Source organism: Palaemon carinicauda, unplaced genomic scaffold (genome assembly GCF_036898095.1).
Source record: "Palaemon carinicauda isolate YSFRI2023 unplaced genomic scaffold, ASM3689809v2 scaffold556, whole genome shotgun sequence".
Classification (NCBI taxonomy): domain Eukaryota; kingdom Metazoa; phylum Arthropoda; class Malacostraca; order Decapoda; family Palaemonidae; genus Palaemon; species Palaemon carinicauda.
In genome coordinates, this window is record NW_027171823.1 from 44937 (window position 1) to 117025 (window position 72089).

The window sequence follows — 72089 nt, forward strand, 5'->3', positions numbered from 1 at the left end:
AATATGACTTATTTATCTAACTTACAGCCTTTAATAAGATTTCTTATTTATTTTGTTTAGAAATTGATAGTATTATTAAGATTATTTTTTGTAAAATACTTTTTTTCAAGCTCTAATTAATCAAAAATACGTAAAGGTTTTTCTATGACCTTACGCACAAACGAACACACACACATATATCATCGTAGCCAGAAAGTTAGTCAATTATTCCTTCGAATACAACTTATTCATCTAATTTACGGCATTTAATAAGATTATTTATTTTATTTTATAATTAATAGTATTAATAAGACTATTTTTTGTAAAATGTTATTTTCATTAGTAAAATAAATTTTTGAATATACTTACCCGATAATCATGTAGCTGTCAACTCCGTTGCCCGACAGAATTCTACGGAAGGGATACGCCAGCGATCGCTATACAAGAGGGGGGTGTACTCACCAGCGCCACCTGTGGCCAGGTACTGCAGTACTTCTTGTTGACACCACCTCAATTTTTCCTCGGTCCACTGGTTCTCTATGGGGAGGAAGGGTGGGTCAATTAAATCATGATTATCGGGTAAGTATATTCAAAAATTTATTTTACTAATGAAAATAACATTTTTCAATATTAAACTTACCCGATAATCATGTAGCTGATTCACACCCAGGGAGGTGGGTGAAAACCAGTGTACATGTATATCAAGAAGCTAAGTATCCCGTATTTCATATTATCAGTTATTCAAAATAACAATGAAATTACAAGTACCTGGTAAGGAAGTCGACTTGAGCCATTACTCTGCCTTAAATAAGTTCGTCTTCCTTACTGAGCGCAGCGTTCCTCTTAGGAGGCTGAACAACTCTAAGGTGCTGAAGTATCAAGGGCTGCAACCCATACTAAAGGACCTCATCACAACCTTTAACCTCGGCGCTTCTCAAGAAAGAATTGACCACCCGCCAAATCAACAAGGATGTGGAAGGCTTCTTAGCCGACCGTACAACCCATAAAAAGTATTCAAGAGAAAGGTTAAAAGGTTATGGGATTATGGGAATGTAGTGGCTGAGCCCTCGCCTACTACTGCATTCGTTGCTACGAATGGTCCCAGGGTGTAGCAGTACTCGTAAAGAGACTGGACATCTTTGAGATAGAATGATGCGAACACTGACTTGCTTCTCCAATAGGTTGCATCCATAACACTCTGCAGAGAATGGCTCTGTTTGAAGGCCACTGAAGTAGCCACAGCTCCCACTTCATGTGTCCTTACCTTCAGCAAAGCAAGGTCTTCTTCCTTCAGATGAGAATGTGCTTCCCTAATCAGAAGCCTGAATAGTAAGAAACTGAGTTCTTAGAACTTGGAAAAGAAGGTTTCTTGATAGCACACCATAAGGCTTCTGATTGTCCTCGTAAAGGTTAAGACCTTTTTAGATAGTACCTAAGAGCTCTAACTGGGCAAAGTACTCTCTCCAGTTCATTCCCCACCAAGTTGGACAGGCTTGGGATCTCGAACGACTTAGGCCAAGGACGTGAAGGAAGCTCGTTTAGCAAAAACCGAGCTGCAAGGAACATGTAGCCGTTTCAGCTGTGAAAACAATGATCCTGCTGAAGGCGTGGATCTCACTTACTCTTTTAGCTGTTGTCAAGCACACGAGGAAAAGAGTTTTTAATGTGAGGTCCTAAAAAGAGGCTGATCGGAGAGGTTCAAATCTTGATGACATAAGGAACCTTAGGACCACGTCTAGATTCCAGCCTGGAGTGGACAACCGACGTTCCTTTGAGGTCTCAAAAGACCTAGGGAGGTCCTGTAGATCTTTGTTGGTGGAAAGATCCAAGCCTCTGTGGCGGAAAACCGCTGCCAACATACTTCTGTAACCCTTGATCGTAGGAGCTGAAAGGGATCTTACTTTCCTTAGATATAACAGGAAGTCAGCAATCTGGGTTACAGTGGTACTGGTTGAGGAAACTGCATTGGTCTTGTACCAGCTACGGAAGACTTCCCCTTGAGACTGATAGATTCTGAGAGTGGATGTTCTCCTTGCTTTGGCAATCGCTCTGGCTGCCTCCTTCGAAAAGCCCCTAGCTCTTGAGAGTCTTTCGAAAGTCTGAAGGCAGTCAGACGAAGAGCGTGGAGGTTTGGGTGTACCTTCTTTACGTGAGGTAGACGTAGAAGGTTCACTCCTAGAGGAAGAGTCCTGGGAATGTCGACCAGCCATTGCAGTACCTCTAAGAACCATTCTCTCGCGGGCCAGAGCGGAGCCAACCAACGTCAGCCGTGTCCCTTTGCGAGAGGAGAACTTCTGAAGTACCCTGTTGACAATCTTGAACGGCGGGAATGCATACAGGTCGAGATGGAACCAATCCAGCAGAAAAGCATCCACGTGAACTGCTGTTGGGTCTGGAATCGGAGAACAATACAACAGGAGTCTCTAGGTTATCGAGGTAGCGAACAGATCTATGGTTGGCTGACCCCACAGGGCCCAAAGTCTGCTGCAAACATTCTTGTGAAGGGTCCACTCTGTGGGGATGACCTGACCCTTCCGGCTGAGGTGATCTGCCATGACATTCATACCGCCCTGAATGAACCTCGTTACCAGCGTGAGCTTTCGATCTTTAGACCAGATGAGGAGGTCCCTTACGATCTAGAACAACTTCACGAAAGAGTCCCTCCCTGCTTGAAGATGTAAGCCAGGGCTGTGGTGTTGTCAGAGTCCACCTCCACCACTTTGTTAAGCTGGAGGGACTTGAAGTTTATCAAGGCCAGAAGAACCGCCAACAACTCCTTGCAATTGATGTGAAGTGTCCTTTGCTCCTGATTCCATGTTCCCGAGCATTCCTGTCCGTCCAAAGTCGCACCCCAGCCCGTGTCTGATGCGTCCGAGAGGAGACGGCGGTCGGGTTTCTGAACAGCCAAAGGTAGACTTCCTTGAGAAGAAAGCTGTTCTTACACCACGCGAGAGAAGACCTCCTCTCTTCGGAAACAGGAACTGAGACCGTCTCTAGCGTCATGTCCTTTATCCAGTGAGCAGCTAGATGATACTGAAGGGGGGGAGGTGGAGTCTCCCTAACACGATGAACAGGGCCAGCGATGAAAGTGTCCCTGTTAGACTCATCCACTACCTGACTGAGCATCGGTTCCTTCTCAGCATGCTCTGGATGCATTCTAGGGCTTGGAAGATCCTTGGGGTCGACGGAAAAGCCCGAAAAGCTCGACTCCGAAGATCCATACCCAGGGAGACAATGGTCTGGGATGGGACGAGCTGAGACTCCTCAAAATTGACCAGGAGGCCCAGTTCCTTGGTCAGATCCATAGTCCGTCTGAGAATCTCCAGACAGCGACGACTTGTGGGAGCTCTTAAAAGCCAGTCGTCTGACGGAGCCGGACACAAGATCATGGTACTGCTGCACAGTCTGTGAACTGTCAACCATGGGGAAGCGAGGAAGTACAGTGACAACCCGAAGCTGTCTAGACTGTCTGGGTCGTACAGACAACTCCTTATCGGGTTGCTGAGGTTGCCGCACTGCGTCACAACAAGTCACTTCTGCTGGTTGTTGAACGTCTTCCCAGTGACACACTGACTCCGTAAACAAAAAATCCTCTAACAAGGACTAAGCTTGGACTGCATGTCTTGCAACACAGCTCAAGGTCTATGGGAGCAGGTGTGGTAACAGACAGGGTTAGCGACTGAAGTGGAACCATTACCTTCCCTGGAAGCATGTTATGCTTAAATAAAAGTCCATAGGAGGCTACGCAGCTAAAGGCTCCTCTCCAAATGACAGAGTCCTCAAGGGAATATCAGAAGGAGGGAGAAAAGCACTTTCTCATCTACAGGGACCATATCCGAGAAAAGCTAAGTTCTCTCAGTGAGGGTTTCACTGGTGCAAAAGCAGCAGACTAGAAGGCAACGTTATGAAACTGCTTGACAGTCTAGTGAGTTGGCAACAACCAAAGATGTGTGACTGAGAAGCATGCGGTAAGGTATGCAGAGCATGTTGTATGCAGAGCATGCTGTATGCAGAGCATGCTGTATGTAGAGCATGCTGTAAGGTAAGCAGAGCGTGTTGCATGGCGTGTAACATTTCTCAGAAATTCCATGACCAGTGCTAGAGTGAGTAATATCGCATTACTGACCATTGAAAGTGCACGTGCCGAGGGAATTGATTTAGACTGTTTTGTTGATGAATTTGATAGCCGGCATGATAATCGTAGAATTAAGCTGCACTAAATGTACTATAATCTACTTCACCTCAGGAAAGGGAAACTCGCCCTGTTGGCAACACTGCATTACTTCATGCATGCTTGCATGGGGTTTAATATCAACATAATATTTACCTTACATTCATAACTCATGATTCATTTTTGTTTTGAAGATATTTTTGCCATATTTTGCGATTTTGTTAAAAATATATTGCAAGGAATACATATATATTTTTATATTAAGTAATACAAATAACCTCCATTATCATAATGTTTGTGTAGGCATACATGTATATGATTACAAATGCAAGTTATGAAAGTAATGAGGTGTTATTATTGTCATTTGTTATTTCCAAGTTGAATGGGAAGAGGCTCAAGTTGAGGAGAAAGTGGCAGATGCATGCGTTGAGGTGGCTGACTCATAGCATGAGGTTGCTGCCTCAAGAGTTGCGCTTGCTGTAAGGGTTGCGGATGCGCAGTAGCAGGTTCCTGAGGAACGAGTTGAGGTTCCTGAGGTGTGAGCTGCGAGAGTTAAGGTAGCGGCTGCGCAGAACGCAGTTCTTGTCTCGCGAGTTGAGGTTCCTGAGGTGCTAGCCTAAGGAGTTGAGGCTCTCGCTTTGAGGAGGGTTGAGGTCGCTGCAGCGAGTGCTGAGGTGGCTGCCTCATTGATGGAAGAGGTTGTCGTACCTCAAGAGATTGTTGCCTCGCTGGTGGAACCGCAAGCGGAAGCGGAGGAAGTAAGGCATAAGATTCCTGCTCCCATTGCTGAGGTTGCCTTAAGGAAGGCGGAGGTTGCTGCACACCGCTGGTAACTGGCAACTCAGTATGCGGTAAGGTATCCTGAGGAACCTCAACATCGTACGCCTGGCAGACTGGACTGCGGTGAGGCGGAGCGATCGCAGGAGGAGGTGTAACCTTCTCAGCCTGACACTCACGCATTAAGACCGCAAGCTGTGACTGCATGGACTGCAGCAAAGTCATCTTGGGGTCGGCAGACGCTAAGGTCTGCTGAGGTAAAGCCTTAACAGAAGATGAGGTCTGTTGCGGCATCACCTTACCTCTCTTAGGAGGTGTGCAGTCACCTGATGACTGCGGAGAGTCAGAGCTAACCCAATGACTGCATCCGGGTTGTTGAACTCTAGAGGTCTGGACTTTACGTTTAAGAGGTCTTGAGACCTGAGTCCAGCGTTTCCTCCCCGAAATTTCTTCTGCAGACGAGTAAAATAAGGGCTCAATCGTCTGCGGGTGGGAGTGACGGTCTCTGTAAGACACGCCCGCAACCACCGAGGATACTTCTGTGCGCCGATCAAGGCCTGCCGAACCCTTTTGCCCTTCGACATTGCTTCTCCCCTGGGCTTGGGAGCTTGCAAGAGGTCCCGGACTGGGAGGACGACTGGCACGCACAGAAGTACCCTCACGCACAACACTGACACACTTTGCGCTAATCACTTATCACTTTTGAATTTCTGTTTGCACTTATTTCACTGAACTCGAAACTTTAAGTGGTTTGTACCTGAAACACGCAATTCTATCTTTCCTTAAAAGTTAGTAATTGCGAAAACAGAATTACAATGTAACAGAAAAATCTAATGAAAGATAAATAATTTAGTGGCTGGAAAGAGACTAAACACTAGATCAAATAAACTACGTTTAAAATCTCTCACCGCATAAAGCTTGAGAACAAGAATAAACTCTAGAAACGTTTACCTTCTTCCCCTAAAGAGACTAGGGAGAAGAGCAAAAACGATAACAACGTTACTCGCTTGAACGAAACGTTTATCCAGCTCTCTCTCCCTCCGTCTCTATCTCTCTCTCTCTCTCTCTCTTGACTTAGAACCTGAGAGAAGAGCCCAATCATATATATCGTTAAAACATATCATGGTTAAAGGAAAAAAACTGAAATATTCCCCAAATAAAAAGTTCCTTTATTAGAATTAAAACCATTAAGCTAAGAAAGAATGAACAAAACGTTAGAAACGGTTACTCTTACTGCAACGTGACACCGTGAAAATTCTCTCTCTATCGTAACGATAGAGCGCAAGTTGAACGTTCTGAACGTCAACAACTGCAGAGACAAAACAAAACGTTAGTTCAACTTTGAAAACAGTACGAGACTATCAAAGAAATTCTTTCAAAAACATTAAAATAGCATAATATGTTAACAGGTAAAACCGAAATGACGGGCTCAATGTTAATTAACTTCGGTACCAAGAAAAGACCGCCTACTATTAGGAAAGGTCGAATATAAACAAATATAAAAATTAATTTTAATAAGTTTATAATAAAAGGAAGTTAATCGAAGAGGCCTATAAAAGGCGGAGAGATAAAAAATAAATCTATAACTTTTGTTAAGCAAAATTAAGAAAGAGAGTCTATACTCTCTTAGACACCAACACTTCCGTCTAAGGGAAGGGTCGGCCATTTAAAGGTGAAAGAGAGTTCATACTCTCTTCGTCACCATAATTAATCAAATTAATTCCAAAAGCTAGCTAAGCTAATAATAAAACTTCCTGAATAGCGAAAGCTGAAATCTTAGAGCAATACTTCACCAAAAACCGTGAACAAGACTCCAAAATTATAAGCGTATCCATGAACGTCTTGCCGGAAGCACGACAGAGGAAAAATTGAAGTGGTGTCAACAAGAAGTACTGCAGTACCTGGCCACAGGTGGCGCTTGTGAGTACACCCCCCTCTTGTATAGCGATCGCTGGCGTATCCCTTCCGTAGAATTCTGTCGGGCAACGGAGTTGACAGCTACATGATTATCGGGTAAGTTTAATATTGAAAAATTTATTTTTTAAGCTCTAATTAATCTAAAATACGTATAGGTTTTTCACCCCTAGGCCTTCTACGTAACCTTCATTCATAAATCTGACATCACCCAACCAGCCAATGAGACAGCAGATATTTCCCGGTATAAATGCATAGTCTTGGTATCGCATATTTGAAACCTCTATAATTTATATTAAACATATATATCTTAGCTCCAATAATTTAAAGCCATCTGTCCAGTGGCTACTTTTCTCTTGGCAAGGGTAGAAGAGACTCTTTAGCTATGGTAAGCAGCTCTTCTAGGAGAAGGACACTCCGAAATAAAACCATTTGTTCTCTAGTCTTGGTTAGTGCCATAGCCTCTGTACCATGGTCTTACACTGTCTAAGGTTAGAGTTCTCTTGCTTGAGGGTACACTCGGGCACACTATTCTATCTCATTTCTCTTTCTCTTGTTTTGTTAAAGTTTTCATAGTTTATATAGAAAATATCTAAATGTTATTGTTCTTAAAATGTTTTATTTTTCCTCATTTCCTTTCCTCACTGGCTATTTTCCCTGTTGGGGCCCCTGGGCTTATATCATCTTGCTTTTTCAACTAGGGTTGTAGCTTAGCAAGTAATAATAATAATAATAATAATAATAATAATAATAATATATTCTCTGCCGACACGATATGTAGCAATTCTCTTAGATATATTTTTGGACGTCCGATTTTGATAACCTATTGAGTATTGAACATATGGTAAACTGTGTGTGTGTGTGTGTGTGTGTGTGTGTGTGTGTGTGTGTGTGTGTGTACAAATAGTTCAGGTATAAGACAATTATTCTTAGTTAATATAAAAAACAGAAACAATGTAAAATAAAGTTATCCAGCTTTTCAAAAAAAAACCAAAGTTCATCCATTGTCTTGTTTCTGCTGCAGAAAATTAATTTCCACATAAACATGTGATAAGAGTTACTGTTTTATATCATTATTTGGGAAGCAAAATCTTTGATATATCATTTGTCTACTGGCTAGACTTGGTATTCAATTTTCCAGTAGGAATTATTGATAATATGCAAATATTTTAGGTTAATAAATTTTATACGTATTTGTAGGATTTCTAAATATATTTAGTAGTTCGTCTTAGTTTAGTACCTATCGATGGCCGATTTTACATTTAATTTTTAAGTATTAAATAATTTTAGTTATATTTTGCAGATAAAATAATCTTTGAAATAATCCATCGCAAAGAAAGGAGAGCCTGTACACAGGTATACGTTATCTCGAGTGCTACAGTTGCAATTGCACGTGCTGAGATGACATGAGGCTGACTTAGTCTAAACTTACAAATAATTTATATCTTGGGATACACTTCCGAATAATTTACTTAGAATATCACTACACTAACTGGGATAATTTTTAGATCATAAGGTTAATCAACGGGTTTCATTATCTGTTTAATATTTGCCTAAATAGTATACTACAGCTTCACACACACACACACACACACACACACACACACACACACACACACACACACACACATCTAAGATCGTACCCAAAACAGATTATTCCTTTGAATAATTACATTATACTTTAAATGTAACAAAATACGAACTAAAGTCATGTGGTTTATTCACCATCTAAGGTCATTATGACAATAGTATATATTGAATGTCCAATGTCAGTGTTTTCAGCACCTTGCTCAAACCAGCTAACAAAATTATTCAGTCATTTAACCAACGTTTAAATTGATGACGTCACTAAAACGTATTTTCTTAATAAAAACACCGATTTAGTAATCAAAATGTATCCTTTTGATAGATTGTTATATAAACATCTTATAAGGCCTATCTCTATATATTTTATTGAAATATATCTCTAATTTTCTATTAAATAAAACATTTCAACTCTGCCTTCCATAACTAGACTTCGTAACCAGACACAGTCTATTATTCTTTCGAATTTGACGTATTTATTTAATTTAATGCTTTAATAAGAGCCTCTGTTTGTTTAGTTAAAGAAGTACTAACTTTTATAAGGTTATTTTTGTAAAATATAATTACCTGAGTCCCAATTCATCTGATATACGTATATATATTTCCTCCCCCCTAGGTTGGACACGTAATTTCATTCATAAAAACACGATTAGTGACGTCACCACCAACCACCAATCACAGCAGAGGACGAATCAGCCGATGAGACAACAGATATTTCCCGCTAAATATACACATAAGGTGAGATGGTTCCTCTGGTTTATGGGCTGCTGTTGGCGAACAAATGAATAGTGGTAAAGCTTTTGAGCTTTTTAATGTAATAAGTAACTGGTTTCTCGAACAACAGCTCATAAATCGCTGTAACTCCCTCTTGGCGGGATATTCCAGCCCTCTGATTGGCTGTATCTTCTCAGCTGTGATTGGTTGTTACTTCTGTTTACAAACTCCCATATACAAGTTAAACATCGTAGCCAAAACCTTGTTCATTATTTCTTCTAAAAAGACGTATTTAATCAGCTTAAGCATTCATACAAGATTTTTTATCTATTTTATTAAAAATTCATTATATCACAAGTTTGTTTTATGAAAAAAATATAATTTATAATACCTAATTTATCTGCAATATGTATAGATATTTCACTCCTACCGAGTCGAATTCATTCAGAAAATACTATTGCCTGACGTCACATACTATCACCAATCACAGCAGAGGACGTCTCAGCCAATGAGACGACAGATATTTCCCGCTAAAAATGCATAAGACGAGAGGGTTCCTCCGATTTATGAGCTGCTGTTGACGAAAAAAATCAGCTTCACGGGAGCCAATTAGGTCAAACGCTCTAACTAATGACGTTTTTTCATCCTATTATTGTTTTTCATAAGCGTTTTAACGTAAATTTACGGGTAATTGGGCAGGTTCCTCCAACAGCAACTCATAAGCTCCCGTTACTCTTGGTGGTACATTCCAGTCCTCTGATTGGCTAGATCTTCCTCAGCTGTGATTGGTTGTTGCCTTCGTTCACGCACAAACGAACACACACACACACACACACACACATCATCGTAGCCAAAAAGTTAGTCAATTATTCTTTCGAATATGACTTATTTATCTAACTTACAGCCTTTAATAAGATTTTTTATTTATTTTATTTTGAAATTAATAGTATTATTAAGATTATTTTCTGTAAAATAATTTTTTTCAAGCTCTAATTAATTTAAAATACGTATAGGTTTTTCTACGGCTTTACGCACAAACGAACACACACACATATATCATCGTAGCCAGAAAGTTAGTCAATTATTCCTTCGAATACAACTTATTTATCTAATTTACAGCCTTTAATAAGATTATTTATTTTATTTTATAATTAATAGTATTATTAAGACTATTTTTTTGTAAAATATATTTTTTCAAGCTCTGGTTAATCTAAAATACGTATAGGTTTTTTCACCCCTAGGCCTTCTAAGTAACCTTCATTCATAAATACGAGGGTCTGGCGTCACACACAACCAGCCAATGAGACAGCAGATATTTCCCGGTAAAAATGTATAAGGGAGAAGGTTCCTCTAGTTTATGGGCTGCTGTTAACAAACAAGCAAATTCACGTAATATATTTACGTATTATCAAATTGTTCGAGCAAGTACAGACTTTTTAAGATATAAAATGTTGAAATTGTCGAAACTTGAAAGCCTTAATAATATATTTAGTCTTTCGTATGTCCAGTGAAGACTCATTGAGTCTTGGTATCGCATATTTGAAACCTCTATAATTTATATTAAACATATGTATCTTAGCTCCAATAATTTGAACCCATTTGCCCCCAGTGGCTACTTTCCTCTTGGCAAGGGTAGAAGAGACTCTTTAGCTATGGTAAGCAGCTCTTCTAGGAGAAGGACACTCCAAAATAAAACTGTGGTAATATATATTCAATGTAGTTTTACATTTATGCTCTCATGTACGTTGTGTTTCTCTGCTTGCATTTACTAGCTTATTATGTTGCTATTTGTGTGTCTTCGCGCATATTATTGCTTGTGGGTGTCCCTGTGTTGTCTGGCCCTTACTTTGGTGCATTTGTTTGTTATTAAACATGTAAGGTAGTACGTGTTGTAATAGTGGCTGTTTCTATTGTTTCAGGAGGTGACTCCAGTTTTTGTGTGCAATAAAACCTATAACCTATAACAGGTCTTTTATTTTTACAACAATTAATATTTAAGAAAAGTCACGATTATTGCCAGATGAGCAACTCATGCAAGTGTGTCTATGTCACCTAGAAAGGCAAAAATAATGTAACAATTAAGTAATTTGGAATTTCATACGTAAATTGTAACTTTAAATAAAGATTCCCACTGCTGTATGACGTTACACTGTGGAGGATTAATTTTAATTTAATTTTTTTTTTGCCAAATCAGAGAGAGAGAGAGAGAGAGAGAGAGAGAGAGAGAGAGAGAGAGAGAGAGAGAGAGAGAGAGAGAGAGAGAGAAATTGTTTACAGTATTGGCTTTAGTTTGTCTCAGAGAGAGAGAGAGAGAGAGAGTTGTTTTAGTATTGTTAAATCGAGACATTTTATTTGCTATAGCTTTGTCATTAAAGAGAGAGAGAGAGAGAGAGAGAGAGAGAGAGAGTGAGTGAGTGAGTGTGGGTGTTTATTTACTTAGTTTGTCAAACCGCAAGAAAGAAAGAAAGAGTGTTTATTTGCTTTAGTTTCGTCAGAGAGAGAGAAAGAAAGAATTTTATTTGCTTTAGTTTGCTAGATCGCGCGTGCGCAAGAGAGTAGGCTATGTGTGGTTGTGTGTGCGTGTGTTTGTGTGTCCGCGGTGCGCGCCGAAGAAAAAGGGTAATAAGCGAATGATTGTTTGAAGTTGGAAAGATTGTTGGTATAATTGAGGTTGTTTGTTTACCTTTTTAGCTAGGATAGGGTGGTGATGAATGTCTTGGGCGAAAGTATTGGATATCGAACGATAGTAGGAGTCGGCTGTGTATTTTTTTTGCTCTTCGAAAGCCGGCTGTGAAGCTTTTTTTTATATATTCTGAGTAAGTACTGTTTTTATTTATTTTTGTTAGGCGCGTTCATGAGTGATAGAAAGTTTATTGTTTATCTTTGATTATGGTGCGATAGTTAAGTTAGTTAGGAGTGTTCATAAGTGTTTTTCTTTTTTATTTTGGCAGGCCGCGATTCCTCCTTTGGAGAAACTTAAATTTTTGACTATTGATGACCTGGCTTACTTAAGGAACTTGTGTTTAGAATGCTCTAGTGGATTGATCAACTGTTGACGACCTGGCCTGTTTATTACAATTACGATTTCGATTGCTGTTACTGATGAGGATGATGATGACGATATAGACTGCCAAATTAAGTGAGGCAGTTATAGCAGCTTGTGCCAGTGTTACGTCTGCCAGGGAGTTGTGGCTTTGGCCGAAAAGGATTGTCGGCCCTAGTGTGGATAAAGAGTTCCACACATAAACAAATATTGATTTATTTCTGGGTTGTGGTATACGATTGGGTTTAATATTAAGTGATTTATTTTAGTGTGTGGGTAAGTGTCTTTCGGTACTGTGTGTGGGTAAGTGTTTTTCGGTACTGTGTGTGGGTAAGTGGGGTAAGTGTTTTTCGGTACTGTATGTGGACTGACGGTGTTGGGTTCATGTAAAGGATATTATTTTTTTCGATTATTGGTGAGTTCTGTGTACCCACACACACAGCTATAATATATAAATATAAAAGTGCTATTTTTGTCTGTTTTGTGTTAAGTTTAATGATTTGTGTTCTGTTTTTGGTTGCGTTAATATAGTTTTAAGGCTATGTTTTGTTTTCATTTTCCTTCTGTCCAAGAGTCTAGTTTAAGGTAAAGTAAGGGGAAAGTTTGTGTTGTGGGATATTTTGGAAGTAAGAGTGATCAAGGGTGTGGGGGTTGTGTTTTGTATACATCCCGCTACAACACGATTGTGAAACCAATGCTCTCAACCCTTTTGAGTCGTTCTTTACCACAATTTCAAATGTGAATAATTAAGTCATTAAAAATATGTACTCGGTCAGATTATAATTATAACAGTTGTAGCATCTCCACTAAAGTTATAATGGTTAAAAAGAGAAGCACTGATCCTTTACAACCAGCCTTAAAGTCAAATTATCTTTTATGCTAATTATTACAGTTATAGTCACGCCTTCGATTCAAGTTGCTTAATCCATAACGTATTAAAGATAGGATAAAAATTTCATGCAATAATGTGGATCACTAATAACCATTTTTTTTTTTTCATAAATTGATATTGTCGCAAATAAAGGTAATCATTATTTAGTAACAAAATTAATTAATGCAAAACAAATTCAACTTTTTACCTTGATACTAAACGAAGTCTTAGTATTAATTACTAAATAAGGCCTCCCATTTCCAGATTAAAAACTATTTTTTTTTTTCTTCTTTTTGAGAATTCCCTGACAACTCTTACTGTAAGGGGGATGGGGTTCCTTGCCTGTTTTTTTCGACCAACCAGACAGAACTGGTTTTCTGCATATTTGTTCTTCGTTTATCAGTAAGAGTTAATTAGTCATTAACTAATGAGGTAATTAAACGTCTGCTATTGGAATGAAAAAAAAACCATGAGTTGCATACAAAATAGTCTCTCTCTCTCTCTCTCTCTCTCTCTCTCTCTCTCTCTCTCTCTCTCTCTCTCTCTCTCTCTCTCTCTCTCTCTCTCTCTCTCTCTCTATATATATATATATATATATATATATATATATATATATATATAAAGGTTTTCCCAAGTTTATCCTCTAAAAATCTAAATAAAAAGCCATGCTTATACTTGTGCTTTTATCACGATAATTTCCTGTTTTAATTCAAACTTGATTTCAATTTATTAGTGGTATATAGTCCCTTTAGATCAAAACTAAGCCTCTTATTCTACCAAACACTTCTGTGTAAGTACATGTGCTGAGGGATACACTTCCGAATATTTAGTATTTCAATGGATTTGAGAGAGAGAGAGAGAGAGAGGGAGAGAGAGAGACTAATTAGTGTGCGTGGCTGGACAAGGACTTTTCAATGGATTTGAGAGAGAGAGAGAGAGAGAGACTAATTAGTGTGCGTGGCTGGACAAGGACTTTTCAATGGATTTGAGAGAGAGAGAGACTAATTAGTGTGCGTGGCTGGACAAGGACTTTTAAACTAATGTAGCGAGACAATGGATGTTCCCTAAAGAAAGAGAATTGTATTATTGATGGTTACAGTGTCCCCATTTGGAACTCAAACTACACAGCTACAATTATACACCATCCTATTGTTAATCGAAAAGTTAAAAGTCACATCTAGAAAAAAACTCATCTAATAACTTTTCACATTTTCACTGACTATTGGATCACCACCACACGCTAAAAAGAGCATTTCGAGAAATGTCTTTTCATGAAAAATTCTTCGCCATTAAAAGACCCTTACAGAAATTCGATGGTTTGCTATCAACCATGGAAACCTACAATACATGATATATTAGAATCAAAAGTATTGTAAGTAATAAAGCAACATCAAGAACATAATAAAAAGAAATAAACCTTGTAAAATGTGTCTCTCCTTACCCCTTAAATCCTTCATTCTTCACAGAATCACAAGTATAAAAACACTTCCTTCTTCCTCTCTGTGTCAGACAGAAATGAATCTTCTTCTATAGTCTACACTGTCAGGAACATCCCTAGACGGTCCCTAAAAGTTCCCTAGACCAGAAGTAATTTCTCCAGGCATTTTTCAACACAAATTTGTAGCCTACTAAATACTGTACTATGTACTCCTGTATCTTCTGTGATTATGATATATTCTGTATTTACTTTTAATTATGGTATTTGTAAAACCACAAACAGTAAAATATAATTTTTCTAGTCTTGAACTCATGTTCTGATTTCAGTATGTGCTCTGGAAGATATATTAATCAAATTATAATTGTAATGAATTTCATACCACAGGAAAACAATAAAACGTAATTAAGTCATTATAAATCTTATTGAAGACAGAATTATTCATGAGTATTTACAATAGAGTGTTTTTCAGTTACAAGACGTATGGGAATTCACCCACTTTATATCCTCAAACACCTCTAGAAATTTCCAGATTTGGGGACAAATTCTCAACAAGTTGTCCCCCTGATTAAAGAATTGCTTTATCCAATCAGAGACCTCCACCATAGTCTGCTTTCTCTAGCTTTTTCATCGGCTAAAATTATAGTATTTTGCTTAGGACATACTTAAAATTTCTTCCAATAAATTAATTGAATTATAATAGGAGTTCAGAAGATATTTGCATGCATTTAATATAATATTTAATTGATATACAGTATACAAGTGAAATTTATAAGCAAGCTACCCCTGAATCAGCGGGTTTTAGGAAAAAGAAAACGGTACGACTTTTTATTTAGAGAAAACTTATTTTAATGGTAACTATGATATATTTAACCGCCACGAAAAAATTTTCTTTTTCTTTTTGTTATAAAGTTATCTTAGCAAATTTATGAGTTAATGCCCTTAGGAATATTATCTTCCATAACTTATATAGTTGTATGGTACAAAATTAGTAAGATTCACTTGAGAATAGTTAAACTATCACCACAAACTAAAAGTAGATAGTATCTTAAAATCTAGGATTTATAGGGGGTCTATGTATAATAGCGGCCACCTGTATGTAGGATGATGGCTAAGAATACAGCAGTATAAGGGGGATCACAGGGTGGGGGGGGTAACCCCTATTAGGCACGTAAGGTCATGGCATGTAGGTTAGGGGGTAGGAAGTTTAGGTTAACTGGTATCCATTCTTATACACATGGTAGGAACTGGCCGCTAATGTACAAAGGCTCCATTTATAGTTAGCCTATAGACTTCATGTAAACCAGTATTAGCCTATGTTTGTTTAACTATCTTTACAAACATTTATCTTTTAAATGAAGGGAGATGTTATGTAAATACCCTTATAATAGTTTTGACGGATTAAAGAAGCAGTTAAACGATGTAACTATATCCTTTGTGATGTATTTGTGGCCAAGTTCACACTGGGTGAATGGAGGAGTTTTGAAATGAAGGAATTAAGTTTGGTTGGAGGTGTCGGATGCATTTTATTGAATACCAAATGGAATTGGAAATACACAATATTTTACATTAAAAGCAGCTGCTTAATTTCATTTTAAAATTAGTTTAAAGATCTAAAAATTATGCACACACTTATTCATGTTGAGCGTTTTAGTATAGGTCTAATGTATACTTCTGTAAATAGATTGCTATTAGAGTATTATCATTAATGACTAAGCTACAGCCCTAGTTGGAAAAGCAATATAATATAAGCACAAGGGCTCCAACAGGGACAATAGCCTAGTGAGGAAAGGAAATAAGGAAACAAATAGAATAATGCGCCAGGGTGTACCCTCAAACAAGAGAACTCAAAACCAAGACAGTGGAAGAAGACCATGGTACAGAGGCTATGACACTACCCAAGACTAGAGAAATGTTATTTTTATTAATAAAATAAATTTTTGAATATACTTACCCGATAATCATGTAGCTGTCAACTCCGTTGCCCGACAGAATTCTATGGAGGGATACGCCAGCTATCACAATACTAGAAGGGGGTGTACTTACCAGCGCCACCTGTGGCCAGGTACTCAATCATTTGTTGTTTACACCTCCTCAATTATTCCTCGGTCCACTGGTTCTCTCTGGGGAGGAAAGGGAGGGTCGATTAAATCATGATTATCGGGTAAGTATATTCAAAAATTTATTTTATTAATAAAAATAACATTTTTCAATATTAAACTTACCCGATAATCATGTAGCTGATTCACACCCAGGGAGGTGGGTGAAAACCAGTGTACATGATTAAAGGATAGCTAAGTATCCCCAAATTTCATATAACAGTTATCTCAAATAACAATGAAATAATAAGTACCTGGTAAGGAAGTCGAATAGAACCGTTACTCTGCCTTTTATTTAAAGTTCGTCTTCCTTACTGAGCGCAGCGTTCCTCTTGGAGGCTGAATCAACCCAAAGGTGCCAAAGTACAAGGGGTTGCAACCCTACTAAAGGACCTCTACCAAACCTTTAACCCAGGCGCTTCTCAAGAATGAATAGACCACCCGCCAAATCCAAGGATGCGGAAGGCTTCTTAGCCTACCGTAACAACCATAAAAACAACAACAAAAGTATTCAAGAGAAAGGTTAAAAAGGTTATGGGATTAAGGGAATGTAGTGGCTGAGCCCTCACCTACTACTGCACTCGCTGCTACGAATGGTCCCAGGGTGTAGCAGTTCTCGTAAAGAGACTGGACATCTTTCAGATAAAATGATGCAAACACTGACTTGCTCCTCCAATAGGTTGCATCCATAATGCTCTGCAGAGAACGGTTTTTATTAAAGGCCAACGAAGTAGCTACAGCTCTTACTTCGTGGGTCCTTACCTTCAGCAATGCAAGGTCTTCCTCCTTTAAGTGAGAATGTGCTTCTCTGATCAGAAGCCTTAAATAGTACGAAAGCCCATTCTTGGACATGGGTCTCGAGGGTTTCTTGATGGCACACCATAAGGCTTCTGACTGTCCTCGAATAGGTTTAGACCTCTTCAGATAATATTTGAGAGCTCTGACAGGGCAAAGAACTCTCTCTAGTTCGTTACCTACCATGTTGGAGAGGCTAGGTATTTCGAACGATCTAGGCCAAGGACGTGAAGGAAGCTCGTTCTTTGCTAGGAATCCAAGCTGAAAAGAACATGTAGCTGATTCGGTTGAGAAACCAATGTTCTTGCTGAAGGCATGAACCTCACTGACTCTCTTAGCTGTTGCAAGGCAAACGAGAAAAGCAGTCTTGAGGGTAAGATCCTTGAAGGAAGCTGACTGGAGAGGTTCGAACCTAGAAGTCATAAGGAACCTTAAGACTACGTCCAGATTCCAGCCTGGAGTGGAAAGACGACGTTCTTTAGACGTCTCAAAAGACTTGAGAATGTCTTGAAGGTCCTTGTTGGAAGACAGGTCCAAACCCCTGTGGCGGAGGACTGAGGCCAACATGCTCCTATACCCTTTAATCGTAGATGTTGAAAGGGATCTCTCATTCCTAAGATGAAGAAGGAAGTCAGCTATTTGGATCACAGAGGTATTGGTAGAGGATATTGAATTGGCTCTACACCAGCTTCGGAAGACCTCCCACTTAGACTGGTAGACTCTACGAGTGGAAATTCTTCTAGCTCTGGCAATCGCACTGGCTGCCTCCTTCGAAAAGCCTCTAGCTCTAGCGAATCTTTCGACAGTCTGAAGGCAGTCAGTCGAAGAGCGTGGAGGTTTGGGTGCAACCTGTCTACGTGTGGTTGACGTAGAAGGTCCACTCTTAGAGGTAGAGTCCTGGGGAAGTCGACTAGCCATTGACGTACCTCTGTGTACCATTCTCTTGCAGGCCAAAGGGGAGCAACCAGCGTCAGCCGTGTCCCTTCGTGCGAGACGAATTTCTGCAGAACTTTTTTTATAATCTTGAACGGAGGGAATGCGTACAGGTCGAGATGGGACCAGTTCAGAAGAAAAGCATCTACATGAACCGCTGCAGGGTCTGGAACAGGGGAACAATAAAGCGGAAGTCTCTTGGTGATGGAGGTGGCAAACAGGTCTATGGTAGGCTGACCCCACAACGTCCAAAGTCTGTTGCACACACTCTTGTGGAGGGTCCATTCCGTGGGAATGACCTGATTCCTTCTGCTGAGGCGATCCGCTGAAACATTCATATCGCCCTGGATGAACCTCGTGACCAGAGTGAGGTTTAGACCTCTTGACCAAATGAGGAGGTCCCTTGCGATCTCGTAAAGGCTCCTCGAATGGGTCCCTCCTTGCTTGGAGATGTAAGCCAAGGCTGTGGTGTTGTCTGAATTCACCTCCACCACTTTGCCTAGCAGGAGGGACTTGAAGTTCAACAGGGCAAGATGGACTGCTAACAGTTCCTTGCAATTGATGTGGAGTAATCCTTGTTCCTTGTTCCACACTCCTGAGCATTCCCGTCCGTCCAAGGTCGCACCCCAGCCCGAGTCCGATGCATCCGAGAAGAGATGAAGATGGGGGGTCTGGATGGCCAATGATAGACCCTCCTTGAGAAGAAGATTGTGCTTCCACCACCGGAGAGTGGTCTTCATCTCTTGGTTGATAGGGATAGAGACTGCTTCTAGAGTCGAGCCCTTGTCCCAATGAGCTGCAAGATGGAATTGAAGAGGGCGGAGGTGGAGTCTCCCCAGCTCGACAAACAGGGCCAGAGATGAGAGGGTCCCTGTGAGACTCATCCACTGTCTCACTGAGCAATTGCTCCTCTTCAGCATGCTCATGATGCACTGTAGGGCTTGGTTTATCCTGGGGGCCGATGGAAAAGCCCGAAAATCCCGACTCTGAATCTCCATTCCCAGGTACACAATGGATTGGGAGGGAATGAGTTGAGATTTCTCTATATTGACTAATAGACCTAGGTCTCTGATTAGATCTAAAGTCCAAGAGAGGTTCTCCAGACAACGACGACTCGTGGAGGCTCTCAACAGCCAGTCGTCTAGGTAGAGGGAGGCTCTGATGTTCGATAAGTACAGGAATTTCGCTACATTCCTCATCAGATGAGTAAAGACCATAGGAGCTGTGCTTAGGCCAAAACACAGGGCTTGGAACTGATAGACAACCTTTCCGAAAACGAATCTCAGGAAAGGTTGGGAGTCTGGATGAATGGGAACGTGAAAGTATGCATCTTTCAAGTCCAATGAGACCATCCAGTCCTCCTGTCTGACCGCTGCTAAGACCGACTTGGTCGTCTCCATCGTGAACGTCTGCTTGGTGACATACTCGTTGAGAGAGCTGACGTCCAGCACCGGTCTCCAACCTCCTGTCTTTTTGGCCACAAGAAAAAGACGGTTGTAGAAGCCCGGGGATTGATGGTCCCGGACTATAACCACTGCCTTCTTCTGCACAAGTAGCGACACCTCCTGTTGCAATGCTAGCCTCTTGTCCTCTTCTTTGTAGTTGGGAGAGAGGTTGATGGGCGATGTGGTCAGAGGCGGTTTGAGGCAGAATGGAATCCTGTAACCGTACCTCAGCCAACTGACAGACTGTGCGTCTGCACCTCTCTTCTCCCAGGCTTGCCAGAAGATCTTGAGCCTGGCTCCTACTGTTGTCTGGAGAATCTGAGAGTCAGTGTTTTCCCTTAGATGTCCTGGGTCCTTTCTTAGACTTGCCCCTGTGAGAGTCTGGACGGGAGCTTCCTCGGCTGGGGGCTCTACCACGAAAGGGCGGTATGAACCTAGTGGCCGGGGTATCAGCCACTGGAGAGCGATAAGTCTTGGGGACCGTGGTGGTAACCTTAGACTTACGAGCCGATGAGGCTACAAGATCGTGCGTGTCCTTCTGTATCAGGGCAGCCGACAAGTCCTTAACTAGCTCCTCGGGAAAGAGGAACTTTGAGAGTGGAGCAAAAAGGAGCTGTGACCGCTGGCACGGTGTAATGCTGGCTGAGAGGAAGGAACACAGTTGTTCCCTTTTCTTCAACACCCCTGATACAAATAACGACGCTAGCTCACCCGATCCATCCCTGATAGCCTTATCCATGCAGGACATAATTAACATGGCAGAGTCTTTGTCCGCAGGAGATGTTTTCTTGCTGAGGGCTCCCAGGCACCAGTCGAGAAAGTTGAACATCTCGAAAGCTCTGAACAACCCTTTCAGAAGATGATCCAGGTCTGAGAAGGTCCAACAAACCTTCGAGCGTCTCATCGCAGTCCTCCTAGGCGAGTCCACCAGACTTGAGAAGTCAGCCTGGGCAGAGGCAGGAACTCCCAAGCCTGGTGCTTCCCCTGTGGCATACCAAACGCAACCTTTCGATGCGAGCTTCGTTGGAGGGAACATGAAGGAAGTCTTGCCCAGGTGTTGTTTAGACTGAAGCCACTCCCCTAAGATCCTTAAGGCCCTCTTGGAGGATCTAGCTAGGACAAGCTTAGTATAGTTCGACTTAGCTTGTTGCACGCCTAGCGAAAACTCAGATGGAGGAGAGCGGGGAACAGCAGAGACGAAGTGGTCAGGGTAAAGCTCCCTGAGTAGAGCCAAGACCTTTCTAAAATCAACAGACAATGGAGAAGGCTTAGACTCCTCCACGTCTGATGAGGGATCAAGATGTGCCTCCTCATCATCCGACACTTCATCAGCAGAAGGTAGCGAAGCAAAAGGACCAGAATGCTGAACCGCAGAGTCAGAACGGGTAGGAACAACAACAGAGGTTTCCTCAACTTGAGGGAAAACCTGAGGTTCAGACTGCAAAGGTTGAACAACAGTCGGAGCAGAAGGCAGGTGCAAGGGTGAAGGAGGTTGACTCCTAGCAAGAGTTGCACCCAAGGATTGCACCAGCTGAGCGGAGGACGGAGGCGGAGTAGTCCGTTCCTGTTCCTGAGAGATGAGTGGAGCATGAGAAGGTTGAGGCTGCGCAGAACAAGGTAAAGTTCTAGCAAGCTGAGGCTCCTGAGGCGCAAGTGCATGGTGTAGAAGAGCTTGCCTAGATGAGGGTTGAACTCGGTGCAGCGCTGGTTGAGCAGACAGACTCACGGAGGGGAGAGGTTGTTGTACCCCAACCGAGAGTTGCACCACTGGTGGAGCAGCAAGGGGAGGAGGAGGAAGAGTGTAACACTCCTGATCCCCAAGCAAAGGTTGCCTTAAAGAAGGCTGAGGCTGAACAACACTGTGAACAGCAAACTCCGAAAGTGGTTCAACATCGTACGCCTGGCAGATGGTGCTGCGACCAGGCGGAGCAGGTGCAGGCTGGGCGAGCACAGGCGGAGCAGGTGCAGGCTGGGCGAGCACAGGTGCAGCGAGAACAGGAGGAGGGAGTGCAGGAGGTGCAACACTCTCAGCCCGACATTCACGCATCAAGTCCGAAAGCTGAACTTGCATGGACTGAAGCAGGGTCCACTTGGGGTCGGCAGAAGCGATAAAAGACTGAGGTAAAGTCACAGTCGGGGTCTGTATAGGCAGAACCTTACTCCTCTTGGGCGGAGTACAGTCGACCGATGACAGAGGCGAGTCGGAGCTGAGCCAATGACTGCAACCTGGCTGAGCACTCACTGACTGAACTCTACGTTTAAGCGGTCTCGAGACCTGAGACCAACGTTTCTTCCCTGCATGAAGATCAGCGGACGAGAAGACGGGCTCAATCGTCTGCAGGTGGGAGTGACGGTCTAAGGAAGACACGCCCGCAACCACCGAGGATAATTCTGTGCGCCTAACAAGGCCTGTCGAACCCTTAAGCCCTTCGACATTGCTTCTCCCCTGGGCATGGGAGCTTGCAAGAGGTCCCGGACTGGGAGGACGACTGGCTCGCACAGAAAAATCCTCACGCACCACACTGGCACCACTAGCACTTGGCACTGCACAGACACTAGCACTCGTCACAGCACTGGCACTATTTCCACCCACTGCACTCTTGACCTTCAGTTCTTTAACCTCGGCCATCAGAGACTTATGGTCACTTACCACTGATTCTACTTTATCTCCTAAAGCCTGAATAGCACGCAAAACAGTTGACATATCAGGCGGAGGGCACACAGTAGGTTCGGGGGTAGCCACTACAGGGGTAGGAAAAGGTAGGGGATCATGAGGTGAGGAAAACATAGAAGAGTGAGAAGAACTTCTCCTAGCTCTAGTTCTCTCTAACTTGGAAGAATATTTTAAAAGACGTACAAAATCCAATTCCGAAAGTCCGGCGCACTCCTCACACCGATTTTCTAATAGACAGGGCCTGTCCCTACAGTCAGAACAAGCGGTGTGAGGATCTACCGAGACCTTCGGAATACGCCTATTGCAAGACCTACATCGTCTATGGGAGGGAGCTTGCGAAACGTCAGACATCTTGTTTCAAAGAGTAAGTCAAAGGGTGATCCAAAAAACAAGCAAAAATTCATTAACCGTTAATCTGAGTTTATATAAAAGCTAACTAGCTAATATAAAAAGGATTCCAGTATGCGACAGCCGTTAATCTAAGAGAATACTTCACCAAATATCCATGAATAAACTCGAAGACCATGAGCGTATCCCAGAACGTCTAGCCGGAAGCACGACAGAGGAATAATTGAGGAGGTGTAAACAACAAATGATTGAGTACCTGGCCACAGGTGGCGCTGGTAAGTACACCCCCTTCTAGTATTGTGATAGCTGGCGTATCCCTCCATAGAATTCTGTCGGGCAACGGAGTTGACAGCTACATGATTATCGGGTAAGTTTAATATTGAAAACAATGGTTTTATTTTAGAATGCTCTTCTCCTAGAAGAGCTGCATAAAGATGATGCCAATATAAAAACTGTCACTCAAATATAGATAGACGTATTGCTATAATTGTGAATATGGCATTTGATAATGATAGCTGGCAAACACAAGATGAACCTCAAACTTCATTAGAATAGTTAATTTCAATTTTGAACATTAAGAATACAGTAGGCCTTAAGTAGCCTAATGGCAGAAGAGGTTACAAAGTTCTCTTGCCTGAGTATACACTCGGGCAAACTATAATCTTCTTTCTCTTCTAGTTTTTTTTTTCTAGCTTTCCTAGTTTATATATGAAAGATTTTTTTTAATTTTGTTACTGTTCTTAAAATATTTTACATTAATTGTTAGTTACTTCTTTTGTAGTTTATTTTCTTGTTTTCTTTCCTCACTGGGCTCCTTTTCCCTGTTGGAGCCCTTCGGCTTATAGAATCCTGCCTTTTCCAACTGGAGTTGTAGCACAGCAACTAATAATGATACTATTAATAGGTGGACTTAACACAAAGAAGCAGTAAGACAAGGTTGAATATGATAGATTTAATAATTAAAAAAAAAAGGACATCCAAATACGTAGGGTACGGACATGCATAAGGTACCATGTAAATCGCATTGCTAACTCTCTTAACTTTGGTATTTTCTTGTCATTTAAAATGAATTCTAAGAACAAATGACATCCATTGTCATGAGGAGGTGAACTACTGGACATTAAATATCACCCCCAAAAGACTTAGAATTTCAAACTCCTCCTGTATATCAGTAGGCCTAGACATTTTTAAATACCTGTATGATTAAAAATGAATGATTTAGGAAGGTTGACAGCTGTACTTTACATTGAAAAAGAGATCACTATCTGTTGATGAATCCACTTACCGTTATACCTAAGCTTGTGTGAATCATAACAGAAAATGTTGCAGACACCAGCATTGAGCGATGGTTTGAAGGCTACAGTTCTTTAAAGGTCGCACATGAATGGAAGAAGCAAGGGACAGTGACAATGCCCTGGAGACTGACCTTATATACATATGCTCAGCACCCAAGCCCCCTCTCCACCCAAAGGACAGGGGAGGGGCAGACAATGGCTGCTGATAACACAGCAGGTAGACCTATAGGCTCCCCTCAAACCATATATACTTACCTCACAAGGGTAGCGAGGTTATAGACACTACAAGAAACTATCGAGGTTGCGCTGGTCTCAAGCCCCAGTCCAACACATTACGAAGACAGGGTTGTTTTCAGTAGGTACCATTGAAGAAAATGCCTAATGACGTGAAAAACTGCTATGCTTTACTTTACGTAGGAAGATGACATAGTTTAAATTAAATAGCCATGCTAACAAATACAAGCCTTGACTGGCACTACAGAAGGATGGCAATGTAACACCAAAAAATTTTATGGTGCCTTTTTGCAACTTGCTCTAGGCTTCATTTGCACAAGAAGAATTGCGTACCTAAAGGTAGTAGGCTGGCCAAGGCACCAGCCACCCGCTGAGAAACTACCGTTGGAGAGTTATTGGGTTCTTTGACTGGCCAGATAGTGTTAAAATAGATTCCTTTCTGGTTATGGCTCAATTTTCTTTGCCTACACATACACTGAATAGTCTGGCCTATTCTTTACACATTCTCCTCTCTCCTCATACACCTGAAAACATGAAGATAACCAAATAATTCTTCTTCACTCAAGGGGTTAACTACTGTACTGTAGTTGTTCAGTAGCTACTTTCCTTTTGGTAAGGGTAGAAAAGACTCTTTAGAAGGATACTCTAAAACTAAACCGCTGTATTGTACTCTAGTTTTGGGAAGTACCATAGCCTCTGTACCATGGTTTTCTATGGTCTTGGGTTATTGTTTTCTTGCTTGAGGGTACACTCAGGCATACTATTCTGTTTCCTTATTTCCTTTCCTTACTGGGATATTTTCCTTGTTGGAGCCCTTGAACCTACAGCATCCTGCTTTTATAACTTGAGTTGTAGCTCAGCTAGTAATAATAGTAATGCATATGTTTCCAATTATTGGCAATTAGTTGTCATGAAATTTATAACGTGAATTAGACAACAAAGATTGGTAGTCAAATCAGAATGCAGAGGACCATGCCCACTTAGTTTAGGCCTTACAGAAACGTCCCAACAAAATATACAAAGCCTTTTATCAACTCCTGGACCTTTGCATTAAATACATCTATAACATAAAAAGCATTTCTTGCAAAACAAAATACAAAATAGTTAACGCTACTTTAACATTACATAATTTACCAATAAACTAAAGGGACAACTTTACCGCAAAGTTTATCAATTAAGAATAATAACTTTTGTCTTAAGAAACCATAGAAACTTGAGGTATTTCCATGAACCTTAGTGAAGTGGAGCATGAGAACAAGCATCAAGCAGGTCAACTGAAAATATCCCATCCCTTCCTTGATAGCATCTCGGGACACAGGAGTACGAAGATATGAAATACGGCAACATTACTGGAGAGCAATTTTGGCTCTGAAACCCAGTAACAGTGGAATCATAATACCCTTATATTGAAGACCACTTGGACTGAGGCAACGTAAAACTAGCCTACTCTTTAAGCTGATGCTAAGAACAAAATAAAGTGTGTCAATGTCTGAAAGGAGATTCTTTCTATAGGTTCAAATTAAGGGGGAATATTTTCCAAATAGAAATGAATGACGAGTGATTATGCCGCAGTTCCAATAGGCACCGTTGCTATCTTGGGTCAACTTGGTGGGCGTTGAGGTAGCGGCAGTACGGGACTCAGCATATGAAGCTACATTTGCGGTGGAAAACGGGGAAGGGTGGGCTGTAGCACCTTAAGTCTACCAACCAAACTCAGCTAAGTCCCTTGTAAGGCTACCTCACAAAATTGGGGAATATGCCATGGTAGATAGAATTGATTTTACAAAATAAATCTCGGCAAATAGGTGTATCACATATCTATATTTCACTATTACTGAAAAATTCCATCCACTGCCCTAACTTGAGGATCTTGAGCTAGAGAAATAGATGGTATTTTCTTTACCACCAAGTTACAAACATGTCTATCAATCGCCATCTCTGACCTTTCCTTATGTTCAGATTCTTCAGTTACAAAAATTAATGCATTCAGGACTTGATCATCTTTTCCAAACAGGTAGAAGCTCTGAGAATGGCTGACAAATCCTGTATAAAAGATATAATATTCCCAGAACAAACAATAAGCTTTGCATAAAACCAGTTAAAGTTTTTTAAACATCTATTTCCCTCTGCATTAGATTAAACAATATTAAATGACAATCATGAGCTTTGACTGTGATTCATGTGACAATTGATAATAACAAGAAAAAAAACATCTACAGAATATGTCAGTAGTTTTCTTTAGATTGACACACAGATAGAGAAGACAGTGGGCCAACCCACGCCGTCTAAATGTCTCAATACTATACTAGACACTTGAAGGTTAAAAGGTCTCTGGTTTGAGTTCCAGATTTATCAGAATAGATGCTCACCTGAACGTCAGGCAGGCAAGCCCTAACCCCCAAACTGTGGTGCCCAACTACAGCAGTGGCCTCTCAAGTAAATAGCTTAAACTCCCGGTCCCGGGCGGGGATCCATCTGCCGTCAAGCGAATGCTAGGTAAACTCGCTACCACTGTACTAGCCAGGAAGCTATTAAGCCTATTAAAAGGAAAGAAAACAGGGAAATTTTCTAGCTTTTGGGGTAAGCATCAACGTAAGGAAGCAAACAAGATTTTGAAGTATATGTGAACATCAGGTGAAGTTTGGAAAAATAAAAAAAGAGAAAATGCTTAAAATTTACATTAATTTAGGATGAAAATAAATAAAATTAACTTATTCAATTTAAACAAAATTTATATATAGATTTGATACTGTTGATTGAGGCATAAAACATCTGTTCAAGAAGTGTTATTCATTCAGCGCAAAGGAAAATTCCCCAGTGAAAGAGACACTCATATTACACAATAACTGAAATTTTACATTTAATAGAAGACTGGCATGAGAAAATAATTCTTACTAATGAATATTCTTCTATAAAGGTCTCAGGGCTTAATACATTCTACCTCAAGTTAAAAAACATTCATACTTGTTTTAAATATTATAAAAGAGCTGTTTAGATAAAAGATTCTCCCTCTTCAGGTCATTATACCAATCGAGATAGTCAATGACCCCTTTAATATCAAGATTTTGAACATAGCTGATCAGTGTACACATAAGCCTAAAATGCAAATATGATTGATAAATATATATATAAAAACTCAAAACATTTAATATGGGTAAGCAATAATTATAATAAGTAAAAAGTAAACTTTTTGTTTCTTTTTTAAATGCTTGAAAAATACATTCGACTTTAATTGGGATTTGAAACTCCATATGAAAGGACATCCAAATAATTGAATCTCTCATAAATGAAGTAGTAGCACTATCAATGCATTACTTGGTGTTGTACAGTATCTTCTTGGCCACTAGCTGCCCTTTCATTTTAATCTTCACCTATATATGGGTGATGAATGAACTCCCAGGACCCATTGCTTGAGCTTTATATCCAAAATTCTTGTGGTTCCGTAACCAAAATACAAACCACGCTATTTAATATGGGTATTACTTTCGGCGTAGCTGAAATGACGAGCCATTAGAATTTTAACGAGGGTTTACTAGGGTAGGGAGGGGTAGCTAGCTACCCCTCCCCCCCTCACACCTGTGACTAGCTCACTTTGCTTTTGGCTCGGGTGATGAACAAACGTGTCTGCTCCCAACCTCGCTTATTGACAGCCTTGATCTTGTTTTGCTTTTTCTTTTCAGTGTGCTTGGAAGTTGATTTTAGTTTTGAGGCAGATACCAAGGTCTGACATCTGAAAGTATAAACAATATTAGACAAAGGAATTTAAAAAGAAAACAAACTGAATATCAATCTCGCTTCAACCAATTTAACATCATTAATGATATACTAACACAAGAGGTAGTTTTTTTAGCAAGTGTCAAAATAGTCCTTTCTCTCCTGTTTAGATTGAAATTATAAAACTTTATAAGGAAAACTTATCTAAAAGTATTTTTATAAAGCTTTCTCAATACCTACATTTTGCTTTCTATTCAGAATTGATCCAAACTACAAAAAATTATTTCATACTATAATTATCTTTTCAATCTACTGTAGTTTAATTTATTAAGAAAACTTCTCAGAGTCATTCTAAAAGCAAATAAAACGCGCTCTGGAAATAACCAATTCACTGAATTATGTGTGAAAATTCTGAGCAGCAGAACTACCAAGTATAGAATATCTATTGATTAAATTATTGATATTTAGGATAATATAAAAAATAGCAATAAGCTGAAATTAAGCAATTTTATCATCCATGGAGGTCCGGAAATAGTAAATATATTGACTAGGCACATTTCAAATTCCTTCTTGGTGAAGGAAAATCATATCAACGAACTATAGTCAATTTCTTTGAGAGAGGCAGATTTGCACCGACTCGCAGCGGTGCCCCTTTAGCTCGGAAAAGTTTCCTGATCGCTGATTGGTTGGACGAGATAATTCTAACCAATCAGCGATCAGGAAACTTTTCCGAGCTAAAAGGGCACCGCTGCGAGTCGGTGCAAATCTGCCTCGCTAAAAGAAATGGACTATAGGACAACTGTAATCTCACTCCTCTCTTACTGAACCCTATTATTATTATTATTATTATTATTATTACTTGCTAAACTACAACCCTAGTTGGATAAGCAAGATGCTAATTTATAAACCCAAGTCCTCCGATAGGGAAGATAGCCCAGTGCAGAAAAGAAATAATGAAATAAATAAACTACAAGATAAGTAATTAAAAATTGAAATAAAATATCTTAAGAACAGTAACATTGAAATAAATCTTTCATATATAAACTATAAAAACTAAAAAAAAAAAAAAGAAAAAAAAAATGGGGAAGAGAAATAAGACAGAATAGTGTGCCCGAGTGTACCCTCAAGCAAGAGAACTCTAACCTAGGATAGTGGAAGGCCTTGGTACAGAGGCTATGGCACTACTCAAGACTAGAGAACATTGGTTTGATTTCGGAGTGTCCTTCTCCTAAAAGAGCAGCTTACCATGGCTAAAGAGTCTCTTCTACCCTTACCAAGAGGAGAGTAGCCACTGCACAATTACACTGCAGTAGTTAACCCATTGAGCAAAGAAGAATAGTTTTAAAAATTTCTAGAAAGCCTAAAGGCTTGATTACTAGTTCTAATTATTACCAAGATTGAATTTAAAATAAAAAAAACTTTCCTGATAAAAATTATAAAAATTAGCTACTGAAGAACAGTGACTTTCAGAAGGTCCTCAAAGACATCTGGTGATACAAACAAATCCAAAATACATACATATACCAAGGCACTTCCCCCAATTTTGGGGGATAGCCGACATCAACAAATGAAACAAAAACCAAAAAGGGGACCTCTACTCTCTACGTTCCTCCCAGCCTGATAAGGGACTCAACCGAGTTCAGCTGGTACTGCTAGGGTGTCACAGCCCAACCTCCCCCGTTATCCACCACAGATGAAGCTTCATAATGCTGAATCCCCTACTGCTGCTACCTCCGCGGTCATCTAAGGCACCGGAGGAAGCAGCAGGGCCTACCGGAACTGCGTCACAATCGCTCGCCATTCATTCCTATTTCTAGCACGCTCTCTTGCCTGTCTCACATCTATCCTCAAATCCAAAATGAAATCATAAAATCTCAGTTATTCTATCAAAACCTCATAATGAAGTACTGTAATCAAACAATATGTAATTCAATACAGTAAGCAAGACGACACTTACAATACGAAATGTGACTATTTGTTGACCTTTGCTGCTGAAAATTGTAGGCACGCAAGTTAAATGATGCTTACCCTAGGACCAAATTTAAAAATTTGACTCGCATACAGTTTTTAGGAACCCATTAAGTTTTAAGTTGAGGACTTAGTGTAAAAATGGCTGTTGATGAGAGCTTACCAATACAGGGTCAGTGGCAGTAGTGAGAAATACACTTCTTGAGCTCTGTCCTTGTTGTTAGCTGCAACAGAGCAGTCAAAGGCCTCTAACATAGGCTTGTACTATTGTTCTTCCCTTACACACCATTCTGTAATACAATAGAAAAGGAATTAAGCTATCCAAGCATTATCATTTTTATCTGGTTATTATTATTATTATTATTATTATTATTATTATTATTATTATTATTAGCTAAGCTATAAACCTAGTTGGAGAAGCAAGATGCTATAAGCCCAAGGGCTCCAACAGGGAAAAATAGCCCAGTGAGGAAAGGATATAAGGAAATAAATAAATATGAGAAGTAATGAACAATTAAATAAAAATATTTTAAAAACAGTAACAACATTAAAACAAATTTCATATGTAAACTATAAAAAGAGACTTATATCAGCCTGTTCAACATAAAAACATTTGCTGCAAGCTTGAAATTTTATCCTACCCTCAACACAATAGCCTATACAGAACAGTCACTCAAAGTAACCTATAAGGTTACTTGTTTTTCTAGCCAATAACACATTTCCATTTGTGAAAAGAAAACACTTTCCAGATAATCAAAAACTAAAAGCAACTTACTTTATAAGGATTTCCATCCAGTACAAACAGATGCGATGTTTTACGAGTTCCTAAGGGAACTTTAAAGAAAGGGTCAGTGAGAGTCCCGAGACGCTACTTCTAGGCAAGTCTTGATAGCGTGCTGGGGCAGCCAGGAAAGAAAAGAAACGGCTATTTCCATCGCATCGGCGTCATGATTAAAAGCCATTTTCATCTTGGGGTGACAGCAACCTTACCTGGAATATTGCTCAATTCAAATAAATCATCATAAAAAAAGCCCTTTCCCTAATAGTGTTACTTGAAAAATGCTAAAATTTTATCTAACTTCAGAGAAATTCATTGCTAGGCACCAAGACTTCATTCCAAAGTTACATAGTACATAAAATATATAAATAATTCCATTATTTTATAAATTAAGCAGTAGGCTATCACGCTGTTATCCATTCACAAAATATTTGTACAACCTTAGTGACTATTCTTAACGAAACCGACATAGCTTCAGTCGGGATAGAGCTACACGCTTCAACCTGTACACAGTACTGAACAGCTTTGAGATGAAAACACAGTTATCAAAACATAGCTTATGTTTTCGTTTATCACACTTCTGTACTTATATTTTCTCGTTATGCTATGTATAATACCATTATACCATTATCAGAGATAAGTATGTACTGTATTTTCTAATTTCATGAATAGAATTGCTCTTTTTGTTGCAGAGCTCGTCGCAAGATCACGTATATCGGCATAACATGTCAAATTTGAAAGTATTTTGTATTTTTTATAACGACACAAAGATTTAGCTATTTATACGAAGCTGAAAGAAAACGGATTTTGACTTAGGAAAAATCTATTTTTGGGTGAGATAGCCATGTCGTCCTGATGGAAGGTTCTTCCGGCAGCTTCCTACTGTATAATATTTCTGCGATTGATATTACAAGAGAATTACCGTCAGGTATCACGGGGTTCTAACCCCCGGAACGACTATCCTAAGATATCGTGTATAATCAGGGACGTATCCGTAGATAACCATAGATATCTGCACCCCTAACAGACTTAACCCAGTTTAGGAATCTAAGAAGGATAGATGAGGAGACTTTAAACGAGGGTTAAGCACCCATCCGCTAAGTAGCAGGGTGGGGGGTGGGAGTAGTAGCTACCCCGCTCACTCACACACCTGAGCTATTAACCTAATTTTCTAGGAAGTAGGACTTTAAGATGGACAGGTACTGGCGGGCCAATCTATATAAATAACTAAAGGTTTGTATCGTTAGGAAAAACACAAATTACTTCCAAATTTGTCATTTGTTCCATCACTAAATAGAAACCAAAGCTATCTATATGGGATGACTTACCCTTGAGGAAGGTGGAAGTCGGTGCCAATTGGCTTTTTGGCTTCGACCCGAGAGTTTTCCCCTTTATGTGTTCTGCACATAATTGGTGGAAACCCTACACCTCGCTAAACCCGTGCTATGCATGGTCAGCGGCCTACACTAGCTGCGTGCTCGTGACACTAGTAATGTGACAATCTAGCTAAGAGTTCTTCCAAGCCATAGGAATCTTCAGAGGTTACCAAGACATTACCTAATACCCCATCGTTAGGGTATGGGGACACAACAAGTATTGAAACAATGCTAGGTTACACAAGGGAAAATGGTTTACCTGCAGATAGTTGAGGTCAGCTTTGCAGAGGATACTGGGTGCTGATTTCTCAAGAGAGGGAAAGATGAAGAAAAGAAAGAGCCAGCCATCCTTGAACAATCACCCCAGACTAATCCCGGATAACCTATGCCCTCAACCCTCTGCTACTTGTGCATCAAGGAGCTTGAGGTGTTAAACAACTCGTGCAGCCACCACAGGACCAATGGAAAAAGTTTCCATGTACCTGTGGGTTACGTCTTGCAGGTAGTGGGCAATGAAGGTCGTCTGATGCTTCCTCATGCCCGCTTCTAGTACCTGCGCCACAGAGTAGTTTCATTTGAACGAAAGGGATGTTGCATTGCCCTTGACGTCATGAGCTCTCGGTCAATGTGTTGGAAGAGGATAGGGATTCAGGGCCTTATGAATACAAACACAGATGTTCTTCGTGATCCTCCTCTTGACATTCCTCGTGCTGACGAAGAGTGCTGACACTAGGGGGCAAGCTGCAGATGTTCTTTTGATGTAATAACTCAAAACTTCTTACTGGGCATAGTAACAGTTGATCTGTGTCATCGGTTATGGTACGGAGACTCTCAATCCGGTAGGAATCGAATCTAGGATCTGCTACCCCTGGATTTTGAGTCTTTGCAATGAAATCAGAATTGAAGCTGAGGATTACCTCTCCCCATCTCTTTGAATGGGCGATGTCATAAGCGAGTAGGAACACCGTCTTCAGAGTGAAAGGGCAATCTGTTACCTGGCGTAATGGAATGTAGAGGAGACCCTTCAGAGACTGAAGGACCCAAACCACATTCCAAGGAGTAGTTCTATCTTCCAACTAGGGACAGTAAACTCATAACTTCACATGAGGAGAGAAAGTTCCAACGAAGAAGAAATATCTACAACTTTCAGCTTCAAGACTAGACTCAAGGCTGAGTGATAACCTTTTACTGTCGAAACTGAGAGGAGCTTTTCCCCCCGAAGGTGTACAAGGAACTCTGCTATCGTTAGAATAGTAGCATCGAGGGGAGAGATACCCCTCTCTAAACGTATTATGTCTAGTCTTCCAGTATCGCTGGAAGTATATCCCTAATAAAGAGCGAAAGGGTTTGCATTTAGCGTCGGAACAAAGATGATTTGATCCTACCCTCAACACAATAGCCTATACAGTACAGTCACTCAAAGTAACCTATAAGGTTCCCTGTATTTCTAGCCAATAGCACACTTCAATTTGTGAAAAAAAAAAAAACACTTTCCAGATAATCAAAAACTAAAAGCAACTTACTTTTAAAGGATTTCCATCCAGTACAAACAGCTGTGATGTTTTACTTGTTCCTAAGGGAACTTTAAAGAAAGGGTCGGTGAGTCACGAGACGCATACTTTTCTTGACAAGTCTTTAGAGTCCACTGGGGCAGCCAGAAAAGATCTGGCTATTTCCATCGCATCGGCGTCATGATTAAAAGCCACTTTCATCTTGGGGGTGACAGCAACCTTACCTGGAATATTGCTCAATTAAAATAAATCTTCATAAAAAAAGCCCTTTCCGTAATAGCGTTACTTGAAAAATGTTATTTTCATTGGTAAAATAAATTTTTGAATATACTTACCCGATAATCATGTAGCTGTCAACTCCGTTGCCCGACAGAATTCTACGGAAGGGATACGCCAGCGATCACTATACTAGAAGGGGGTGTACTCACCAGCGCCACCTGTGGCCAGGTACTGCAGTACTTCTTGTTGACACCACCTCAATTTTTCCTCGGTCCACTGGTTCTCTATGGGGAGGAAGGGTGGGTCAATTAAATCATGATTATCGGGTAAGTATATTCAAAAATTTATTTTACTAATGAAAATAACATTTTTCAATATTAAACTTACCCGATAATCATGTAGCTGATTCACACCCAGGGAGGTGGGTGAAAACCAGTGTACATGTATATCAGTAAGCTAAGTATCCCGTATTTCATATTATCAGTTATTCAAAATAACAATGAAATTATAAGTACCTGGTAAGGAAGTCGACTTGAACCATTACTCTGCCTTTAATAAGTTCGTCTTCCTTACTGAGCGCAGCGTTCCTCTTAGGAGGCTGAACAACCCTAAGGTGCTGAAGTATAAAGGGCTGCAACCCATACTAAAGGACCTCTACACAACCTCTAACCTAGGCGCTTCTCAAGAACGAATTGACCACCCGCCAAATCAAACAGGATGCGGAAGGCTTCTTAGCCTACCGTAACAACCCAAAAAACAACAATAAAAGCATTCAAGAGAAAGGTTAAAAAAGGTTATGGGATTAAGGGAATGTAGTGGCTGAGCCCTCACCTACTACTGCACTCGCTGCTACGAATGGTCCCAGGGTGTAGCAGTTCTCGTAAAGAGACTGGACATCTTTGAGATAAAATGATGCAAACACTGACTTGCTCCTCCAATAAGTTGCATCCATGATACTCTGCAGAGAACGGTTCTGTTTAAAGGCCATCGAAGTGGCTACAGCTCTCACTTCGTGGGTCCTTACCTTCAGCAAAGCAAGGTCTTCATCCTTCATGTGAGAATGAGCTTCTCTAATCAGAAGCCTTATATAATACGAAACTGCGTTTTTGGACATAGGCATCGAAGGTTTCTTGATGGCACACCATAAGGCCTCTGACTGTCCTCGTATAGGTTTTGACCTTTTAAGATAGTATTTCAGAGCTCTGACAGGGCAAAGAACTCTCTCTAGCTCGTTACCCACCATGTTGGAAAGGCTAGGAATATCGAACGATCTAGGCCAAGGACGTGAAGGAAGTTCATTTTTTGCTAAAAATCCGAGCTGTAAAGAACATGTTGCTGATTCGGATGTGAATCCTATGTTCTTGCTGAAGGCGTGAACCTCACTAACTCTTTTGGCTGTCGCAAGGCAGACGAGGAAAAGAGTTTTGAGAGTAAGGTCTTTGAAGGAAGCTGACTGGAGAGGTTCGAACCTAGGAGACATAAGGAATCTTAAGACTACGTCTAGATTCCAGCCTGGAGTGGACAAATGACGTTCTTTAGAAGTCTCGAAAGATTTAAGGATGTCTTGTAGGTCCTTGTTGGAGGAAAGATCCAAACCTCTGTGGCGGAGAACTGAAGCCAACATACTTCTGTACCCTTTAATCGTAGGAGCCGAAAGAGATCTAACATTCCTAAGATGTAATAGGAAGTCAGCAACTTGGGTTACAGAGGTATTGGTAGAGGAAACTGCATTGGCTCTGCACCAGCTTCGGAAGACTTCCCACTTGGATTGGTAGACTCTACGAGTGGATATCCTCCTTGCTCTGGCAATCGCTCTGGCTGCCTCCTTCGAAAAGCCTCTAGCTCTAGCGAGTCTTTCGACAGTCTGAAGGCAGTCAGACGAAGAGCGTGGAGGTTTGGGTGTACCTTCTTTACGTGAGGTTGACGTAGAAGGTCCACTCTTAGAGGGAGAGTCCTGGGAACGTCGACCAGCCATTGTAGTACCTCTGTGAACCATTCTCTTGCAGGCCAAAGGGGAGCAACCAGCGTCAGCCATGTCCCTTCGTGAGAGACGAACTTCTGAATGACTCTGTTGATGATCTTGAACGGCGGGAATGCATATAGGTCGAGATGGGACCAATCCAGCAGAAAGGCATCCACGTGAACTGCTGCTGGGTCTGGAACTGGGGAACAGTACAAAGGGAGCCTCTTGGTCATGGAGGTGGCGAACAGATCTATCGTTGGCTGACCCCACAAGGTCCAAAGTCTGTTGCACACGCTCTTGTGAAGGGTCCATTCCGTGGGGATGACTTGATCTTTCCTGCTGAGGCGATCTGCTGAGACGTTCATTTTGCCCTGAATGAACCTCGTTACCAGTGTGAGGTTTAGACTTCTTGACCAAATGAGGAGGTCCCTTGCTATCTCGTACAGCTTCCTCGAATGGGTCCCTCCCTGCTTGGAGATGTAAGCCAAGGCTGTGGTGTTGTCGGAGTTCACCTCCACCACCTTGTTTAGCAGGAGGGACTTGAAGTTCATTAAGGCCAGATGAACTGCCAGCAGCTCCTTGCAGTTGATGTGAAGCGTTTCCTGTTCCTTGTTCCATATTCCCGAGCATTCCTGTCCGTCCAAGGTCGCGCCCCAGCCCGAGTCTGATGCGTCCGAAAAGAGATGAAGATTGGGGGTCTGAATCGCTAACGATAGACCCTCCTTGAGAAGGATGTTGGTCTTCCACCACATGAGAGTAGTCTTCATCTCTTTGGTGACAGGAATAGAGACCGCTTCGAGCGTCAAATCCTTGTCCCAGTGAGCTGCTAGATGGAATTGGAGAGGGCGGAGGTGGAGTCTCCCTAACTCGATGAACAGGGCTAACGATGACAGGGTCCCTGTTAGACTCATCCACTGTCTCACCGAGCAACTGTTCCTCTTCAGCATGCTCAGAATGCACTCTAGGGCTTGGCTGATTCTTGGGGCCGACGGAAAAGCCCGAAAAGCTTGACTCCGAATCTCCATTCCCAGGTAAACGATGGATTGGGAGGGAATAAGCTGGGACTTCTCTAAGTTGACCAAAAGACCCAGTTCCTTGATCAAGTCCAAAGTCCAGTTGAGACTCTCCAGACAGCGACGACTTGTGGGGGCTCTTAACAGCCAGTCGTCTAAATAAAGGGAGGCTCTGATGTCCGCTAAGTGGAGGAATTTTGCAATATTCCTCATCAGACGCGTAAACACCATAGGCGCTGTGCTTAGGCCAAAACACAGGGCTTGGAATTGGTACACAACCTTTCCAAAAACGAATCTCAGGAAAGGTTGGGAGTCTGGATGAATAGGAACGTGAAAGTAAGCGTCTTTCAGATCCAACGAGACCATCCAGTCCTCCTGCCTGACCGCTGCTAGGACCGACTTCGTCGTCTCCATAGTGAACGTCTGCTTGGTGACATAAGCATTGAGCGCACTGACGTCCAGCACCGGTCTCCAACCTCCTGTCTTCTTGGCCACCAGAAAGAGACGGTTGTAGAAGCCCGGGGATTGATGGTCCCGGACTATCACCACTGCCTTCTTCTGTAACAGGAGCGACACCTCCTGGTGTAACGCTAGCCTCTTGTCCTTTTCCTTGTAGTTGGGAGAGAGGTTGATGGGAGAAGTGGTCAGAGGGGGATTGCGGCAGAATGGTATCCTGTAACCCTCCCTTAGCCACTTGACAGACTGGGCGTCTGCACCTCTTCTTTCCCAAGCTTGCCAGAAGATCTTGAGTCTGGCTCCTACTGCTGTCTGGAGAGGAGGAGAGTCAGTGTTTGCCTTTCGAAGGCTTGGGACCTTTCTTAGACCTGCCCCTGAAAGCGTCTGGACGGGTACTTCCTCGGCTGGGGGCTCTGCCACGAAAGGGCGGAATAAATCTTGTAGCAGGAGTATCGGCCACTGGGGTGCGGTAAGTTCTAGGAACCGAAGGAGCAACCTTAGCCTTACGAGCTGAAGAGGCCACAAGGTCATGAGTGTCCTTCTGAATAAGGGCCGCAGACAATTCCTTGATAAGCTCCTCAGGAAACAGGAACTTAGAAAGCGGAGCAAAAAGTAACTGAGACCTTTGACAAGAGGTGATACCAGTGGAAAGGAAAGTGCACAGTTGTTCCCTTTTCTTGAGTACTCCCGAAACAAACATGGAGGCAAGTTCGCCGGACCCATCGCGAATTGCTTTATCCATACAGGACATTATAAGCATAGCCGAGTCCTTGTCAGAAGGGGCAGTCTTCTTGCTCAAGGCCCCCAGGCACCAGTCGAGAAAATTGAAAATCTCAAAGGCGCGAAAGACACCCTTTAAGAAGTGATCTAAGTCGGAAAAGGTCCAGCAGACCTTAGAGCGCCTCATAGCCGATCTACGTGGAGAGTCAACCAAACTTGAGAAGTCAGCCTGGGCAGAGGCAGGGATTCCCAAGCCTGGTTCCTCTCCTGTGGCATACCATACGCCCGCCTTAGAAGTCAGCTTAGAAGGAGGAAACATAAATGAAGTCTTCCCTAGTTGCTGTTTGGACTGCAACCAATCCCCTAACATTCTTAAAGCTCTCTTAGAGGATCTAGCAAAGACGAGCTTAGTGTAGGCCGACTTAACAGGTTGCATGCCTAGAGAAAACTCTGATGGAGGAGAGCGAGGGGTAGCAGAAACAAAATGATCCGGGTAAACCTCTCTGAAAAGAGCCAGGACCTTGCGAAAGTCAATGGAGGGTGGTAACGACTTGGGTTCCTCCACGTCCGAAGAGGGATCATCAAGGTGCGCAGCTTCCTCCTCAGAAACCTCATCACCTGAGTGTTGAGAAGCGAGAGGTAAAGTTACAGCGGTGTGCTGAACAGCAGAATCCTGACAAGCGGGTGCATAAACACTTGCGGTCTCATCCTCAAGTCTCTGTTGAAGAGGATGAGGACTGGTAATGACAAAGTCATGAGGCTGGGATGAAGGAGGTTCTGCGGAGGTTTGAGGAGCAAGTGTGGTGAGAGGCGACTGAAGTAAAACCTGAGGTTCAGGCTGCAAAGACTGGTCAAGTAGAGGAGAAGGTGGTAGATGCATGCGTTGAGGTGGCTGACTCATTGCATGAGGTTCCTGTCTCAAGAGTTGCGCTTGCTTCAAGGGTTGAGGTGGTTGCGCAGTAAGAGATTCCTGTCTCACGAGTTGAGGTTCTTGAGGTGTGAGCTGCGAGAGTTGAGGTGGCGGCTGCGCAGAACGCGACTCCTGTCTCACGAGTTGAGGTTCTTGAGGAGCTTGCCTCGAGAGTTGAGGTTGCAGCTGCGAGAGCTGAGGTGGCTGCCTCAAGGATGGTAGAGGTTGTCGTACCTCAAGAGGTTGCTGCCTCGAGGATGGTCTTACTGCAAGAAACTCTTGCCTCAAAGGAAGAGGAGGTTGTAAGGCATAAGACTCCTGTCCCCATTGTTGAGGAGGTTGTAGCGTGGTAAGAGATTCCTGCCTCAAGGAAGGTGGAGGTTGCTGCACAACGCTGGTAACTGGCAACTCCCAACGCGGTAGCTCACGCATGGAGGTAGCTTGAGGAACCTCAACTTCGTACGTCTGGCAGACTGGACTGCGGAGAGGAGGAGGAGCGCTCGCAGGAGGAGGTGTAACCTTCTCTGCCTGAAACTCACGCATTAAGACCGCAAGCTGCGACTGCATGGACTGCAGCAAAGCCATCTTGGGATCAACAGACGATGAGGTCTGTTGAGGCAAAGCCTTAACAGAAGTTGAGGTCTGTTGAGGCATCGCCTTACCTCTCTTAGGAGGTGTGCAGTCACCTGATGACTGCGGCGAGTCAGAGCTAGCCCAATGACTACATCCGGGCTGAACTCGAGAGGTTTGGACTTTACGTTTAAGAGGTCTTGAGACCTGAGTCCAGCGTTTTCTCCCCGAAAATTCTACTGCAGACGAGGAAATTAAAGGCTCAATCGTCTGAGAGTGGAAGTGACGATCTCCGTAAGATACGCCCGCAACCACCGAGGATACTTCTGTGCGCCGATCAAGGCCTGCCGAACCCTTTTGCCCTTCGACATTGCTTCTCCCCTGGGCTTGGGAGCTTGCAAGAGGTCCCGGACTGGGAGGACGACTGGTACGCACAGAAGTACCCTCACGCACAACACTGACACTGACACTAGCACTCGGCACAGCACTGGCACTACCACTTCCCACTGCACTTTTCACTTTAAGTTCCTTGACGTCCGCCAAGAGGAACTTGTGGTCACTCACTACCGACTCCACTTTATCTCCTAAAGCCTGAATGGCACGTAAAACATCAGACATATCAGGCTGAGCACAAAAAGTAGGTTCGGGGGTAGCCACTACAGGGGGAGGAAAAGGTTGAGGATCATGGGGTGAGGAATAAAGCGAAGAGCGAGCCGAACTCCTCCTAACTCTCTCTCTCTCTCTAACTTAGTGGTATACTTTAGGAATCGAACAAAATCAAGTTCCGAAAGTCCGGCGCATTCCTCACATCGATCTTCCAACTGACAGGATTTTCCCCTACAGTCGGAACAAACGGTGTGAGGATCAACCGAGGCCTTCGGAATACACCTAATACAAGTCCTACATCGTCTTTGGGGAGGGGCTTGAGAAAGGTCGGACATCTTGAATCAAAGAACAGTCAAGGGGGATTCCAATTAAAGCAAAAGATCGTTAACCATTAATCAAATCAATATAAAAGCTATCTAAGCTAATAGACAAGTTTCCAGTATAGCGAAAGCTGAAATCTTAGAGCAATACTTCACCAAAAACCGTGAACAAGACTCCAAAATTATAAGCGTATCCATGTAGGTCTTGCCGGAAGCACGACAGAGGAAAAATTGAGGTGGTGTCAACAAGAAGTACTGCAGTACCTGGCCACAGGTGGCGCTGGTGAGTACACCCCCTTCTAGTATAGTGATCGCTGGCGTATCCCTTCCGTAGAATTCTGTCGGGCAACGGAGTTGACAGCTACATGATTATCGGGTAAGTTTAATATTGAAAAATGCTAAAATTTGATCTAACTTCAGAGAAATTCATTGCTAGGCACCAAGACTTTATTCAAAATTTACATAGTACATAAAATATATAAATAATTACATTATGTTATAAATTAAGCATTAGGCTATCACGCTGTTATCCATTTACAAAATATCTGTACGACCTTAGTAACTATTCTTAACGAAACCGACATAGCTTCAGTCGGGATAGAGCTACACGCTTCAACCTGTAAGGTACTGAACAGCTTTGAGATGCAAACACAGTTATCAAAAAATAGCTTATGTTTTCATTTATCACACTTCTGTACTTATATTTTCTCATTATGCTACGTATAATGCCATTATACATTATCAGAGATAAGTATGTACTGTATTTTTTAATTTCATGAATAGAATTGCTTTTTTTGTTGCAGAGCTCGTCAGAAGGTCACGTATATCGGCATAACATGTCAAATTTTAAAGTACTTTGTATTTTTCCTAACGACACAAACCTTTAGCTATATATACAGGGATATTACTTTATGCGAAGCTGAAAGAAAACGGATTTTGAAGTAAGAAAAATCTATTTTTGGGTGAGATAGCCATGTCGTCCTAATGGAAGGTCCTTCCGGCAGCTTTCTACTGTATAATATTTCTGCGAGTGATATTACAAGAGAATTACCGTCAGTTATCACGGGGTCCTAACCCCCTGAACGACTATCCTAAGTCGACGTATCCGTAGATAACCATAGATATCGTACCCCTAACAGACTTAACCCAGTTTAGGAATCTAAGAAGGATAGATGAGGAGACTTTTAACGAGGGTTAAGCCCCCATCCGCTAATTAGCAGGGTGGGGGGTGGGAGTAGTAGCCACCCTGCTCACTCACACACCTGAGCTATTAACCTACTTTGCTGGGAAGTAGGACTTCAAGAGGGACAGGTACTGGCGGGCCAATTTATATAAATAGCTACAGGTTTGTGTCGTTAGGAAAAACACAAATTACTTCCAAATTTGTCATTTGTTCCGTCACTAAATACAAGCCAAAGCTATCTATATGGGATGACTTACCCCTGAGAAAGGTGGAAGTTTGAGCAATTGGCTTTTTGGCTTTGACCCGGGGGCTTTCCCCTTTATGCGTTTTGCACATAATTGGCGGAAACCCTACACCTCGCTAAACCCGTGCTATGCATGGTCTGCGGCCTACACAAGCTGTGTGCTCGTGATACTAGCAAAGTGACAATCTAGCTAAGAGTTCTTCCAAGCCATAGGAGTCTTCAGAGGTTACCAAGATATTACCTAATACCCCATCGTTAGGGTATGGGGACGCAACAAGTATTGAAACAATGCTAGGTTACACAAGGGGGAATGGTTTACCTGCAGATAGTTGAGGTCAGCTATGCAGAGGACCCTGAATGCTGATTCCTCCAGAGAGGGAAAGATGAAGAAAAGAAAGAGCCAGCCATTCTTAAACATTCATCCCAGACTAATCCCGGATAACTTATGCCCTCAACCCTCCGCTACTTGTCCATCAAGGAGCTTGAGGTGTTAAACAACTTGTTGGGCACCCACCACAGGACCAATGGAAAAAGTTTCCATGTTCCCGTGGGTTACGTCTTGCAGGTAGTGGGCAGTGAAGGTCGTCTGATGCTTCCACATGCCTGCTTCTAGTACCTGTAACCACAGAGTAGTTTCGTATGAACAAAAGGAATGTTGCAATGCCCCTGACGTCATGAGCTCTGGTTCGTGTTGGAGAAGGATGACCTTATGAATCCATGCACAGTGTTCTTCGTGATCCTCCTCTTGACATTCCTCGTGCTGACGAAGAGTGCTGACACTTGGGGGTCAGCTGCAGATGTTCTTTTGACGTAATAACTCAAAACTTCTTGCTGGGCATAGTAAAAGTTGATCTGTGTCATCGATTATGGTACGAAGACTCTCAATTTGGAAGAAATCAAATCTAGGATCTGCTACCCCTTGATTTTGAGTCTTTGCAATGAAATCAGGAACGAAGCTGAGAATTATCTCTCCCCCTCCCCTTGAATGGGTGATGTCATAAGAAAGACCATGAAGTTCACTAACTCTTACGGCCAAAGCCAAAGCAAATAGGAACACCATCTTCAGAGTGAGGTGGCGATCTGTTACCTGACGTAATGGAATGTAGGGGAGACCCTTCAGAGACCGAAGGACCCAAACCACGTTCCAAGCAGTTCTAACTTCCAACTAGGGACAGTAAACTCATAAATTCTATGAGGAGAGAAAGTTCCAACGAAGAAGAAATATCTACAACTTTCAGCTTATAGACTAAACTCAAGGCTGAGTGGTAACCTTATACTGCCGAAACCGAGAGGAGCATTTTCTCCTGAGGGTGTACCAGAAACTCAAGCTATTGTTGGAATAGTAGCATCGAGGGGAGAGATACCCCTTCCACGACACCAACCATAGAAGACAGTCCACTTAGCTTGGTAGACCGAAGCTGATTAGTGTCAAAGGTGTCCAGCCATCAGGTTCGCAACTTGTTGCAAAAATCCTCTCAGAGTGAGGAGGTTCTGGATAGTCTCCAGGCGTCAAGTCATGGCAAAGCTACGGCTTTGTGGAAGATGTTCCCATGGGGCTGCTTGAGTAGATCATGTCGTGGAGGGAGTTCTCTTGGGAGCTTTGTTAGGAGCTGCAGAAGGTCCGGGAGCCATTCTGCGTGATGCAATAGCGGAGCTATGAGGGTTATCGAGAGATTGGTGGATGCTCTGGTCTTGTTGAGAACTCTTCTCATCAGACAGAATGGGGGGAAGGTGCAAATGTCGATATTGTCCCACCATTGCTGGAATGCATCTTGCCAGAGAGACTGGGGATTTGGGACCGGGTAGCAGTAAAGCGGGAGCCTGAAATTCGGGGATGTTGCGAACAAGTCCATAGTCGGGGAACCCCACAAAGTCAGGACTTTGTTAGCTGCTAGATGATTTAAAGACCACTCGGAGCCCAATATCTGAGTCGCTCTGCTCAGGTTGTCTGCGAGCACATTCCTTTTGCCTGGAATGAAGCATGCTGATAGGGTCACCGAGTTGTCTTCTGACCATCTCAGAATCTCTAATGCTAGATGCTAGGGCCTGCGAAAAGGTACCGGCTTGTTTGTTGAAGTAAGCCACTACCAATGTGTTGTCGCTCATCAACACCACCGAGTGGCCTGCCGAGAACTGCTGGAACTGTTGGAGGGTTAAGAAGGCTGGCTTCATTTCTAAGAGATTTATGTGCTGGTACTTTTTGGACTCTGACCATAGGCCTGAGGCTGTGTGGTGTAGCATGTTGGCCCCCATCCTTCTTTTGATGCATCTGAAAAGAGCAGCAAGTCAGAGGGGAGGACGAGAAGGTCGACACCCGTGCGGAGATTCTCGTCGTTCACCCACCATCTGGGGTTCGTCTGCTCTTCTAGTTCTATAGGAACTCGAATGTTCGGGGAATCGCTGGACTGATTCCAGCTGAACTTTAGCCTCCATTGGAGAGATCAGATACTGAGACAGTCATTCGGAACTAGATGAACCAAGGCTGCTATGAGCCCTAGGAGACATAACCACCTCTGGGCTGGGAGGTCTTCTCGTCTGAGGAATGGTCTCTCTACCTTTGTCAGCCTCACTACCCTGTCGTCTGATGGGAAGACTTTCTGTTGATCAGTGTCGATGATTATATCCAAGTATACCAGTCGTTGAAAGGGAAGTAGTGACGACGACTTGAGATTTTCCATGATTCCGAGGTCTTATCAAAACTCATGAAGTTTGTCTCGGAGATGAAGAAGGGTTGCCATCGAGTCTGCTAGAATCAGCCAGTTGTCCAGATATCTCAGGAAATGGAAGCCGATTCTGTGAGCTCAGGATGACACTAGGGCGAATATTCTTGTGAAGCCCTGAGGTGCTGTGGAAAGACCGAAGCACACCACCTTGAACTGGTATTTCTTGTTGTCTAGAATGATCCTTAGATACTTCCTTGAAGACGGGTGGATTGGGATCTGGAAGTATGCGTCTTTTAGGTCCAGTTTGCACTTGAAGTCCTGTGGTCTTACCGCTTGTCTGACTGTGTCTGCCGTCTCCATGCTGAACGGAGTTTGCTTGACAAACTTGTTCAGAGCTGAGAGGTCGATAACGCCTTTTTCACAAGAAAGAGTCGACTGAAGAAGCCTGGGGAGTCGCCGAGGACCTCCTGGAGAGCAGCCTTCTTCAACATGGTCTGGAATTCGGCCCGGAGAGCCAGCTCTTTTGCAGATCCCTTCGCAGAGAAGCTCGATGGAACTGGATCCTTGGTCAGTGGAGGGAGAGATTGAGTGAACAAGACGAGATACTCTGAATGAATCACAACGACTGTCCAGGGTTTAACCTTAAGCAGCAGTCATATCTGCCAGCAGCAATGCAGGCAACCACCACCGGTGGACAAGTGGGAGGATTGCCCATCCTAGCGGGTGCAGTCTCAGCTGCCTTCTCTAGAACTCTTACCTCCATATGAGGACTTGGAACCCTTTCACTCTTTGGCTGGAAAAGGCTTCTATGCCTTGTTGCCGTTGTAGCTGCTGTCCTATTCGTTTATTCGTTAGCGGTTTTAGCTGTTGCTGTTGTTTCTTCTGCAAAGGAAGTGGTCTATGGGACGAGATGTTCAAGGCCTATTGAGGAGGGCGTCCTGCTTGAACTTTCTTCACCTCTCCGAAGCCCAGTCAACGTTTTCCGGCCTGAGCAGAGGTACCATTCAAAGTAGAGTTTCTCAGTCTCGTTACTTCATTATATTTGAGTCCCTTTGCCGAAGGATCGTATTTGCCCACAAGTTTACAACTTGGTGGGAAAGGAACTCAATGGTTCGATTTCCTGATAATAGAAAGGTCTACATCGCCTTCCTCGACGTCTCCTTGGACCAGTCCTCGGTCCTTATGAGGTGTCCCACTGATCCTAACCAGAGGTCCAGCCACGAAGTAGCCTGCATGGCGTACTTCGCTACTTTCTCCTGGTTAAGAATCTTCAATGCCGAGAACGAGACTTGAAGTCCTGATAGTCTCTCGAAGGAGATCCCTCTGCTAAGGGCCTTTACGGAGTGAACGAAAGGCAGGGGAGGAAGAGGCTTGTTGGAAACCTCGTGATACTTCCTCTGCTGCACAAAAGGCGGCGGAAGACGTTTAAAGGCGGAGCAAGTGATCTGTGAGAACGCCTTCCGACAGGCACTGCTGAGGGGCCACCGCTGAATCAGATAACCCATTAATGATCCTCATGCGGGCTAAGATCTGCTAGAAGGCGTACTCCAACTCCTCCTGCTCTACCTCCAATAGCTTTGGACTTGCAGGTCTTGGGAGATGGTCGTCATCGTCGTTAAGTCATCCACCCACTAGATCTCCTCTCGAGGTGAGTTGACGTCGCCCCTCGAACAATGCTGACGACCCTGCAGGGTCTGGAGAAGATCGTTTGGATCCTTCCTGCAAAGGTCTTGAAGTCCTTGCCAAAGACTAGTGGACAGTCTTGGCACTCTTCGACTCCTTACGGGGCGGAAAGAATTCCTCCAGGAGTGAAGGTCTTGCATGCTCTTTCATATGTCCCTCACTTGCTGAGGGAGCGACGTCCTCCAGTAAAGGTCTGGATACCGGTAGCTGCTCCAAGGGAACCACCTTGATAAGGGAGGGGCAGGAAGACCCAGCCAAAGAATCCTCTCTGAGAGAGGGAGAATCTTGGTTCAGGAGATGCTGGGGGGGTGCCTACCCGCCGAGGAGTGAGGATAACGATGCTCAGCCTCCGCTTCAATGTTTATACAGGAGTTAGTTTGATCCGAGAGGAATACCGCGGTTCAGCTATTACTCATCTCCACTTAAAAGGAGAGATGGATGATGATGAGGGCACCTGAGGAGAGGGGTACGTAGACTTACGTCTAGGGTCAGCCGGAGATGAAGATGACTTCTCCAAAGGAATCCTTGGCATCCTGGAGGACTGTAGAGGTGAGACACCTTCCACAAATGCCTGGTGAATTGCTTTGACCAGGGTATTGAACCAAGGTTCCTTGCCCCACTGAGGCGCTGACCAACAGATTCCCTGAGAGGATCGATGCTGAAGGTCTCTGAAAAGATGGAACCAGGTTCCTGCCTGGATCGACTGATGACTGGACAGGCAAGCGGTGCGAAGAGGCGGACGGCTGCTACCTTGATGGTTCCCACTTAAGGGTGAATGGACAGGGCAGCTTACCCATCTAGGCTCCTTAAAGGCTGGTTCCTTCTGAAGGAGAGGTTGTCGGAAGTGGTCCTTCCAGGCGTGATGTCCTGGACACTTTGGCTGGGGAGCTGTGTTCTTGAGTCGACCTGTAAGAAACAGAAGACTTACGGTCTAGAGTTGGAGAACGGCGATCTAAGCCTGATGACTGTCATTTGTGAGCTGGTGAATGAGAGGGAAAACTCCTACAAGGAGCTGGCGAATGGCGGGTTGGCGAGTGCCGATGACTTGATGAGTGATGAGAAGCTCAAAGAGGAGAGTGTCAGGAAAATTGCTTTTAATCTGGAGATCTCCTACAGCCTGGCGAATGGCGAACGGCTGGTGAACGACCAGCCACAGGAGAACTAAGAACAGCTGGCGAATGACGAGCCACTGGCGATCGACGAGCAGCTGGGGAATGCCGAGAAGCTAAGGAACAACGAGCAGCTGGAGAACGACGAGAAACTGCCGAAAGTCTAGTAGTTGGTGATCGGTGAGTTACAGCCGAACGATAAGCTGCTGGTGAACGTCAACAAGGCAGGGAATGATGAGTCGTGGATGAGTGACAAGTAGCTGTAGAACTACGATCAGCTGATGAACAGTGGACTGCAAGTGATCGACAAGTGGTCGGAAAGCCTGAAGAATCTATGGCAGCTGACAAACCACAAACTACTGTCAAGTGACGAGAAGTTGAAGGGTGCCTATGGACAAACAAATACTTAGGGGCTGGCAAACGGCGAGTCCAATATAACAGATGAGGGTTGGGAACTAGAAGGCTGTCGGCGACTCTGATGTTATTCATCACGAGGTGAAGAGTGACGGTCTCTGGAAGAGGTCTGCAGTCAAGGTGACGAGTGACGAGGTACTCCATTGATGAGCGACGATCCTCCGGAGGGGATTGTCTGGCGAAGGAGATCGCAGTCTTTGGGTGAACCAAAGAGATGTTTTTTAGACGGAGGGGGAGGAGAACGTCTGAAGCGTTAAGGAGAACCACTCACTCTGGGAGCTCGTTGAGGGCAGCGAAGATCTTCCGAAGGGGAGGAATGCTAAGCAGGAACAGGAAGATGTCTAGGAGACATTTGAATCTGGGACTCTAGGGGGGGATCTCACTCTAGGCGAGAGCGATGCCCACCCACAAGAGGGACCTGCCTTGAACTTTGCTCTACCCCAGATGGAAGAGTTAGCTCAGCAAGGGGGGAGGGAGCACTCTTTGGCAACGGCGGCAGCAGCGGAAGAAGAGGCAGGGTGGGAATCGTCAGTGGACACGGCAGATAAAACCTCAGGATTTCGTAGGCCCACACTCAGTAACAATAAGGGATCCACCTCTGAGGAAGTCTGTGTTCGCTTCCACTCCGCACCAAGCTGAAGTTCAAAAACTGCCTTCATCAGCGGAAAGCATCAGAGAAAGAGTACTGCAAGTCTCACTTCGAGGGAGGAGAGGGGCTGCTTCACTTGGGGGAAGTAGCCCCATCCCTCGAGACCAGAGGTTGACCTGGAGTTAATTGGAAACCGAACGAACAGGAGCTTTGGGAAGAGGTTGGGTGATCAAAGTCCTAGATTTCTTCAACTTTGAGGAAGACCCCGGAGGTGAAGAATCCCTTTTGGACTTATGTCGGGTCCCATACTTCTCCCACTGGGAGGCAGACCACTCTTGGCATTCAAGGTAGGTGTTGTCCTAGTCACCACGCCGCCCACAGCAGGCAGGACCTAGCAGATGCTCATGACATAAACATCCCGGATAAGTCCGCATGAGGACGGCCAAGGAGAGAGCGCACACACACTGAAAAGAAAGAGAAGAAAGAAATTAGTCAGTAATGGCAAGTCAATAAAGGTGAGGGGGAAGAGGGGCAACGTACATTCTCCACTCAAGCCAAAAACAAAGTGGGTTCTCAGCCCCGGTGTGTGAGTGAGCGTGCTAGCTAGTAACCCTCCACCCACCCTCGCTAACTAGTGGGTGGGTGGTTAACGCTCGCATTCAGCTTCAATGAAAGTAATATCCCCTATGAAAAGCGTTGGTTTGTATTTAGTGACAGAACAAATGTAAATTGGTTTGCAAATATTAGGAAGACCTCAGGGGTAACATCTATGTATACAAAAATAAAAAGAATGGACACTACCTAACCTAACGTAAATTACAACACCGAGCACAGCTTGACAAAGGCCTGCTTCCATCTCCATGGCTCACCTACTTAACCTGGCCTTGAAGGTATGGTTTCTGAATGAATTAGGCAAAATATTAGTCTATAATATGACAAGTTTTCAAAGTACAGTAATTTGTATTTATCCTAATTATACAAACCTGAGTCCTTCAATAAGAGAATGTATAATTTAAGCAAAGTTTTAACTACTGTACATCATTCCATAAACTACTGGCTTTTGGCTTTCCCTGGGGACTCCTTATTTGAGTGTGTAAGCACTCAAGAAATAAGGAGTCCCTGCACCTCGCTAAAACCTTGCTACACAAGGTCTGCGGCCTACGCAAGCTGTGTGTGAAGGTATGAAGTGTGACTCATCCTAGAAAGTTGTTCTGAAGTTCTTTAGATGGAAACTTGTAGACTAGGACTTTCCCAATACCACCTCGTCAGGGTATGGGGACGTAGCAGTAATAATATTAATACTAGGAACACAGGGAAGCATGGTTTACCTGCAGTGGTTTGAGGTCAGCTATGCAGAAAACCCCGGATGCTGCTTTCCCCAAGAGAGGGGATGATGAAGAAAAGAATAAGGGCCAGTCAAACCTTTTCATTCATGCAGACTAAAACTGGGTAACAATGCCTCCAACCTTCTGCTACTTGTCCAATAAGGAGCTTGAGGTTTTAAACCCGCTGTTGTGCAGCCACCACAGGACCGATAGAGAACCTATCGAGTCTCCTGTGGGTCACGTCTTGCAGGTAATGGGATGTGAACGTTGTTTGACGTTTCCACACCCCAGCTTGAAGAACCTGCGTCACTGAAAAATTTCTTTTGAAGGCCAGGGACGTAGCTATGCCCCTGACATCATGTTATCTGGGGCGACGTAACAGAGGAGGGTCTGGATTCAGTGCCAGGTCAATGACCTTGCGAATCCATGCAAAAATGGTGTTCTTGGCGACCCTCCTCTTAGCTCTTCCTGTGCTGACGGATAGTGCTGGCACACGAGGACGGGCTGCGGCTGTTCTCTTGAGGTACAGCATCAAGCTCCTTACTGAGCAAAGTAAGAGATGGTCTGGGTCATCAGTTACAGTAAGGAGACTAAAAATCCAGAAGGAGTCGAATCGAGGAACCGCTACTCCCGGGTTCTGAGTCTTAGCAATAAATTCAGGGACGAAGCTGAACGTTACCTCTCCCCATCCCCTTGAATGGGCGATGTCATACGAGAGACCATGAAGTTCGCTCACTCGCTTGGCCGAGGCCAAAGCTAGCAGGAACACCGTCTTCCAAGTTAGGTGGCAATCTGATGCCTGGCGTAATGGTTCATAGGGAGGTCTCTTAAGAGACCTGAGAGCTCGAACCACATTTCATGGGGGAGGTCTCACTTCCAACTGAGGGCAGGTAAGTTCATAACTCCGTATGAGTAGAGAAAGTTCTAGCAATGATGAAATGTCCAATCCTTTCAGCCTGAAGGCAAGCCTTAAGGCTAGGCGATAGCCTTTCACTGCCGAGACTGACAGGTGCATTTCTTCACGCAAATACACAAGGAACTCCGCTATTGCTGGAATAGTGGCATCGAGTGGAGAAATACCCCTTCCACGACACCAACCACAGAAGACTTTCCACTTTGCCTGGTAGACTGCTGCTGATGACTTCCGCAGGTGTCCAGACATCCTGATCGCAACCTGTTGCAAAAATCCTCTCTCAGAGAGGAGATACTGGATAGTTTCCAGCCGTGAAGTCGTAGCGAAGCTACGGCTTTGGAGAAGATGTTGGCGTGTGGTTGTTTGAATAGATTGTGTCGTGGAGGGAGTTCTCTTGGTGCCATAGCGGAGCTATGAGGGTCATTGAAAGATTGACCGATGTTCTGGTCTTGTTAAGCACCCTCCTCATCAGAAAGAACGGGGAAAGGCGTAAACATTGATGTTGTCCCACCGTTGTTGGAAAGCATCTTACCAGAGAGCCTTGGGACCTGGAACTGGGGAACAGTACAGTGGGAGCCTGCAGTTTAGGGCCGTTGCGAAGAGGTCCACAGTCGGAGAACCCCATAAAGTCAGGACTTTGTTGGCTACTAGATGATACAAAGACCACTCAGTACTCACTATCTGAAATATACAACCAAAGGTTAGGGTAGGCAACATCTAGTTAAGATGTTTAGGAGGATTAAGCCAGTGTCAATCAGCCCAACCAAACCAACCTTTCTTTTCCGTGCGCTTGTAGGCCTGCTTTTGTTGGCCGTGTGATTTCAAACTTTTTAACCCACCCGCGACCCAAGATTGACCTGAGCGAGGTCGGCCTTTCCAGCGCTAACCTCCAAGATGGACAGACGCATATCCTATACTGTAGTTTTTCTTTGAGCGATGTGGTTGAATTTATTACTCATATCGGTCAGCTCGATACTTTGAGGACGATCGTGTATAATGGGAGATGCAGGAACCACAATTGTCGTAAAAAATGCACATAAAGGTAATCCCAAGTAATATTTTTATTACAGTGTGGTTAAGATATAGCTTAGAGTGCTGCCCACCATTTTATTGTGTAGGAGAGAGATTTATTTGTGATTCACTTTAACATACTGTAAGGATTTATTTTTTATTCCGTTTTAGTTTGTGACCTGGAGGGGGTCTGGGGCTTGCCCCCGGCTAGGGGTTATGGCCTGGGAACTATTAGGTTAGGTTAGGTGGGTTTGTGAGGTTCTATAACCTTCTACAAATCTGGCTAAGGGGTTGTGACCTGGGAAGGGGATCTGGGAGCTTGACCCCGGCTAGGGGTTATGCCCTGGGAACTATTAGGTTAGGTGGGTTTGTGAGGTTCTATAACCTTTTACAAATCTGGCTAGGGGTTGCGACCTGGGAAGGGGATCCGGGAGCTTGACCCCGGCTAGGGGTTGTGACCTGGGAACTACTAGGTTAGGTTAGGTGGCTTTTAACAAATCTGGCTAGGGGTTGTGACCTAGGAAGGCTGTCCGGGGGCTTGCCCCGCTTAGGGGTTATAACCTGGGAACTATTCGATTAGGTCAGGTGGGTTTGTTAGGTTCAGTGGCCTTTTACAAATCTCACAAGGGTTAAATAATCACGTTTAATCCTATTTAACCCTTTTACCCCCAAAGGACGTACTGGTACGTTTCACAAAACACATCCCTTTACCCCCCATGGACGTACCGGTTCGTCCTTGCAAAAAAATGCTATAAATTTATTTTTTTTCATATTTTTGATAATTTTTTTTTAGAAAATTCAGGCATTTTCCAAGAGAATGAGACCAACCTGACCTCTCTATGACAAAAATTAAGGCTGTTAGAGCAATCTAAAAAAAATATACTGCAAAATGTGCTGGGGAAAAAATAACCCCTTGGGGGTTAAGGGTTGGAAATTTCCAAAGAGCCTGGGGGTAAAAGGGTTAACCACACCCAAACCTGTGTCCGTCGAATGTTCCTAGTACAGTATGTAGAACGTTGGGACAAACAAGTGAAATTTCAGTTATTTGATATCGTATGAAATGCCAAGCAAAATATTATTGTTTTCTCGGTGTTACAACACGTTTCTTGTTGGCTAGTCTCGCACGTTTCCGACATTCATGCGCAAAGTGGTCCTAGTATCTAGATTGTTGAGACAAGCCTTCACAAAACTAGTGAATTCATTGATATCTCATTCGGTTATAATTCCAGTGGGGGTGTATGTATGATAGCGGCCACCTGAAGTCTTTGGATTCAATCCTGGGAAGGATGTAAGACTCCAACATTGATGCGGGTGGCATGTTCCTTCTAATCCCGGACTGTGTGGAACTCTCGGCGTGAAGAGAGGTTTCCTCCATTGGTGCGATGGGGGAAAATCTCTCTTCACGTGATTCCCTTGGTGACGGGAGATCTTCGTCTGAAAGGGAAGGAGAGTCAGTCCGAGGAATAGGAGGAACTTGCCTTGAAGGTCTGCGTGGAGTCAGTTTCGCCCTCGGGGAAGTGACCGCGTCCAGAACTCCTCTTTTCCTCTTCAGACGGGTAGAGAAACCCACAGTTCCGTGTCCTAGATCAGAGAGGACAGGCTTGAAACCTTGAGTTACGGCTCTGATCAGGGCACTGAACCAGGGCTGTTGGCTGACAGACGCACTGTCAGACAAAACCCCCGAAGGGAAAGGGACTGAGGGATCCCTGGGAGGAGTCACTGGAATAGGTGGGTTCGCCTTTGGTAGCTTTGGGATCCTGAACCTCCTCTGGAAGTTTCCCTTCTCCCACAATGTGCGGTGGTATGCGCTTGCGGGGAGGGAAATGAGGCGATGGCAACCTTGCCGGACGTCGTTCCTTGTGATGCGTAGACTCACGCGTGGGGGAATATTGACGCTCGCGCGAGGGAGAATAATGGTGCTCGCGGGAGGGAGGATATTGAAGCTCGTGTGCGGGAAACTGATGGCGCGCGCGCGCAGGAGAATCACGATGAACGTGCGGGAGAGTGTTGGCGCGCATCTGTCAAAGCCTTAGGGCGCGCGCGCAGGAGAATGTCCCTTAGCGCGCAGTAGATTCATGATGGGCGCGCATCCCTGGGAGATGGATGGCGCGCGCGCGTATCTTTGTAAGTGCGAGCAGGAGAAGGCTGGCGCGTGGGTGAGGGCAGCATAGCTGTCTCATCTACAAACTTGCTTGCAGGAGAAAGTTGGCGGGCAGGTTTTACCTGGTGCGTAGGATGGCACGCAATATGGAACTCATTAGAGTGTGATGTAGGGCACGCATAGCCTATGAGAGTTGACTCGCCGGTGGGCGCAGGGCTCGTTGGCGTGTAGGCACAGGGCACGTGAGCGCAATGAGCGCACAGCACGCACGAGATCGTTGGCGCATGTGCGCGCGCATGGTGGAGCTCTGCTCTTGTTGGCGCGTATGCACTTTAGTGCGAGCAGGATGAGCAGCGCGCTTGTAGTGATGGGGCCTGACGAGCTACTGATGAGCGCTGGTCGCGTGGACTGTTGTCGCGCAATAGCGCGTTCAGGTGGAGCCTTGTTAGGCCAATGCAGGAACGGTGACGGCAGGTCGGCAGGTCTGTCGGGTGGAAGGTCGACGTGTCCTTTAAAAGGACGACCTTCCACCGAAGGAGATTGCGAACGATCTGCAGAAAGGTCCAGGTGCAGTGATGGAAGATCGGTCTAGAGGCTCCTCTGCGGGGGACTGCATAGAAGACGTTGAACCAAAGAAGTGACTCCTCATCGCAAGTGAAGGAAGGGCTCTATGGCGAAGAGGAAGGCAAGCCTTCCGACAGATGCGCCCTCTGGGGGTCGTTGGATCAGCAAGCTGACCTTCAGCAGTCCTCCGAAGAGGAGTCTCTGTAAGTGAACTCCCCCGAGGGGAAGAAACACCAGCAGGAGAGACTGACGATGGACTTAGTTTCCCCCTCGTAGGATGGTCAGGAAGGGGGGAAACTATGTCGTCAGCTACCGTAGAGTCTGGAGTGGAGAGGAGATGGGTGAAACCGCACAGGATACCTCTTGACACCACAACGTCAACAAGAGACAAGGGATCAACCTCTGACGGTGACGACGATTGCTTGACAGCAGCACCCAGGCGGATATAATCAAGCAAAACCTCCTTGGAGGGTAAACCCGTACGCCCCAAGGAGGACCAAAGCTGAAAAAGGGAAGTTAGTGACATGTCCTGCTCTGGGGGGAGAGGTGGAGCTGCTTCGCTAGGGGAAGCAACGTCATCTCTCGAGACCCGAGGCTGGTTAGAAATAATTCAATCTATGCTACCACTCGACGGTCTCTCAAAAGAGACCGACCAAGTGGGAGCTTCGGAAGAGGTTTAGGCAACGGAAGAAGAGCCCTTGGGTTTTTCTTCCTTCGAAGTAACCTTCGAAGGAGAAATGTCCCACTTGGACTTCGTCTTCCGCCGTCGCGAAAACCTCTCCCAATGGGAGGCAGAGCACTCCCTACACTTGTTGACATTATCACACAGCTGGCCCCTAAAAGAAGGCCAAAGGGCGTGAGGATCAGTCTCAACCGCCGACATGAACGTTCCACAAGGGCGGTCGGGAAAACCAGGGCAGGTGCGCATGGTCGCAGAGGCCAATTTCACGTACACAGTAACTAGAAAAAGAAAGAACAAAGAGTGTTAATGGCTGCCAATATGACGGCGAGGATGAGAGCGGACACGTCCGACCACCATCCGAGCCAAGAGCAAAGTGAGCTCAAGCACAGGTGTGTGTGGGGGGGGGAGGGAGGTAGCAAGCTACCCTCCCCTACCCCCGCTAACTAGCGGTGTGGGTAGTAAACCTTCGCTAAAAATTAATGGCTCGTCATTTCAGCTACGCCGAAAGTAATACCCCTATTAAATAGCGTGGTTTGTATTCCAGTTACGGAACAAACTAATTTGTTATATATACAACCAAAGGTTAGGGTAGGCAACATCTAGTTAAGATGTTTAGGAGGATTAAGCCAGTGTCAATCAGCCCAACCAAACCAACCTTTCTTTTCCGTGCGCTTGTAGGCCTGCTTTTGTTGGCCGTGTGATTTCAAACTTTTTAACCCACCCGCGACCCAAGATTGACCTGAGCGAGGTCGGCCTTTCCAGCGCTAACCTCCAAGATGGACAGACGCATATCCTATACTGTAGTTTTTCTTTGAGCGATGTGATTGAATTTATTACTCATATCGGTCAGCTTGATACTTTGAGGACGATGCAGGAACCACAATTGTCGTAAAAAATGCACATAAAGGTAATCCTAAGTAATATTTTCATTAGTGTGGTAAAGATATAATTTAGAGTGCTGCCCACCATTTTATTGTGTAGGAGAGAGATTTATTTATGATTCACTTCAACAAAATGTAAAGATTTATTCTTTATTCCGTTTCAGCTTGTGACCTGGAGGGGGGTCTGGGGCTTGCCCCAGGCTAGGGGTTATGCCCTGGGAACTATTAGGTTAAGTTAGGTGGGTTTGTGAGGTTCTATAACCTTTTACAAATCTGGCTAAGGGGTTGTGACCTGGGAAGGGGATCCGGGAGCTTGACCCCGGCTAGGGGTTGCGACCTGGGAACTACTAGGTTAGGTTAGGTGGGTTTTTACAAATCTGGCTAGGGGTTGTGACCTGGGAAGGCTGTCCGGGGGTTTGCCCCACCTAGGGGTTGTAACCTGGGAATTATTCGGTTAGGTCAGGTGGGTTTGTTAGGTTCAGTGGCCTTTTAAAAATCGCACAAGGGTTAAATAATCACATTTAGTCCTATTTAACCACACCCAAACCCTAAGGTTCCCACCTGTGTCCGTCGAATGTTCCTAGTACAGTATGTAGAACGTTAGGACAAACAAGTGAAATTTCAGTTATTTGATATCGTATGAAATGCCAAGAAAATAATTAGGGTTTTCTCGGTGTAACAACACGTTTCTTGTTGGCTATTCTCGCACGTTTCCAACATTCATGCGCAAAGTGGTCCTAGTATGTAGATTGTTGACAAGCCTTCAAAAACTAGTGAATTCATTGATATCTCATTCGGTTATAATTCCAGTGGGGGTGTATGCATGATAGCCGTCACTTGTATGTATTATTATGTCTGACTTAGAATACGACAGTGTAAGGGGGGGTCGCAGGGGGGCGTCAGCAACCCCACCCTCATTAGGTAAGTAGGTAAGGACAGGGGTTGTAAGTTAGGTTAGGGGTGAAAGTTTAGTTAGTTGATGTAAATTTTTACTCCGCACGGGAGGAACTGGCTGCTGATATACAAAGGCTCCTCAATTAGTTATAATTCCAGTGAAAAAAAACAGCCAATTTCTGACATTTTTTTACTCTATTTTCTAGTTATCCCAAACCTCTCCCAACAAACTACGAAAGCAACAAAGTTTTACCTATCCACCATAGGTGGGCTAGGGTCTAGCCTACAACCCTGTCAAAAGTGGGACTAAAATGGAACAAAATACGACACATTTCGGTTATAAAACAGTTATTTCAAATATTGGATTAAATTTACAAACTGAAAAATCAAAGTTTTGAAACCCCAGGCAGCGCCCATAACCTACGATTTTACCGGCCAAACAGTGCCGAAATAAAGGCCAAAAACCCTGCTTTTATTTAAAATATGAATGAAAATGGTGAAAATAATCAATAAAATAAGAAATAAAATTAATTAGATACATAAATATTGTACGTGACATCTAGTCACAAACACCCCCAAATGATACGCCGAGAAATTCCGCTTTCTCGGTTAAATAACATAATTTCCAGCTAAATAACGTCAAAATAAACCATATTCATCACTTACTGTCTTCTGTTTCTTGCAATCTGAACTCGTCATCTTATTTTACACTTCAAAATTTTCAAAATTTGAAAATATTTTGACGACCGGGAGAACTTGACTCATGGGAGGAGTATAGACGACTGAATCTTGAAATATAATGGATCAAAAGTGTCAATTTAAAGGCTGTTGAATCCCTTAAAGCGATACTTATGATCCATAATACTTCAAGATTCAGTCGTCTATACATGTAAACAAACGTGCCAGTTGATTCTTCTTCTTCATACTTCTTCAACGACGTCATTACCAGTTGTTAGGATAAATATATCCCTTTTAAATTATGTAAATACATTCGTGTGATGTTGTTTAGGATAAATATATACCTGTTAAATTATCTAAATACATTCGTGTGATGTTTAGGATAAATATATACCTGTTAAATTATGTAAATACATTCGTGTGATGTTGTTTAGGATAAATATATACCTGTTAAATTATGTAAATACATTCGTGTGATGTTTAGGATAAATATATACATGTTAAATTATGTAAATACATTCGTGTGATGTTGTTTAGGATAAATATATCCCTGATTCGAGTGATGGTGTTTAGGATAAATATATACCTGTTAAATTGTGTAAATACATTCGTGTGATGTTGTTTAGGATAAATATATACCTGTTAAATTATCTAAATACATTCATGTGATGTTGTTTAGGATAAATATATACCTGTTAAATTATGTAAATACATTCGTGTGGTGTTTTTTAGGATAAATATATCCCTGATTCGAGTGATGGTGTTTAGGATAAATATATACCTGTTATATTATGTAAATACATTTGTGTGATGTTGTTTAGGATAAATATATCCCTGTTAAATTATGTAAATACATTCGTGTGATGTTGTTTAGGATAAATATATACCTGTTAAATTATCTAAATACATTCAAGTGATGTTGTTTAGGATAAATATATCCGTTAAATTATCTAAATACATTCGTGTGATGTTGTTATGAATATATTATATTCTCAATAGAACGAAAATTAAATGATTTAGATGTTTTTAGGCAACTTATAGTGTTTTAAAGCCAAGAAATGGCATAACATTATAGTTATATAAACTAAAACCAAATATGGTATGTTTGAGTACATATATCATAATCTCAATATAGCTAAAAAAAATTATAATTTCGTACTTTTTATCCAATTTATAATGATTTTAATACATAAGAAGACTTAATTTTGTGTTGTTAGACATTGAAATTTATATTGATCACTTACCAGTTCTTTTTGTGGTATTTAGAATTAAAGTCACGAGTATAATATGAAGAAATTGTGTTTTAATTTTGGACGATAAGGTAAATTAAAACACGCACATGTGTAAAACGAGGAAAACCCCATAGTTGCACTGAGGACAAGGGAAGGAACCCAGTTGATCAGAATCCAACAAGAGCAGTCCATGATTATCAAACTTCACATTCAAGTTTGAAATGTGACATCTCAAATGGAAGTTTAAATGTGAAGTTTGAACATGGATTAAGAAAATGAAGATTGATAATGAGGTTTGAGAGTAAAGTTTGGAAAAAGGTTTAAACATGAAGTATGAAAGTATCGCTTGAAAGTGATGTTTGAAGGTAAATTTGAAAAAGGTTTGAACGTACAGTTTGAAAGAGGTTTGAATATAAACTTTTGGAAGTGAAGTTTTTAAAGCGAGGTTTGAACGTAAAGTTTGAAAGTTATAAACATGAAGTTTGGAGTGGGTTTGAACAGTTCAAAAGTGTGGTTTAAAAGTGAGGCTTAAAAATGGGGTTTAAATGTGAAGTTTTAAAGTGATGTTTGAATGTGAAGTTAGAAAGTGGGGTTTAAATGTGAAGTTTGGGTATTTTGAGCAAGGCTGAACATGAAGTTTGAAAGTGAGGTTTGAAGTTTGTATGCGAGGTTTGAATGTGAAGTTTGAAAATGAGGTTTGAAGTTTGTAAGCGAGGTTTGAATGTGAAGTTTGAAAGTAGGTTTTAATCGGTAAGTTTATGTAGTTTGAATGTGAGGTTTGAACATGAATCTGAGATTTGAACGTGAATGTGAGGTTTGAACTTGAAGTTTGAAAGTAAGGTTTAAATGTGAAGTTTAGGTAGCTTAAAAGTGAGATTTGAATATGAAATTTGAAGGTGAGGTTTGAACATAAAGTTTAAGAGTAAGTTTGAACATAAAGTTTAGAAGCAATTTGAAAGTGAGGTTTGAATATGAAGGTTAGAAGCAATTTGAGTGAGGTTTGATTATGACGTTTGGAAATGAAGTTTGAAAGCGAGGTTTGAAGATAATTTTGAAGCAAGGTTTGAATATGAAGTTTGTGAGGTTTGAATATGGAGTTTGAAAGTGAGGTTTGAACACGAAGTTTAGAAGTGGGGTTTGAACACAAAGTTTGAAACAGGTTTGAATAAAAAATTGAAATGAGGTTTGAAAGCTAGGTTTAAATGTGAAGTTTGAAAGTGAGGTTTGAACATAAGTTTGAAAGTGAGGATTGAATGTGAAGTTTGAATGTGAGGTTTGAACATGAAGTTTCAAAGTGAGGTTTGAACATGAAGTTTGAAAGTGAGGTTTGAACATAAAGCTTGGAAGTGAGTTTTGAATGTGAATATTAGAAATGAAGTTTGAAAGTGAGGTTTGAGTGTTTAGTTTGAAAGTGAGATTTCAATGTGAAGTTTGAGTGTGGATTGAACACGAAGTTTGAAAGTGAGGTTTGAACGTGAAGTTTGTAAGTGAGGTTTGAACACAAAGTTTAAAAGTGAGGTTAGAACATTATGTTTGGAAGTGTAGTTTGAAAGTGAGGTTTGAACGTGAAGTTAGAAAGTGAGGTTTGAACACAAAGTTTAAAAGTGAGGTTACAACATGTTTGGAAATGTAGTTTGAAAGTGAGGTTTGAACGTGAAGTTAGAAAGTGAGGTTAGAATATGTTTGGAAATGTAGTTTGAAAGTGAGGTTTGAATATGAATTTTTGAAATGAAGTTTGAAAGTGAGGTTTGAACTTGCAAGTTGAAAGAGGGGTTTGAATGTAAACTTTGGAAGTAGTCAGAATGTGAGATTTGAATGTGAAGTTTGAAAGTGAGATTTGAATGTGAAGTTTGAGTGTGGTTTGAACGTGAAGTTTGAAAGTGAGGTTTGAACACAAAGTTTATAAGTGAGGTTAGAACATGATGTTTGAAAATGTAGTTTGAAAGTGAGGTTTGAGTGTGAAGTTAGAAAGTGAAGTTTGAACACAAAGTTTAAAAGTGAGGTTAGAACAAGATGTTAGGAAATGTAGTTTGAAAGTGAGGTTTGAATATGAATTTTTGAAATGAAGTTTGAGTGAGGTTTGAATATGAATTTTCAAAATGAAGTTTGATAGTGAGGTTTGAACTTGCAAGTTGAAAGAGAGGTTTGAATGTGAACTTTGGAAGTAGTCTGAAACTGAGATTTGAATGTGAAGTTTGGAACGTGAGGTTTGGAAACAAGGTTTGAATGCAAACTTTGATAGTGAGGTTTGAACGTGAAGTTTGATAGTGAGGTTTGGAAGTGGTTTGAAAGTGAAGTGTGAACGTTAAGTTAGAAAGTAAGGTTTAAACGTAAAAATTTAAAATGGAATTTAAATTTGAAATTTGATTGTGAGGTTTTAAAGCAAATAGCCTAATGAGGAAAGAAAATAAGGAAACATAATAGATTCGTGTGCTAGACTGTACCCTCATAAGAGAACTCCAACCCAAGACAGTGGAAGACCATGGTACAAAGGCTATGGCACTACCCGAGACTAGAGAACAAAAGTGTCCTTCTCCTAGGAGACTTGCTATAGCTAGAGTCTCTTCTACCCTTACCAAGAGGAAAGTAGCCACTGATCAATTGCAATATTAGAAAGGCCATGGATATATATATATATATATATATATATATATATATATATATATATATATATATATATATATATATATATATATATATATTTACAGTATATATATATATATATATATATGAATATCATGTTAATAATTTTTAAAGCTATATTTAAAGATAGACAATGAAATGACATTTTGTCGAAACAAATAATAATAATAATAATAATAATAATAATAATAATAATAATAATAATAATAATAATAATAATAATAATAATAATAATACACTAAAATTTACCTCAAATGAAGGTAATTGCCTTAAACAAATTTAAACCCTGTTGTGAGCAGCGGTAGACGACAACGGTTATAGACAGAGAGAGAGAGAGAGAGAGAGAGAGAGAGAGAGAGGAGAGTTGTGCATTAGTGCCCAGTCGAGCGAAACGATACCAGATGGAATAGTTGAAAATGTAAGGGGTTGTAATATAGGAATGGGGAAGTGTAGCGTAGGGAAAGCTATAGGGACAATAAAGGAATGTAACGAAAGGAGAAATTTACGAAAGAAGAGTGAAGAGGAGCAAAAGGGTGTCATGCAATAAAGCGGTGTGAGAGGAGAATTTTAAGTGCAGGACGTAGAGGCGAACGACAGACAAAGCGGAAGCAATAAATGGGAGGGAGGGAGTACTGTGTCCAGGGAGGAAGGGAGGGAGGCAGGGATTTGAGAGGGGGAGGGGTAGAGACAGCATTCTGCCATAACTTACATAATAATATATTAGACATTAATATATTTGTTAACTCAAAAGGAGCCTAGTGGTATTAGAGGTGTGAAAAGGGATATCTTATGATGAAAGAGTGTTTTTTTTTTTTTTTTTTTTTTAGCTTAAGCACGAGAGAAGCTGAAGGAAATTAGCAATTTAGATTGAGACAAAGGATACTTTACACTTCCTTAATTAATTGGGTTTGCATTAGGAAGGATAGGGCTCCGTGTGGGATAGGATAGGGAAATGGATAGCCAGGGATAAGGAATTTCTGTAGAGTGTGCTTGTGTTATCTGAGTGGAGGGGTGAGGTATGTGCGCTGTATGGGACAGGAGGGATAGGCTATCCTTACTGGATAGAGAAGGATAGGTTTTGCAGTAGGCTGTTGATTGTGAACCTGATATGTCATATCAGCGAGATAATAATGAGATGATAAGGTGAACGTGATAGCTTACATCAGAGAGATGATAACGTGAAAGAAATTGGTTGCATCAGATATATTATTATTATTATTATTATTATTATTATTATTATTACTTCCTAAGCTACAACCCTAGTTGAAAAAGCAGGATGCTATAAGCCCAGAGGCCCCAATAGGGAAAATAGCCCAGTGAGAAAAGGAAAAAAGGAAAACTAAAATATCTTAAGAACAGTAACATTAAAATAGATATTTCCTATATAAACTATGATAACTTTAACAAAACAAGAGGAAGAGAAATATGATAGAATAGTGTACCCGAGTGTACCCTCAAGCAAGAGATTGGTCATATCAGAAAGATAATAATTAGAAAGAGATTGGTCATATCAGCGTGATAATAATGTGAAAAAGATGGATTATATAATGAAATTATGGTTGTCGAGAATAACATTTTCCTGCTAATGAAAGTAATAAGTTTGTGTGGGTATCGGGCAGTGAAATGAGGAGATCCCTTTGGCTATGAAAAATCTTGAGTTTGCGTGAATAATTGAATGAACAATTTGACTAGAGAATGCGGAAGAGAGAAATGGAAGGCATAATGAGGATAAGGGGAATAGATATAAGATAAAGAAGGGATAGGGAGAGGATAGTAGGTTAGGAACAGAAGCACTCGAGCAGGCATAAAAGTTAGTGAAAAGTTAGGAGCAAAGGCCTTAGATTCGCGCCTAGGCCTATGTTAGTGTAAGTGTGATTAACAGTTGTGCCGATAGACTTAATCATAAGGTAAAGTTGTAGATTATGCAGGAGAATAAAGGAAAGTTGTTAATATATTGTAAAAGAGAGGGATGGATGAATTTGAAGTGTATTTACGTTATGGTTTATCTGTGTAACCTACAGCTATAGTACAGTGTCTGTCTCTGTATTTGAATTGTCTCTTTATATAACCTATTATGTTTTGTGTTTTCAGCTTTTATGCTCTGTTTGGTGAACTTCAAATCCTTGCTGATAATAATACAGAGAGAGAGAGAGAGAGAGAGAGAGAGTGTAGAAAGCCCACGAGAGTAATATATTTATATAGTATATCTGTCAATTTTTATGATTTGTCCAAACCGCCTCCCATGTCTTACATCCTTCCCCAAACTCTACATTGAGAGAGAGAGAGAGAGAGAGAGAGAGAGAGAGAGAGAGCTATCAGTTTTTATGTTCCCTAAGTCTTAAAAATGATGCATCAAAATATTGAACCTTATTCTCTCTCTCTCTCTCTCTCTCTCTCTCTCTCTCTCTCTCGAGCGTTACCCTGCTCTTAATATTATTACTGGGTAAGCTACAACTCTAGTTGGAAAACCAGGAAGCTATAAGCTCAAAGGACCCGACAGGGAAAAATAGCCCAATGAAATAAATAAACTACAAGAGAGGTGATATTCAAAATATATTATCGGTAACAGCATTGAAATAGATCTTTCATTAATAAACTATGAACTTATAAACTTAGGTCCGCCTGTTCAACATACAAACATTCACTGCAAGTTTGATCTTTCGAAGTTCCACCGATTCAGCTGCTCAGTTACAAAGATCATTTTACTACCGTAAAAAAACATGGAGATATATTATATTCGGTATCACATTAAAATGTATTTACAGGCTTGGCGAATAAGTAAAACTTGACCGTCAAAAATGAAACGCCATCAACCGTCATCGGTTTAAATATCGTCCAACCGTTCCATGGAGTCCAATGAGCCGTAGTTAGCGAGTTATCTCTCCTTCTCTTCACTCACACTCATTCAAAACATATAAAGTCGACGAATTTGCTTGATTATGGAATAAGATTTCCATACAGGCTTTATCTTTATTACTAATTTCATCTCAATTTTGATAGAATTAGCAATAAAAATATAGTATTGGACTATAAACACTAAAGCTGAAACTAGAGATTCATTCAGTGGAAAGCAAGTATTCCTTCGTCACGCCAAGCAGTAGTCTTATTTTACTCTTAACTCCACTGCGTAATTGTACTTCGATGTATTTTCTTCAAAATCTAATGGATTTATCCTTGGGTCATACCATACCCCACATGTCCACCAAGTTTCGTTTGAATAGCTTCAATAGTTTTGGCATAACGTCATTCACAAACAAATAACAAACTGATAAAATATATAGCAAATCACCACAGAGAATATCACGTAATCCTATTCATTTATTCATATTTTAGAATGACATAATTTACAACATGATATTTTGTAGTATTCGCAAAAGATGTTTATTTGTTATAATAGTAGTTTAACATTTGGTTCATTTATATATATATATATATATATATATAGAAGCAGCAAATGCAAATAAATATAATATAACAATAGAGAAAAAGTTGGAGTGACCAAATATAGTCTAGGAAATTGACGGGAAGTTGCATGGCCATGCGTCTGTGGTAACGGTTGATGGCGTTTCAATTTCAGTGGTCAATCTGTACTTATTTGTCGAACGTGTGACTGTCCTGTTTTATTGTGATACCAATTATGCTACATTACAAATTTTACATAATTTTGGATTTATTATGTATAACCTGTAATAGGTTTTAAAAGCGATATTCAGTGTAGGCCAACGTTTTCGGTGTATGTGTGTGTAGGCCACATTTCGAATTTCTAAATTTCTTTTACAAATCTTTCTTAGGTTTTTAAAATGTCATTTCACTTTGTTAACTGTACATTACGCTCAACTGAACTGAGTTACTTAAATAGGGAAAGGGAAACTTAATAGATAAGTAGGTTAGACCCATCTGTACAAACCTCTTCACACACACACACACACACACACACACACAATTTCAGGTTCAAAGAGGATGTTGAACACATTCCATTCATATGTGAGCCTCATTATTCCCCTTAACTAAGAAATGTGCAGTCCTTGAAGTGACATTATAATCAAATAACTATTATTATTATTATTATTATTATTATAAATGAAAAAAATTCCCAAATGATTTCGGTTCGATTTTGTCCCAGAATAACCTGTTATTTCCAAAGCACTCGATCTGGGGTCCTCTCTCTGTGCTTCCTCGGAGTTGAGCGATATTTCCCCACTATTTCGGCCAATGAAATCACTGTTTTTCCTCTGAATTGAGCGATTGTTTCATATTTCTTCGCCCCCTTGGAATGAATTAAGAGGTTTTAGGCGCCAAGTTGCAAGATTTGATAATTGGCCATTATTCTCATCATTCATTTATTTCCTTTCCTCACTAGGCTATTTTTTCCTACAGGAGCCCTTGGGCTTATAGCATCTTACTTTTCCAACCAGTGTTGTAACTTGGATAATAATAATAATAATAATAATTATTATTATAATCTCATCATCAAATGTAGCCGTTTCTAATCCACTACAGGACAAAGACCTCAGACATGTCCATATCTTGGGTTTGGCCAGTTTTCATCACCCGCTGGCCAGTAGGGATTGGTGATTATAAATAATTCAGGAATTGTATTCGTTACTGACAGAAGTTGGAATTTTGTTAATATTAAGATGAAGTCAAAGACAATTGACGGGAAGTAAAGGCGAGAAATTTCGGTTTATGACGATTTTGAAATCGACAACATCTTATAATATAAAGCCAGAATTAGATGAAATGTTTTTAAGCTTAAACCTTTTATCATTCTATTTACGATCTTCAAATGCAGAATAAACAAACAATGATAACGAGGAACATTTAGTTAAATGTAAGAAAAACTTTGCAAATCATTTTAACGGTGTGGGCTAGATTACTGCAGGTTGCATGAGAACATAGGCCTAGTTAGTGGTGTTTGAGTGAACAATAACTTATTTTGTTCCTATAGTCTATCTGTTCCATTTAATATGACGGAAAAGTCAAATTGCCATAGGTCATAGATAATAGAATTTGAAATTCGTGAAAATGTAAATTACACAACATTTTAGTAAGCTGTTCTCGCCCTTACGATGCCAAACAGTAAGGGTCATTTCCTTTTTTTTTTCTACAATAGTATACGTCTTTTTAACCAAAGAATTTTCGTTCGATTTAATTTGGCGTCAGCTTCGTTTTTGAAACTTGGATTTAATGTCGTTAATTATAACTTTATTTGAGAATTTTATGCTTTATTTAAGTGTAGGCCTAAGTGACTTGATCTGCAGATGCATATTCCATGCCTATAACCGTAAAACTTTTACAATGATATGATTATGTAGAGTCGAAGTTAGAATTAAAGGCATTCGAACACAAAATACGTCTACTTCGTGATTATGCAAAAGTAGGCCTACGCCATTGTTTCTTATGTACATTTCCTTTAATATTTGAATATTTTGAGCATAATTACCAATACCCATTGTCTATGAGTATACATGAAACCTAATTAAGTGTGTGTGCGTGCATGAGTATAGACACAAAAGTCTAAGCAGTCTCTCTCTCTCTCTCTCTCTCTCTCTCTCTCTCTCTCTCCGTGAGGCTATTGTTTGTGGACGTATTTATCTTCCGAATATCTTCATTTTTGTAATATGTTAGTAACTTCAACTATTATTTAGTATTTATTAATAAATATGAACATATTTGGACAAGTTTTAGTCTAAAGGTTGTAAGTAATAATGACTCAAAGATATTGCGGTTTCCGTTGCCTGTATACGATGGATTGGAAGCCGAAGGCTTATATTAGGTTCTGTTGACGGAAGAATTTTCGAATAGAATTTTGAATCAAAGATAATTTTCAATGGTAGTAAAGATGGAATATACTTTGCAGGACAAAGGCCTCAGACATTTCCTTATTCATATTTTGTGGGTGGCCTGTTTTCATCACCACACTGACTAGTGCGGATTAGCGATGGTGGGAGACTTCAGTCTGCTCGCTCACTGCAAACCAACCTAGTATAGGTGGCCAAGACTTAGTGCAGCTTTGCTGATCATGGCGATACATAAACCCTTTCATCTCCTTAAGGTGTCCCCACTCAGAAAGGATATATATATATATATATATATATATATATATATATCATGAAACAGGAAAGAAGGAAACAGTTGCTGAGTGGCTACCGAAAAATCTTTTCAAAACGTAAAGAAGAAAACTTTTCCACGATGATATAGGAGCAAAGGAAACAGAAATTTAGAAGAAATTCTTGTAAAAAAAAATGCTATAAATTTAATTTTGATTTTAGAAAGGGGAACCATCGCGCCTACCATTCCATCCACCTTTAAAACATAAATAGAAATTTACAGGTTCAACAAATCAAGTACAGATTGACCACTGAAATTGAAACGCCATCAACCGTCATCGGCTCAAACTACACTCTCTAGTCTCTCCCAAAGAATATCTCTCCCCCTCCACCTCTACCACAGACGCACCGCCATGCAACTTCCCGCCAATTTCCTAGACTTGGGTCCCTCCAACTTTTTCTCTATTGTTAAATTATATTTATTCGTATTTGCTTCTTTTATATATATATATATATATATATATGAGAGAGAGAGAGAGAGAGAGAGAGAGAGCTGGAGGACTATGGTTCTGATCGAAACATTGTCAGAAACAACGTCTTGTTCAGTCAGCATTTCCCGTTGGGATAAGACTTTCATTTAATTTCGTTTCCTTCAGAGTTTTACATCAAAGGTCCACGAAGTTACTGCAATAGATCCACCGAGAAAGATGTCTAGCAATAATTAGCCAAATCTGCAGGAGATTTTAAAACAGAAGGCCCAGATACAGACAACCTCCTTCTCCTAGTGGTGTCCGTGAATAGCCCAGGCCAGGAGAAAGCAGGTGACACTGTGACAGAAAGACACCATTGGGGGAGATGGAGAGGCAGACTTCGGTCGGTCTTTTAAGATATGAAATTGGATGGCTTTATACAAGCACCAAATCTCTCTCTCTCTCTGCGAGCGTGATGGGGGACTTTAGTTTGATCGCTCACACCAAACCAACCTAGTATGGGTGGCCCTGATTATTACACCTTTGCAAAGGTGTCCCCACTCAGAAAGAATATATATATATATATATATATGTGTATGTGTGTGTGTGTGTGTGTGTGTGTTCTGACAGAGTAGTCTACGATGTGTGAGTTATCAATTATGGAGAGAGAGAGAGAGAGAGAGAGAGAGAGAGAGAGAGAGAGTTCAATTCCATATATTCATTTACATGGTAAAACGTCTGTGCCAAATTTAAGTAGAAAGCCAAACGCAGTATCAGTGTTAGAGAGGGAAATAATATTGTCAGGAGGAAAAGTGGCAACGCCGCTCATCAGACTCATTCGACGTTTGAAATATCATATTTAATTTTTGTTCAGAATGTATTTTCTTCTTTAGTTTCATTACAGACATTGATTTCTCTAAACAAAATGACAGTTTCAAATATATTCCTGAATAGAAGAGAAACCACCTTTCGATATGCGGTGAATCGAAGCTACTCATGAGTTGTTATCGACCTTAAAACAAGGGAATAGAGAAGGAAATCCTTCCACTGTCACATACGCCCTTCTGGCCTTGAAGAAAACGAGCAAGTTCCCATAGACATAGAGAGATGCTACACTCTCTCTCTCTCTCTCTCTCTCTCTCTCTCTCTCTCTCTCTAACATGGAATATTTTGATTAAGAATTGTGATATCATGCAGGCGTTAATTACAGATGTTGCCAAATTTGAAACATGACAGTCTCATGCATGAGGCCGAGCCTCCACTATAGGCCTAATGCTGAAATGTGTCCTATATGTGAATATCTATTTGTCGATTCTGTTACCTAATGATTTTCAAGTATTTTCTATGATCAAACGAATAGATTTTTGAACGAAACTTTCTGGGAAATACTTAATTCAAATAAGCTGTTTCGTTGTGATTAGATTATCTCATTTTATTTCGTTTTGTAGACGGAAGTTTTAATCCTTACTGAGACATGTGAGTGAGGATCTCCTATTTCATTATTGATATTTTCGATTTAGAACAGAGGCCGATGGGGGAAGAAGCTACCTTAAGGTAATAAAATCATAGAAAGCGGTCATTGTTTTGTGTGTATGGTAATGACTTGAAGGTATTTAGTGCATCAATTCAATTTCTTTAGTGTATGTATATACTGTAAGTACTATGTCAGGTTATGATGAATTCAAGACGAACAGCTGTATGGAATAGAGGTGATATTTTGCTTAATAAATATAAAAGAATTCGACTTTTTGTGACGGCATTCTTTTCAATAAAGTACGAAAGAGGAGACATGCACATTTTATATAATTTTCCTTTAGTCGTACAAAGAACAGTACGTCATTCCTACAGACAACTTTCCAAGGGCAGCTGCTCTCATTACCGTCTTACAGATACGGCTATGATCTTCTTCTTCTTCTTCTTCCAATTTGCTGGAAAATTCCATTCAATGGTGTAGGTTGTAGTATGTAGGTGGGGTATGTCGTAAGGGGGGGGGGTGTTGATGCATTGTACAGTAGTGTAATGTTGCATATTGCGAAATACCTTCATGAAATTCTCCCATCAGAAAATCCTCTAATGGGAGCTAGTGGCAGAAGAATGTATGCGACTAAGAACTGTGTTGCATCGATGAACTTGCTTTATTCCAATGACTTACTTGGGTTTGAATTATGCTGAAAAATATACTTTTTAATACCCGATCTCTCTCTCTCTCTCTCTCTCTCTCTCTCTCACGAAACCAACCAACAAAACAAACAAAACCAAACAAAAAATAAGCCATCAACCAACCAACCGAAACAAACCAAACTTAATCGAATCAATACAAAACCTAACCAAACCAACATAAAACAAAACTAAACCAAATAGAAAACCCAAACTACACCAAACCAAATCAAACCAACACTACAACCAAAACCAAACCAACCCCAAAGCAAGCCAAAAAAAACCTAAATCAAACCAAACCAGACCAAACCCAAAACCAAACAGAAATCAAAACCAAATCGATAAAAAAAAACTGAAACCATAGCCAAAACCAAAATAAACACATAACCAACCCAAACCAAGTAAAAACCAAACCAAACCAAAACCACAGCCAAATTCTAAACCAATAGGGAAACCAACCCAACCCAACCCAACATAGCCAAAACTAAACCAAACCAAAAACCCAAATCTAAACAAAAACCAAACCCATACCAAACCAAATTCAAACCAAACGAAACTGAACCTAACCAACCAAAACCAAAATCATTACCCAACCAAACCAAACTCGAACCAATCCAAACTGAAACCAAACTAAAACAAATCTATACAAAACCAAAACACCAAACTAAAACCAAACAAAGCCAAACTTTCTGCAAGTTTGAACTTTGGAAGTTCCACCGATTCAGCTGCACAGTTACAAAGATCATTTTACTTCCATACAAAAAAATGGAAATGTTTTATATTCGGTATCACATTAAAGTGTGTCATTTACAGGCTCTAACAAATGAGGAAAACTTAACCGCCAAAAATGGAAACACCATCAACCGTCATCGGTTCAAATGTTGTCCAATCGTTCCATGGAGTCCAATGAGCTGAAGTTAGCGAGTTGTCATCTCTCCTTCTCCTCACTCAAACACATTCAAACCATGAAGTTGACGAATGTGCTTGATTATGGAATAAGATTTCTATCCAGGTTTTATCTCTAAAACTAACTTCATCTTAATTTTGATAGAAGAAGCGATAAAAATATTGCATTGGACTATCGACACTAAAGGTGAGACGGTTTGTGGTTAGGACTGAGATGTGTGAGAGAGAGAGAGAGAGAGAGAGAGAGAGAGAGAGAGAGAGCAATAGAAAATAACAATCGTAAAATATTAAAAGATCAGTTTAGGGAAATATTTGAAACATGAACTATTTTATCTATTTACTTCTGTCTATAAAATATTTTGGTAAAAATATATCATTAATGTATATTTGAAAACTTTGCATGGAAAACATAACATTTCTGTGTAGGTCTAAGTTAAATCTATTGCAAAACATTATTAGAATGTGTGTAGGCTTTACCATGAACTAAAATTATACTAAATATTACAATTATTGATATTCATATGTAAGATTTGACTAAACGAGAGGGAATTTTCATGATATTAAAAAGTCTACATTCAGTTATTATTATTATTATTATGATTATTATTATTATTATTATTATTATTATTATTATTATATGAGAAATAACGAACAATAAAAAAAAGTGACAACATCAAAACAGACAATATTCATTTATAAACTATAAAAAGACTTAGATCAGTCTTTTCAACATAAGAACATATTTAAATTCCTGTCATGAATGGTAGAGGCAAGGGACAGTGACATTGCCCTATCGAGCAGGACAATGCCCTAAAGACTAACCTTATCACATCTGATCAGCGCCCAAGCCCCCTCTCCGCCCAAGCTAGGACCAAGGAGGGCCAGGCAATGGTTACTGATGACTCAGCAGATAGACCTATAGGCTCCCCCAAACCCACCATCACTAGCTCACAAGGACGGCAAGGTTGCAATGACCAAAGGAACTGACTATTTTGATCGGGACTCGAACCCCAGTCCAGCAGAACACCAGAAGGAGCGTTTCCAATAGGTGAGTGAAACCCTTACTCAGCAAATTGACGTGAATGAATTTCTGTTTTAGATATAGTCATTATTTCCTTCAAAGTAAGATCATGACCAACAGGTGGTTTGGCGTCTAGGTAGTATGTTGGCCAGGCCACTCACTGTCCATCCGTTGAGATACCACCGCTAGTGTGTTATGGGGTCCTTTCTCTGGCCAGACAGTACTACATTGGATCCCTCTC

At 41.7% G+C, this 72089-nt stretch overlaps 1 long non-coding RNA gene across 3 annotated transcripts; it reads right to left on the minus strand.

Moving 5' to 3' along the window:
• Nucleotides 1-27004: 27004 nt before the first annotated feature.
• On the minus strand, nucleotides 27005-57490 carry LOC137637147 (uncharacterized). Of its 3 annotated transcripts, none has more exons than XR_011043416.1 (6): nucleotides 57358-57458; nucleotides 49127-49219; nucleotides 33671-33882; nucleotides 30769-30983; nucleotides 30157-30283; nucleotides 27005-28041 (listed from the first exon to the last, which is right to left on the minus strand). It is a non-coding gene; the product is annotated as an uncharacterized lncRNA (long non-coding RNA). The 3 variants fall into 3 exon arrangements; XR_011043417.1 differs by having other exon boundaries at nucleotides 49122-49219; XR_011043415.1 differs by lacking the exon at nucleotides 49127-49219 and having other exon boundaries at nucleotides 27006-28041; nucleotides 57358-57490.
• Nucleotides 57491-72089: the final 14599 nt, after the last annotated feature.